Genomic DNA, 70,952 nt, shown 5'->3' with positions numbered 1-70,952 from the left:
GTTGCGTTTAGGAAATTAACACTAACCGACAAATTACTTAGTAAATAAAAAAGGTAGAGCTTTAGAATGTTGAGACCAGGAGTAGCCGAAGGGCCAGTGTTCTTCCAGCAACAAAGAAATCCTTGATAGCTGTTTAGATATGTCATCCCACAGCCCGGCTTTATTTTATCAAGTGTACATCATTTTTCAATTGAAATAAATGTAAGGCATTCATCTCCCTTGTGTGCAGTACTTGTGCTCCGTGTCCACTCAGAAAATGGTGCACTTAAGATGAAGAAAAAAAAAAAATCACTTGAAGGGATTTGGGGGTCATTTGCAAACTGCTTTACGCTTTGGTCAAGCACAAATCTCATTCACAAAAAATGAAGGCGGCCGACTGAAGTGAAAGCGTGTAATCTTCAGAAAGCCAGATGCCCCAAAGTCCAGGGGATTGTAATCTTCAGAGATGTAAGCTAATTACTTAATCACTTGCATTTGTAAATCTTATTATTGTAAAAGAAATTGCTGTGGTGATTAAATTACTGATATTTATCTCCTAATAGTGCTGATTAGGAGGTGATGCTAATCTGTCATTCTGAAAGGCTGATATTAACGGCATCAATCTAAGAAAACAATAAACACTTAATGTGAAAGAGATGTTTTGTGCACTCGGGGACCAGATGGCCTGCTTTAGTCTGGAATGTGCAATATTCTGGCCCGCTTCACCACGCTGCTAATGATGGGAACCACAAACTGTTGACTTATTTAATTGAGTTGTTTTGCCCCATTAACCTGTTGTCTGACACGGCGGACACGTGAGATGGGAATAAGAATGTTTTCACTTTGCACCAAAATGGTCCTAAATTCTCTTCTGCGCAGGTTTTTGGATTGTTATGTGCTTGTGCTCTAGTTAGTCACATCATATTAAACATGTCTCTCAAAAAGAAAACTTTGTGGTTTATCATAACCGTGTGCTAAAAGCACTCATATCTCATTGTTGCAGTGACCTGAGCAGTTGAGGAGTATTAATGCTTCTCTAAAACATACAAGACTTTCATCTTCGCCCTGATTTTGGCATATTTTGTGCACCTTTTCTAAATGCTTTGAAAAATCTCAAACTCTAGTGGTGTGTGAATTTATTCTCCAGAGCTAGCTCTAATGCTACAGAAGTAGCCATAAATTATGCATCAGGAATATGTATATGTATTGACTTTAATAAGAGCTATTTCATACTTGCCAGCTTTTGTACCTGCTGAAGAATCACTGGGGTGCTTCCTAACTCTAGACACACACGCTTGTTCTCTCGCTCACACGCTCCTCTGCTGACTTTCAGCTGGGGGAAATGAAACAAAAAAGAGCATAATTAAAATAATAATAGAGTCTCCTCTTGTTTGGGGGTTCAGATATTTTTTCACAGTTGCATTTGGCAACGTTGGAGGAATTCGCAGGAACTGTCGAGGAGTGTTAGTGTAAATAAGTAAACTCTGCTTTGTTAGATTGTGATACCTAATCAAGTCAGCGCTGACAGGAGTTCTCTCGCGCTGTCTTTCTTTCTGTTTTCTTCTCTCTTTTTTTCCTCTTACCTGTATCTCTGACGTGACACTCCGTCGAGTGTTCGTGCTGAATACTTAATGACACAGAAAAACAACAATGCCACTCATTTAGCAGTGAAACAACAAGCTCCAGGCCCCGCAATGCACAATGAGACGTATTCACAAACAAATGTTACTCGGCTTTACGCATCCATATTCCCCAGTCTTCCACTTCCTTGTTCCCCTGCCCTGACCCCGACTGAGGTTTACTGTGCTGTGCATGTCATTTGTCCACTTCTCCTTCCTGTTTTCAGCTAGTTGGCCTCTAGTGCTTTGTGTCTATGAATGCTAACATGTCTTACCTTGCCCTGGGCGAGAAAGAAAGAGAGTATACCTGGTATTTGGCCATTCTGCTCCAGTAGTCTCTCTGGAAACCTCAGACAATAACATTCACGAGTCTCCCAAACACACACACACTGACAGTCAAGCTGAGGTCTCTCTGGCACTGGTTGTCAAAACCAAATAACTGCTTGTCCTTTCCGTGTGTGCGCTGGCCATGCGGTGCCCTTCTTGGTGAGATGGAGGCTAAAATGGCTGTTGACACCAGTAGACAGCAAACTCACTGCTGGACTCCCAGTCCCTCATGCCATTATAACACTATACAGTGCACAATCACCACAGCACATAGTAAAAAGAATAGGGGGTCAATCAGCGGCCTGAACTGTGAAAACCACAAAGAAGATGTCATCAAACAAAAATGCTTAGGTGCACATGTTGAAAGATGGATGCTAAACAGAGGGGGCAGGGCACTATTAAGATGACATCAGGGAAAACCTCTCAACAGCTGCATGGGAGTGCCGTCTGTTATGGAGGACAGAAAATGGAGGGCAATACAAGGGAACACTGATAGACTGACAGCAACAAGGGGAGGGGAGTCATCACCAGTCTAAGCATGTGCTGATTGAGCCTGGCTCTTTTTAACCAGCAGGCCTTTGGAGACCTGGTAGTTGGCACCGGGGTCACAAGAGTACCAGAGGAGATGCAGGGCTTCAAAAAGCTCTCTGTGCTTTATCGAGCAACTGCGCGTTACGTGGAATGCGTCGCACTGAGACTCGCTTAGTCGTGGTGGGACCTGTTCTGATTGAGGTAACAGCTGGGATATGACATCAGCCGGAGCGTTGGCCATGTTTTCACTCACTGGCGCAATTCTGCTCTTAAAAGGTTCCATCAGTACCACTCCGGCGAGTTGCAAAGAGTCGCTTTTCATCTCTTTAGCTGTGCAATCCACCAGCTGGTCAGAGTGCCCCTTGGTAAGAGGGACGGAGACGCCAGAGACTCACAAGTGGCTCATTGTCTTTGTGCGCTGAGAAGTGAACAAGTGAGATGTGAGCACTTGCATACATAAGAAAACATGCACACACACACACATGCACATAGATATTAATGTAAGACAATTTGACCATCACGAGATACATTTTTCCATTTATGTCTGCTCTTAAGACTGTAACTGAAACCAAATGGCACCTATCGCTCTCGCCTATATGACAAAAATGGATTTCATGTGTGGGAGTTGTTTTGGCAACATTTCCCAAACTTTGGTTTGACCTCTGCACAGGTACTTGTGAATGAATTTTCATGAGTGGTGCTGAGCGGCACTGCACTTTGGATTCAGCCTCCAGTCACAGTTTCCAACAGGGGCCTCTTAAAAATACTAAACTCAACCTCCTCAGAGTACACACTGTGATTTAGCACTTGAATATTTCTAACATAAAAATCCCTTTTCCCCCTGTCTTCTGTCCAAGTATCTTTCCACTGTGACACCGAGGGACCAATTGAGACAGAAATCTATTTGCACTGCTCTGTGGTGTGTATAAGTCTATGCTGAACAGAAAGCGCACATCGCCTGGAGTGAGTAAATCACCAGGGTGGAACAAAAGAGAAAAAAAAAAGGCAAAACGCAGCTACAAAGCAGCTTATCACATTTAGCATGTGCTTATTAGGCCTCGTGCCTCTGCGCTGGCTGCTGAGAGATTGAGTTGAGCTATTTGAACTGGTTCAGACTGATGGTGAGTCTGGGGTATTCTGATGAAATGCAGAGACATAGTCAAACTCACAGGGAGGGCTGCTATTTGGGCTTCTCTCTGAGTAAACACAGAAAAACTAAATATCTCAGGAAGATGCACATTTTCATACATATTTGTGTAGGAGTACAATAAGATTTTGGCTAAAAGCTTACAGGGGCTGTTGGCAGACTGGATTAACGCTCAGATTGACAATTTTCATATCAGTTTGACTCTGAGTGACTTGAACCCTTCTGTGGTCGTGGCCCCTGGTAACCTTTATTAACCATTTTAGAGGAAAGCACCCACAGTTTGCCCAGCAGTAAACCAGGAAAAACAAGAGAAACCCTGATAATCAAACTGAATTGTCATTTCATCTCACATCACTCATTCAGCATGGCATCATCTTGCCGGGAGCAGTTAGCATAACCATAATCATACTGATGAAAGAAATATATCAATGTAAGATCTGTCATGTCTTGAGCAACTTGTACAGCTGCATCGATCTCATTCACTCTTGTCACCCTTTTTCTGTTGCTGTTTTCCATGAATGCGCTGTAGGGAGGGAGCTATTGTTGCTAGCTATGTAGGAAGATGACAAGCTCACTGTGAGGGCCTTTACACACCAGGGACGTGATGCATGAAGACAGGGGAGCACAGGAGACACAAGGTAATAACTGGTGTCCTTTGTTGTATAATACAAGGTGATCAGAAACACAAACCATTAACAGTCTGTCATTGTCAAAAACATGACACCAGTTAGAAAAAATACATTGACTGCAAATTAATTGTACCATAAAAATGGCCCTGGTGTGTAAAGGCCTTTAAACCCATCTATTAAGTCCTGATCGGTCACTATTGTTTCCTTGGGTTGCCGAACGTATCAGACATATGGGTGATGATTCAGAGGAATGGAACCAGGCGTTCTGTGATGTTTTTAACATGGTGGGGGAAAACTTCTGTTCCTGACTGGCTGCCAGATGTCTGATAAGGTGGCAAACATGAGACTGTAGACGCAGTACTGGTCCCCCAATTTTCTAAATTGGTTCCCGAGGAAACGGTAGTTCTGCTCCGAACTCTAACTGGTGAAACTGACAAAGATAATGATTTAAACACAGCCTCTCTTTTTCTCAGAGGTGGTAACATTCACTTCAGACCCAAAACAGAAATTTGGCATCCCTCCAGGACCCAAACTTACAGCCATGAATCCCTGTTACATCTACATTTATAAGCTACTGATAAACAAACCATGGATTTAAAATGTATATGAAATGTATTTATTTCATGATGAAAGTGCATCACAGCAGTAATCAAACTTGCTGAGTGTAACGTTAAGTTTCTCACCACCTCATAATGAACTTGCTCTTAAAAATGAGGACACAGAAGCAGTAAGGCAATCCACTCACTGTGTCAGCTGGGCGGGGAGTGCAGTCAAATATAAAAAGCACATCACAGCAATCATCAGATTTGCTGAGTGTAATCTTAAGTTTCTCAACACCTCATGAAATATGTACATACAATTTTGAAACACTTTAAATGAGTAAATGTGTTCTGCTTTCCTTTCGAGGTCTCAGCCCTTTCTCAACTCTGCATTACTGACCCCCATCCCTTCGTCCCTCTGCCAACTGGCAATCCAATAAAAATGAGTCCGTGAGCCAATTTGAGTCACAAAGCTAAGCTAACTGGAAAAAGCTAACCCAATGTTATTTGGTCATTTAGGCTAATCTTGTTAGCATAATTTTTTGTAATTTGACATATGCTGTGGTATTTCTGTCAAATAGTATTTAAAATCTTCCATCGTAACATCCTAACACTGCGTAGCATCTCTTAACCCTTCGATCTAAATGGGTCATAATCGCAAGCTAACGACAGATCGTCAGTTCAGTTAACTACACAGCAGTTACATCTGGCAGTTATTGGGTGTAGATATAAAACATAACATTAAACTCTATGTAGGAAGTAGTTTGTGTTGTGCAAATTGTTTTAATTTACTGATGTGTACACTTCCAGTTATACAATTATTTGGAGCTGAAGCCGATAAATACCCATGACTACTCATTTGACCAGGGAATGAATGCCAATTGTACCCTTTCCCACTGAAGACAGAAGCCAGATGTCAGTGTGAAAGAGGCTTCAGTAAACACTTACGTGATAGCGAGGCTAAGTTTGGACTTACAAACAGCTGGGGCAAGCTGCTCCGGGGCCCCAAATAAAAGTTTGTTTTTATCTCCATTTTAAATACTTGAGAATGGATGTATGAAAAGGCACCAGAGGGCCAATTTTTGTACTACACTCCCCATCATGTACATTGTGTCTTGGACATTACTGATCACAGTGACTGATGCAAATTATACGTTAACGATGTGTGTTTTCTTCCCAATCTGGGATTTTTTAAGTAGGCCCAGCCTGACTGAAAGCATGAGTCTGTGGCAGGGTGGCTGTTGTCTTGTTCCCAGATCATTTCACACAGTCATTAGCTTAAATCAAAACCTCCACATTCTTTGACCACCGCATGGGCAGGTTGATGCTGTAGATACTTTACAGTAGTTCGGCCCCATCAGCTTTAAAAAGCTTTGGCAGGTTCTCACAACATGCTACCTGTCCTCTGAAGCCTAAAGGGAATCAACAGCATTGTGACTGTCTCGGCTAACCTAAGCTTCCCTTTGTTTCCTTGCCAAAATAGGGCTCATAGAGCAGTCGCATGTTACTCCAGCCCATTCTCACGTCATTGCCCTGTCATACAGAATAAAGAGCTTCGGTCAGAGCTGCGGTGTTGGAGAAAAGGAATGAGAACGAGAGAGAGACAGACAGAGAGAGCTCACATACATGGAGTACTTTAAGTCATAATTTGAACAGGAGGAGAAAAATGAGAAATAATTACTGTTTTGTCTTTGGTGTTTGATAGAAGATGCTGTTACCCCCACAAAAACCAACCATTCGGTCTTAGTTGGAGGTCAGGCGTCAGTGGCTGTTCCTCAGTAAAGAGACACTGATTGACGTTAATCAGAATAATGGTTTTCTGTTTGCTCTCTTTGACTACAAGAAAGAGTCTGACTCTTACACACACACACACACACACACACACACACACACACACGCACACACACATCTTTTCCTCCCTGTTTCCCATCTTTTTCAAATCTCGAAGCTACATCTCAGACAGACCTAATCTGAAGCCGAAAAATTCCTAAAATGCCCTGCTTCTTCCCCACTTTGATCTGAGGAAAGTTTTGCAAATTCTGTGTGTTGAGCAGCCCTCAGTCTGCCACCCCCCCTCCCACCCTGCCACCCTCGCACCAACAGCCTCCTCTGTCAGCCCCCTGGTTCATTAGCCGACCTTTAGCCACCGAACAACAATTAGGCCTGTCGTTCGCTCGCTGGCTTGACTCTGCCTGGCCGACTGTGCAGCGAGGAATAGTCCCTGACTAATGATTGGCTAAAGAGACCTGACAGCATGTTACAGCCACAGCTGTAATTGAATACAAGCTCTAACAAGCCTTTGAACAGGAGGAAGAAATATTTCATAAGCTTGATGCAATTTGGTGGGTGCATGTAATGAAAATAATGAATGTGATTCCCTCACATTTTTAACTTATAATTGATGGGATTTTTTTTTTTTTTTTTTTTTTTTTTTTTTGAGGAAATAACAGTTTGAGACAGACAGAGAGAGTGAATAATTTGAAGATTTTGATCCCTCTTTCCCTTTCAATATGGCAAAAAAAAGTAGCATTTTGCAGCTGTTTACATATTAATTTGTTATTTTCAGCATTTATAAAAGACTTATTTTTTGCTCTTCGAAACAGCCGCTGATATGTTGGGCTGCATGACAAGCAGCTTGTTATTTCATGGACAGTTCACATCCCAGGCTCAAATCTGTGGATAACATTAGTTGTTGTGATACATGTTCACTGGACTTTGCAGTCCTTTCTGATGCCCCGACCGCTTAGAACGTGTCCTACCCAGCCAAGCTTGCCTAGCTGGTGTTTTTTCAAGCATGCATTCCAAGTATTCCAGCTGTTACTGAAACATGCACTAATCAAAACACGCTAAAAAACAAATATTTAGATTATCTAGCTGTGGCCTTATCATAATTTGTGAATAATATAGCTATGTCATTTGCAGGGCACAGCAAATGCGCTCTCTGCAAAAGTTGGAATGGAGCGAGGGGAAAGTTTTCTGCACTTGCTGCAGCCAAAATTGGGACAAGAAGAAGAAGAAATTGGACATCAAAGGCTAACATAATAACAGAGTCCAATAATCAGGACATCCACATTAGACAAATGTCACAGAGCGAGCAAATGAAAGGCTCAAATGATGAATTGGAACAAATTACTCAGAAAAACAATCAAATATTAAAAAAGGGCACACCACTTTTCCCCTCTGACATCAAGGGTACACAGTAAGTAATCACACGACCGAAATGGTCATCATTGCCTCCATTTAGTGTAAGAGTAATAAAAGACATGTCAGAGCTGGGAGAAGAATCCCAGCCTGGCTACTCATTACTCACAGGGGACAGAGAGACTTTTGGGCCTAATAAGGACATGATGTGGGCAAATAAGGGCGTTATGATAATTGGGATGCTGATAATAAGGCATTTTTGCTCTTGTTTGTTTTCTTATTTTGTGGCATATTTACCCTACAACGCCACTGAGAAAAAAAAGGCTGCATTTGATTGGTCTTTTTCTTTGATTTTAATTCTCTTAGCAGAGCACCCTTGATGTGTTCTTTGAATTCACCAGGGATGATTCAAGACGGGGTCTGAATTTTTAAACAAGGTCCTCTTTGCAGCTTATTTTATGGAATTACCACTGTCTTTGTGTGGGGGTAGTCCATGAAATTAATTACCTGTGAGAATTTAAGTTTCCTAAACTAGGTTAATGCCTGAAAGTTGAAGGCGCACACTGAAAGTGCAATTGGTTTGACACAGCAGGTGATGCATTTGGTGTGTGTGTCTCTGAGTGTTTAATCTATGAGGGGCGCCATAAACAAAGAACAAAGAACGCCGCGCTGCACTGCTGGTACTACACAAGCTATCAACTACAAATCCCTCTTTGGATCTCTTTGTCCAGTTTAAAATGTTAGTAATGGTAATGGGATTATAGTAGATGCATTTAAACATAAGTTCAGTCAGCCGACTCATGTGGAATGGCTTTAGTATGGGAGTCAAGAGTATGCTGAGTTGATGTTTGCCTCTGACCTCGTCAATCCCTGCAAGCATAAACCAGGCTCAGCAGACTCTGGAGAGCCTACAGGTGGATGCTGGTGTAGAGCTGGGGCTTATTAAATGCTATATGATCAGCAGCATCAGCAGAACCATCCGTGTTCACAAAGTGTTTTCAGAAGAGTTTGCAAATGAGCAGCACTGCAGCAGCAGCAAGTACAACCAACAACTACCAAAACCATGATCTTTCCAACCAAGATGCTTTCAGCCTAAACCTAACCAAACCTTCATCATTGCACTGTAAGATCAGAAAATGGTTTTGTTTTGGTTTTTTTTGGGTTAGGGTGGGTTAGGGGTTAGGGTTTTCTTTTGTAATTTTGGAAGGCACAGAAAAATTGCATTGTCCTGCTGATATGGGCATCAGATCAGAAAAAGGATTTGCATACATGCCACTGTCATCATGCATTTTGTCGTTGAAGATATGTAACACGTCTGCATTAAAATATCTAAAAATGGCTAGACCTGTGTTACATACTGTATTTTGCTGAGTTGTGTACTAACATTATCTGTAATTCTATTCATCGCAGTGGTGTGTTTCATTTGGTCATCTGCCTATGGCATCATATACCCCTCCCACCCTCTATTTGCTATGACTTCTGGCGAAACATGGGTCAGCGAGCCACTCTATCGTTTATTGATTGTATTTCTCACTTATGATGAAGCACAATTATTCATTTTCATTGGGAATGGTGGTTGTTTAACACTGAATACAACAACTCCGACAAATACTGTGCGTTTAAATGTGGAAAACTTGATGCATAATTCCTACTGGACAGTTAAAGGTCCGGTGTGCAGCATTTAGGGGGATCTACTGGCAGAAATTGAATATGGTATTTACAATTATACTTTTATTAGAGTATAATCACTTGAAAGTGAGAACCGTCGGGTGGTTTGTCACAAATAGTCATATATAGTTTCATTTCTTAAAAGACTGAATACTTCTATTTAATTCATTTAATATGTAAGCAGGAGTAAATGGAGTATTTTTGGGGGACTATTTTTAGTCAGAGCCAAGGCATCAACTCGTGGTGTGCATGTTAGCACAAGCAGCAAATCTTACCTCTGTGAATTGAAACAGCTCATTGTGACATATGACCTTTTCTGTAGCACCACCTTCAGGACAAAGCTATAGCCTTGCACAGATGTCTCATGGGCAGACTGCCATGAAATTTGCAAAGCTCATTCATGCATCCTCAGTTTAAACCCATTTCATTGTAATGGCTCTTTTGGCCTTTCCTCGAGCAAAAACCTCGGGACAAAATTTCCACCTAAAAATAGCAAAATGGTCCAATACTTTTGAAAAGTGGATTGCAATCAACACCGTAGCCTTTAAGGGGCACTACTGGAGCTCTTCGTATCTGACATGGAGAGAGACACAGAGGGAGACAAAGACAAAATAACGGAGAGACACTGCGGCCGCTCTGCCATAGACAAAGGCAGAAGGGAGAGGAGACCGAATTAATTTGACAGTGAATAAGTGACAGCCATTCCCGTCCTTTAGTGCTGCGCTTTCTTCTCCTCTCCTACCCCATCCCAAGTCACTCTTCCCTCTAATTGCACGGTGGACATCTCTGAGTACGTTGGGGAATTTCACCCACGATCTGGCACAGATTAACAGTCCCGCTATGCTTTGTTGCTGCTTTATTTGCATGATAATTAGTTGGTGGCAGCGTGTATTCTAATTAATTTATTATTTCACAAATATAGGTACACAGGGAGAGGGAAAGAGTGAGCTACAGAAAGAGAGGGAGAGGAAAATAGAACAATGTGCATTAATTAAAGTGATTAAAGGATTGACTGAACTTTGCCTTGATGTGTTTATTCAATTAATAAGCAAAGTGGCAGATGACTGTTTGACTTTTATAACGATTAATTGTACCGTTTTCGTTAATTTAGGCTCATTCATCTTACACTCGTCCTCTTAAGCCGTCACATCAATCTTTACCTGTTTCCGAGAGAATCCCCTGCCTTCAATTCCCAAACAAACTATGACTAAAAGTCTGTGTGTGAATTACAAGTTCGCTCACTTATGATTGTTATACACCAATCTTTTCACCAATATACCAATTAATTAGTGTTTGCGATCATACTGGGCCTTCAAACTTCTCATGCAGTAGTTACAACTTTAGCTATCCCAGATTTTAACACGAATAGCTCATTATTTTGTCTCTCCTAAAACTTTTTTGAATTCATTTTTTTTTGCGATTTTTATGTCCTGATAATCTTTCTGGACTGGATGTCACACTGATGTCCGATTATCATCACACCACCATCACCTCCACAAAGTCAGCTGAGAAATACACTGTACATTCAATTGCAAATTATTTGGGTAAGCTTATAAGCACGACTCAAATGATCTCAACTGAATTAGGAAATTCTGAGGAGTCGCATGAGGAAAGGTGTGGTGCCAATAGAAACAGATGCAGCACATTCATATTACAAGGGCAGCGGGAGCCTCATACACATCACTCCGTGTGCTTTTATGACAGGCACTCATTAAACCCTATCTTACTCTCACTGGTCCTCTCCTTAGTCTTCTTGCTTTCCTCAGTCTGGGACACAGGGCAGTGCTACACTCGCCTCCACCTCCTCCTCGCCGTCCTTGCAAAGGCCTCTCTTGAGGGTTGGACACGAGAGAGAAGGAGCAGTTTGAGTTGAGTGCTTGCAAAATCAAAACACCTCTTTATTGTCCGCCTCTGTATCCGCCTTATTCCCACTGCATTGTCCAGAGGAACAAAGGGAACCATCTATTTCTGTGATAGAAGCCAATGGCTGGTAAGAGGTTTGATTTGAGTGTTGAGGATGCTATTTGCCTAGAGAAAGCCTGAGGATGAGGGCTGATCGCGCTGGCAATAGAATCGGGCTGTCAGCTGGCATCTAGCGATAATTGCTTCCCATGGCAGGACCCCGCCGGCCGGGAGAAGAGGAGCGCAGTGTGGAGAGTCAACGTGGGAATCCATTTTCACCGCAGCCCAGTCATAATTGTTTCGTGAGCGCGAGGATACTTGTTGCCAATCTGCGTGAAGGCCAAGCTCTGATTGACACCAATTGACCAGAGAGACCAGGGGATGCAGGGAGAGAGGGAGAGGGGTTTTTGGAAGGCCTTGAGTATCGCCATGATTGTCACTCAAAGATTAGAAATGGAGGAGAGACGGGGTGATGGGAAGGTGAGGGAGAGAGCAGAGGAGAGCAGAAGAAGAGAGAAAAAGGTCCACGATCATCACTACTCAAATGTGTTCTTTAATTATCCTGTTTCCTTTCTGATAGTTTCCTCTTTCATAATTCATCCTTTCAAAAGCTAACCTCCTCCCTGGTGAATGATCATTTACACAAGTCAATAGAGCACTAACCATGAAAACAAGCAGCACGGCCAAACGTAATGATTTTCTCAGCACTATACACTACAGGGGCGAATGTATATTTTATCCACTTTAAGCTGCAGGAGAGCTATTGATTCGTAATTGATAAGATCATCTCTTTAAATCGACACAGATGCCTGTCTGCTCTATCAAAGAGATCCTTAACACTGATTGTGATCACCACATGCTCTATAGCTCAATTTGCTGTTGCAGGAACAACTTAATATCTGGAACCCGTAGCTCCCCCACTCTGTAAGATGGCTCAGATCTATTTGGCCAAAGCACCCAGGGAACTTATCACTCACCTGTCCAAAGCTAATTCCGCCCGGTGTCAAGCATGGAATTGGATTTAAGGACAGAGAAGTTGCGCAGGTCCGTCTGCTGTCAGCAGGTCCCAGTGCCCCTCTCGTGTGTCACTTCAGCGCTGGGTGAACATGCTAAATTCCTAACAGGGTAAAGTGCCATCACAGGCCATCTGAGGCCCTGGGCAAATCTCTCATGACATTCTCTATTCCCCATATACCCCAACACTTTGGACCAGGATCCTGAGTATCTTTAAGGAGCAGCAGCAGCACATTGTGTAGGGAATAGGAGGCCAGTGGAGATCCTGCCCCTGTGACAGTGATGTCCTATTATCTGTCAGGCTAACACACAAGAGACGGACGTGCACACAGGTACCTTCAGTGATACACCGGAAAAACATTTTTGAGCTGACATTAAGTTATTGTTGATACAGAGCCTTAAAACAAGCAGCTCATGCTCAAAAACGGACAGCTTTATATTCTCAGCGGCGTCAGTTTGGTGTGTTTTACCATTCAGGAAGCAGTGGTTACATCCAGATAACGACAGAGTAATTGCTGTGGTAACAGTGTTGTTTAGAAACCGGTCAGGGTCAAGGGTGAGAGATTATCCTGAAATATTTTTCCCTGAAAAGAAACGGCTGCCTCAGTTGTCAGCCGCGGCCTGCTCACTGCTCAGCCTTGAGGCATTCAAATTGACAGGTCTCATTATGTGTGAACTCCCAATATTCCCCTTCGTATTCCATGGCCTGTCAGTCTCCACCTGCCTGTCCATCTCGCTGCTGCATTGCCTCAGCACCCACTCAGTGACAACCACCATCTCCTCACCAGCTTTTAGGCAGGGAAGGAGCTGTAGTGTGTGTGTGTGTGTGTGTGTGTGTGTGTGTGTGTGTGTGTGTGTGTGTTTCTGTGTGTGAGGGAGGGATGTGTGGGTGTAGGCAGTGGCAGGCTTTATAGAAAGGGCCCAGCTATCAGCTGACAATCTGACAGGGGTCCTCTTGTAAACAAACTGTAACAACCAGTGTGATCTAACCTATAGCATTGTACTGCAAATTAGAAGGGGACTCACACCTCACATGCATACAAGCACCTGCATATAAATATATGCAGGTGCATACACATATAAGCACATATACACACACACACACCCAAGCATGATGGTACCTCAGCAGAATCTTAAGTACCTTATGCAAACTGTATGTTTGTTGCGGAGGCACAGGCAGAGCACTGATGAGTGGCTCATTATGGCAACACCAGCACTACACACTGGGTATCGCATAATCAAAGCCTGGGGGTACGTATTAATTATCCTTTTGAATAGTGATGAAATTTTAAAAAGCTTCTCCTTAAGGCTCACATCACGGATAGATGAAACAAAGCGCAGCACAGCTTGCGCGCCCAGGCTCACATGTGTTTTTACATCTGTTCAGGATATTTCAATTTGATGCTCAACAAGCTGAGACCGAGATTAAAGGATAATAATGTGTCATCCTCCACACAAGCATCTACTCCAGAGCGAGTAATAGCACATCAGCAGGCAGGCAGGCAGGCAGGCAGGCAGGCAGGCAGGCGGGCGGCTCGGCTTCTGGAGGAACACTAGCTAACAGCCATCACAGGAGAAGTTGATCCAGTCACGCATGTGTCTCCTGCTTGTCTCCAGTCAAGGTTGCTGAGGCACTGTCTCTGTCTTTACCCTCACACGTACCAGTTGACTGGGAAAAGAGAATATGAGGATAGAGCAGAAAGGGGAGGGGTGGCGGAGTTGTATTGAGATTTGCTTGAAAGAAATATTTATGAGCTGATTTTTTTTTTTAAGAAATCGTTGTCTGTAATGAACATGTTTAAAGATTGTTTCACCATCTATAATTTATATGGTAGGGCTTCGCCGGGGAAAAGGGCTAGTTTCAGTTTGTATGTGTGAATGCCTGATTGTGACGGTAAAGAGCATCGTGAACATCTGCTTTGCCGGAGAGGTGCGACTGCTTGATGCTGCTGTGGCTTACACTGGGGCTCATGGGGAAAAGCGGCATTGAGAGCATGACAATATTTGTTACCCGATTGTGTGAGGAGCTGCTGATTGACGCTCACTGACCAGAAGAATGAGGTGATGGAGGGAGAGAGGTTTGGAAGGCCTTAAACTTCAGCATGACTGTCACTCAGAGAAGAAAGGTATGGTATTACTTTGGTATTATTAAAGGTATTACTGTCATTTTCTGCCCTCCAGTCTGAGTCCTTAAATATCCAACGTTCTCTTCTGGTGTAGCCAAAATTATATATTATAAAGGAGTGACCCTAACAACAGGCAGCGCAGCAAAGCCAGGCAAATGTTTTTTTTTTTAATTATTTATTTTAAACTGGGAGCTTATGATTGGTAATTGATGGTGTCCCTTTCTTTAAAAATCCATGAATGCTTTATAGGGGAGAGATTTTTAACATGGATCACTCACAAAAGACAGATATCTTGATTTTAGTATGGGCTCAAGCTCCAGAAACATGTAATCCTTTATTTCCCATAATGCAACTAATAGCATCCATTGATTGGACCCTCCCTGCCTGATAAATACCCATGTTTTCCACACTCCACTCCCCTAATTTGTAATGCAAATTCTGCTATGAATTTGTCCCCAAGCCCACACTGAGATAACCTCGATGACATCATCAGGGTTATGTTTCTCAGAATTAAACGCTTCTGCAGAGCTGCATACAACTGCTTTGACTGGCTGGTTTCTCATGCCAAGTGACCGGTTTAATTCACTTTCCAACCAGGGGTAGGCCTTACTTGTACCCCAGGGGCTCCTTGTGCAGTTGCCAGGGGGTACACATAATGGTCGTGAAGTAGCTCAATTAATTTGGAAAAACAGAAATTTGTAACCCCCCCATCACAAACCCAAACACATCAGTGAGTTAGCTGTAACACCTGAACACCACAGGTGCAATGATAGTGGGTGAAAACTAATGTTAGCAGTAGTTAGCAAGGAAGCACTGAAACTGTTAGCTAAAAGCATAATGAACACACAGTTGAAATAGCCAAAAGTAATGAATGAACACCTTTTAATGGGAAAAAAGTTGTTGTTGTTGTTGTTGTTGTTGTTGTTGTTGTTGTTTTTAAATTAAAAATAAAAATAGGTGGCTGAAAGTAATGGCTAAATGGTTGAAGCATTCAGCTAAAAGTGGTGGATACACAGTTTACATAGGCTAGTTAGCTAAAAGTATCGTTTTTACTGTTGAAACAGTTAGCAACATAAAAGTAGGCTGAATTGATAAAATAGTTATAATAGTTAGCTGAAACCAACAGAAGCAGTTGAAATAAGTAAAATAATGGATAAACTGTTCAAATTGAGAGTTGAAAGTTATAGATAAATGATTGAAACTTCTGCCATCACTTCATATGAACACATTTGGATGTTGTCAATGACTGGGCAGGCCTACTTCAGTTCATCTGACAGGGCTGTGGGAGTCGGGAGCCACTGGTGTAATGCAATGTAACACAACAGACATGCAATGAATCTTAGCTTTAGCCTTGCAGCCTGAAATTGTGTCTGTCTGCAGCTTAATTGTGAGAGGTGTTGATTCAACTGTGTGGTCATATTGAGGCCTGGGTTTGTGATGGTTTAATCTCTATAAATACGTATCTGCACATGACTGCAAATACATTGGTGTTAGACCAGAACCAATGGGTTCCGAGACTTTTGATGGTGTTATATTGAGTGGGCTAAATATTAGAAAAACCTCTTAATAAGCAGTTTGTGATTAGTAACAAATGAAGGGCAGAACGGCTCTGAAGGCAAGCATCACAAAGGAAATGCACACCAAATGGGCTGCCTGCTTTGCAAGCTTTTGAGAGGTTTATTTCCCTATAACAGAATAATGAAAGTGTTTTTTCAGTTGAGCAATATGAAAAGTAAAGGAGCCAGCCTTCATGACAACATGCATCAGACCATCTTTGGTTTAGTGGAGCAGCATTTGTCTGGATGTCTCCTTCTATGACCAGAGTGGATGATCTAATCGCCTGCTGCTGCTGCTGGAGATGCACCCCAAGTGATGACAGCATGGGTGAGCAGGTGAGGTCACAGCCAATTGTCACTAATAGGAGCGAGATCAGCTGCGGCACTAGCAACTGTGTAAAAACTCTAACCTTATTATTTACAAAGCTGCACCTCGAACCTTATCAGTCTCAAACGGAGGTTTGCCTTCAGCGCACACGGCAGAGCGGAGATTATCTCAGTCAAAAAAAGAAGAGAGGGGAAAACAAGCTATACTGTAGCTGTCAAAATTTCATCCTGTCTGAATTTCTCCTTTACAAGTGCCTCAGTATATGTAAACACAAGCACACCCACACAAAGACACACACGCCAATACACAGCCACTTAAAAGTACACGCCTATGCACACACATGCTGCAATTCTTCCAGTCAAGGATGTTGGAAAACCTGTCAGACTTTCACAAAGAAAAGCAAATTTATTTATTTATTTGAGTTCAGAGTAATTACAGGCATTACCGTGGTGCTTGGCTGTGACATCTCTTTATAAAATCAGGTTCACAGTGCTCCAAGTAGAGACGTGCCAGGGAGGAAATGTGACTCTTTTTCTCTTCTAATCTCTAATCAAATTAAATAGGTGAACACTTTTTTCCTGCTCTCTCTCTCTCTCTCTCTCTCTCTCTCGTTCTCCCCCTCCCATCACATGAGAACGGGGAGGATAAGCTTTGCCTGAAACTGCCAAGTACACATCTAGATACCATGAAAAGTTCTGCTTGTCAGCGCTTCCATAATTTTCGGTCCTGAGGAATTTTTCAATATGACTGCGTGAGTACACATAGCAGCAGCTCAAGGAAAACACCAGAGCCAAGAATCCAATTGAAGGTATTTGTTTCCATTTCCGGCTATTTGGCAAAGATGAGACTAGATAAATATGTTATTCATTCCTGCCGAACACAGTGGCTTCTGTGGAAATATGTTACTCTTGCCTCTTTTCTTTGACTCTAAATAATTGAACAGAGAGAGAGAGGAAGGCCTCTGCAGGGTTCATATTGAGTTTTCACTGACTTTCCCCACATCTGTTCCTACTGGCTGTCTTCCTTTACGCAAGCACACAAACACACATAAAGATCCACACTCGCACAGATCAGATGACAACACGGCTGTCTGAAACTCACAGCTTTGAGCTTTTGACAAAATAAGCGTGATGAAGACGAGCGCAGGTACAATGTGGTCAGACTCCGCTGGGTTTGCAGACGCGTACACTCCTCCTCTAGCCTGAGCACCACCAGGCGCCCCAGGGCCCTGACAGAAGAGATATGACACATTTAAAAAAAAAAACTAGAAGGGGGGAATGAAAACAACTTCCCCCATGAAGACAAAAAAAGAAAAAGCCTTGTGTTTTACATCTCTCTCGCAACGACAGCTTCAGGGACAGTTTATGTGCGAGAGACAAAGATGCTTTGACACTGTCAGCTTCTGTCACTGACGCCAGCAGTGGTTGCTGGCGAGGAGTCGCTGCAGCAAAGCGGCCTGCTCCTCTTGTGCATGTGCTGATCTGCGTGTGTGTGTGTGTGTGTGTGTGTGTGCGCGAGAGGCTGCGAGATGGCTGGGTCTTTTGTGTGCGACTTGATGTCTAGAGGCCTTTATGATAATGAATGCTAGGTCTTCCCCCACTAAAACATATCAATAAATAAAACATAGGAACTCCTCCATTGTGGTTGATTCACGCACGGAAGAGGCACAGGCCCCTTTTAGCTCACTGCCACTTTAAGGGAGCGTAGCTTCGCTGTGATACAAATACACCATCATAAACACTTAAGATGAACAATCCACCTGAGACTGAGAAAGCAGCCCTTTTATCCATGGCGAAGGAGAACTATACATAATTAAGAGAGGAAAGTGTAAAGATATAATTGGTACGTTGTTGATAATCTTGATTACCATTATTAAGTAGTTTTTAAAGATACATGACTCTGAGCCATATTTAGAGGACCTAACTTATTAATCAGGCAGCTGTTTGCTGTAGCTCTTTGGAGAAATGCAGAAGAAGAGGTACAGTAATAACTCAGTGTGGGTGTGAGTGGTTGCAAGGGGCGAAATATATTATTTTACAATGTATTAATAATCTAGTAAGAAAGCTGAATGGAGAAATTAGTTGGACCTGAGAAAGTGATGTGTACAATGATTAAACAAAACATTTATGAGGACATAAAAAAAATCAGTGCGCAAAGAGAAATGGAGCTGACAACAAAAATTAACACAATCAAAACCCATTATAAATCACATGAAACAACATTTTCAAAATGACTCCAGCACGGCGGCGTGCACAGAGGTCCGGACCACTTCCCCTTTGTGTCGCAGTGATTCTCAGCAAAAGTCTTTGTTTCTTTGTGTTTGCGCTCTGACTGCAGAGGTCACGCTGTGGGTCGTACCCTCAGGTTTGAGGTTTGCTCTCAGGTGCTGTCTGCCGTCCAGGCTGAGCTCACCCCCAGCCATCCCCGGGCCCCGCCGCTGCTCTTCAAACACTACTTGAAACAAACAAACAAAAAAAAAAAGTGGTAAAAAAAAAAAAAAAAAAAAGATTAAACATTGATTAGCAAGACGGCGTTGGTAGATGTTTATTTCCAGAGGCAGGTAGGAAGAATTTAGCAGACATGAGAACAAGGAGCCACTGCACATTATTAGATTTTACAGCATATTAGTGGACATATGACCACATGCTTCAATCTGTAAAATCATGCTCTCAAACTTCATTGATTCATCAAGATAATGAATTGAAAATTATCTTTGTATTAGTGAAATCTGGTACTTCAGTATTTACAAGGTCCGAATATGATGATTTAAAAAGGGAAAGAACTTCTGAGATAATGGACTTAAACAGCAGGAGTATACATGGAAAAGCTCATGCTTATTAAAACCTGATTGCAACATACTGAGGTGATAAATCCGAACGATGTAAACAATGTCACAGTTTCATCCATCAGTTCTAATCACAGGGATCTAAACTTGTTGAGTGTCACAGCTGCATGGCAGAAGACTCAAAATTCACTGTGTAGTTTACATATCAGGCACTATATACCCAAACACTTGTGTCTGAGGGTGTTGAACAGAGCTTATTTGAGCTTTAGCCTATGGCGTGTTGCTCGTCATCATAGTCATACTGCCCTCCATTGGTTAAAAGTCATATTACAACAACTGTGCTGAGGGTGAAGTCAGTATTGACATTCCAATTTGACTAATAGCGGTTCAGGGTTGTTAGAGGCAGGTGGGATAAAATTATTGACAACGAGGAAAGACTTCATCATGATGACGCACAGCATTTTCTGAAGATCCGCTGATCGTTACGAGGTCTAATTTCCAGCACCTTGCTTCCAAAGCATAAGTCATGTTTGAGGTAGGAGGTCTGTCTCAGTTAAGGTTTCTCTCCAAGATTTTCTGCTCACATGATCTCATCTATACTGTTTTTTCCTCCCCTTTTGCATCCAGTCGCACAGTCTAAAAAAATAACCACTCTGCTGCCAATGAGTCAACATTAGATACCAAAATTCATCTTCATACCATTTGCCAATATTGATGAATTTCAGTTCGTAAAACAGCATGGGTGTGGTTTTGTGCCACCCCTTAGGCAATATTACACTACGCATAGCTGAGTGTAGTCATCACTGAAACATCAGTTTCAATTAATTTAAGTAGTGTTCGCCCTTCTCTTCTATCTCATAATGCGTGGAAAAATAATGATTGCATGACTGCTGAAACTTGTTGCATTACACACATGGTTGTCATTGAGGGTAAGAAGTTTTAATAAGCAATATATTCCAGCTCATACTCTTCTATCTGCCTAAGTGCTTTGGCACTGAGGGAGGGTGATGAAAGAAAAGGGGGAGTCGCTCGCTAAGGTTTGTCAGATACGATTATGATGGAAGGAAAAACTGATACACCAATAACTATTTTGGTACTTTCTTTTATTGGTTCCCATCATCATTATCATGTTCATCATTTTACTTAGCGTGAATTATGACGAGCGAGGAGAAAGGGACAGAGGACAAGTGGTTGATTATTCATCCTCTTTTTTTTATCTTGGTATGTTTCTTTAATTTTAAAACGCTGCACTTACTCAAGAAAATACAAAAACATATTAAAATGCTGTACGGCCTTTAAGAGTATTAGGAAAGCCGTTTTTCCAATAGCTCCCCATCAGTGTCACAAATGCTCCTTTGACTTATGCTGCACTTGTGGCAGAAGAGCTACTGCTCTGTGTCACGTTGGTGCTTCCCATAAAGCCGTGCACAACGAGATCAGTGCATTTCCAAAGCGATTCAACGATTCTGTTGAACTGTCTTTAAGAGCACATCAGTGACACGACTGAGCAGAAGGGCACATTGTTTATACCGCTCACCTGATTAGCCCTCTTCTCTTCACGGTGTGGGAAGCTACAGACTGCCCCGTCACCTTTGATGCACCTGTTTGGACGGCTCAACTTACACCTTTATCATTCTGATTGGTACATGTCGTTGGATGATTTTCACTTTTCCAGCACAGCTCTGCCCAACTCTAATCTGGGCTGTGGTCTAATTATTGAGCGTAAGTGAAAACACCTGTGCAGGGCCTTTTAACAAGCCTATATTAAATTCCTCTGAAGAACACATCCAAAATGCATGTGTGCAGCCAAGGAGCCACAGATCAGCAAATAACTGAAACTGGAGAAAAGCTGAGGAAAGCCTGCCATCCCATCTCCACCTCCTGCAACACATGCATCTATGATGGAGTGAGACTTTACATTGGATGCAAGTTGTGAGTTTATGAAAGGATGTATTTTAATAGTGTTTAACTGGAGCCACATACTGTAAAGGTATATGTAAGGCCTGGCTTCCAATAACTAGAATTATCCCTCAGGGCCTCTATCAGGTGGCAACGCCCTCTTCACAGCAGTTAGTAGTGAAGTTTATGGGAAATGTGGTGCTGATTTAATAGAACATCTGGCATGAGGCAGAGGTGGGCAGTCATATAGACCATACAGTAGTTTAATTTGTTAATGGTTATTATGCCAAACAATTTATTTTAAAATGACATATTGATGTGCACAAAAATCCTTTAAACCGGATGGAGCCTGGAGTTCATGTCACATGCTGTTTAATGACTTTAACTGCCATGTTTCCTCCCCTCCATAAAACACAAAAAGACACGCAAGCACATGCACAAGCGCACGAATTAGCACAACCATATGAAACTTTGCCCTGACAAACAAATGTATGACTTACAGTACACAGCACTGACACCTCAGCATCTACATCATGGCTGTTGAAACTGCAGGTCGATGCTCTCTCACTGACACATATAGTTCACTGTATCCTGTTCTATGCGTCTTCTGCCAACTCACCAATATGGGGACAAAAATAACAGAGTAATAAAGGCTGGTGGAGTGATACGCTACATATTTCTGTAGTTTTGGCTTTCATCCCTATTGAGCGTGACACTCATAACCAGCAGGAGTGATGTCCAAAATCATGAAAACGAGACCGAGGTCATAAAAAATAGTTTCCCTTCTTACTGATTTTGTTATAGCAACCAATGGTGCCCAATATTGCCAAATTTCCTTTTGAATTACAAGTGCTGAGTTTCAAAACATCACCAGCGAGCTGAGGAGGAGTTTTTGGATTTGAGCGTGCTATTGGTTGCAATAACAAAACCAGGAGGGGGTATCTTCAAAGCCAGAGCACCGCCTTGTTATTCACACAATCTAATATTCCACTGAAACACAGGCTGGACAGTGTGAAGTTAGAATCAGCGCAGAAAGGAGGAATTACATCGTTTTTTGTGTGATGACTAATTAACAGTAAGATACAAGATGAGCATGAATTTGATGGCAGTGTTGATGGACACCTAAAACACTTTCTTTGGAGTCTTATGAGAGACCAGGTTAAATCAAAGAGCCTATAATGAGAAGTTTTCCATCGGGAACCACATTACAACAATGAAACCAGCCATTGGAAAGCGAGGCTGAAGTGAATGAGAGAAAAGCTGACTTCTTTTTGGGCTTTTCTGGTGAAAAGGTTTGACTTTGGTGTAGCTGTCAGAGAGGCCTGACTAGAATAATGAGTGCCTAACGTCTGGGAGGCAAGCTGAGGGTAGCCGATTCAAGAAACTGGTCATGTTTAGGATATTGACGTGATTGAAACCAGATGGTACTGAGAAAACACACACTTTTCATTTTTCATTAAGGTGAAAGTCCCTTAGATTTCATGTCCCACTCTTTTGAAGACTGCCTGCAATGAATTTCTCAGTCGGATCTATAAGAATACACTCAAGGCTGCAGTTTGTAAGAAACCTGGCGACTTATCTACAGCTCAGTCAACAAACTTATAAGCCCCGATGAAAAACGGCCAATGAGTCAGGCCAAAGTTTATACTCCTCATTCATTGGATCAAAGGCTTGGACGTGCAGAGAAACCTACAACTGGAGCTGGTCCACAATAAAAGCCCCAAACCCACCACGCACCCATGCTTGTGCACATGCAGTCGCAGTCCCCCAGGGCCAGGAAGATGGTTTGGCAGGGGATCACGAGGAGCAGGTCAACACGAGGAGCCGGGGAAGGCAAGGAAGGCGGAAGAGTCAAAAGAAACCCAGAGAAGTCTTTGAATCCAGTGGAATTCCTCTCCTCCTCCGCGGCTCCTCTGGGAGGCGTCAGGAGCCTGCGGAGAGAGCGAGGTAAGACGGGGACTGTCAGGAACAAAGCTCCAAATTCACATGATATGTTTAGCTAAAAGGGTGAAAGAGAAATGAATCAAAGCTTGGCGGGATCAAAGAAACGCAACAATAAAGTCAAGGCGGTTGCCATGGGACCAGCAGGAGATGCATATCATTTATAAGTTGTTCTTCGGCTCTGTCAGATGTGGAGGGAATTGATTGTTATTGTTTGGAGGATGAACTGCTGCTGGAGGGGGTTAAGAGCAAGGGTTATCATCGCACAGTGAGAGGAATGCATCGTCTCGCTTGTTTTAAACAGCAGCCGCCTGTGATGTGTGTCAGAGGCCACTGCGGAAGCACCTTCAACTCATGATAACAGACAACGAGACAGACACAAAGACAACTTTGTCAACCCCGTAAATATCTTATCGGCACAAACCATTGATAGGCTAAACATTTGTTTTGCATCTGAAACCCTCAGAGGTTGTGATCGTTGTTACTGTTTGAATGTGAAATCAAATAGACTTAAGCTGTTAGCTGCAGACTTTCATTTCCATTCATACAGAGTCATTTTCAAACACACAACTGTGCCAGTGAATATGCTGCTTTTTGCATGTTTTAATTCCTTAAAGGGTCCATTTAGCTAAATTACAAAACATATATTCCTCACTCAGACCTTGTGGTGTCTGTCCATAAAGATAATTTTGGTTTTATGCACTGAGCACAATGGAAGTTTTTTTATGCTCATGTAAGCACAAGAGTCTTATATGAAGATGTAGCTAACCCTAAATTAGCTAACTCATTTCTCAACTGTCTATAATAACAAAATGCCCAAAGTATTACAAAAAAAAAAAGAGATGAGACAGGCATACATTTCATTCTTGTCACTTGTATCTCTGAAACTGTTCACTGCTAATTTTGTTGATTAGATAGCATTAAAAATAACTGAAAATGGCTATGCAGTAAGGATAAGTCACATTGCTGCCACAGAGGGACTTTAACATACACAAAATAAAGAATCTCACATTTAAACAGCATAACATAATATCACAAGTCTCAGTACTCATTCAGGCCTTTTAACTCCGAGTTCACTATAGAGGCCAAAACTATGGAGGAATATTTACACCAAGACAAGACAAAAAGAAAAGAGAGAAGTTGGACATGATGAAAATAGAAATAACCTCATAGGTCAAATATTAAAGTCAAAACTATGGGAAAAGTCAAACTTCTTTCTAAATATGAATTTTTATGAGATAATGCCATAGAATTTTATTTTACTGTGATTTGTCTTATTTTTGTCTTGACTAACTTTTCATCTATTTTTTTCCCTTTTCATCACAAAAACGGGCTTCTGGACAAATTCCATTACAACTCACGGAACAAATAATTCCTGTTTCGAATGATTCCACTTGTGCGTTAATCACTGAGAATGAACAGATTTTCCATATGCACACATACCTCCAGAAAACCAGACAACTTGATTGACATGACAGTGAGCGTGTCATTAAATTTTTCCGTATATGCAGGTTAGTGTGTGCATGTGCATCTCTGCCTGTGTGTGTGTGTGTGTGTGTGTGTGTGTGTGTGTGAGTGCTCGTGCAGAGATGAGACCCGTCTGTCTGCTGCTCTCTCAGATTGCACCCATGAGAGATCCCAAAATAACAACAAAGAGCCCTCAGTGGGTCGGATGAAAGCCCTGTCACCAACCATTTCAGCACAGAGAGTCTCCTCCCCTACTGTATCTCTGAGTGACACCTCACACATCACATGGAGACAGGAAGGGGAGACAGTCTCTCGTATTTGACCGCAACAAATATTTCCATATGTTAATGAGATTGTTGTTGGCTTTTAGCGGGGGCCAAGTGGCTTCTGAGCAGAATGGTGGAGTTCTTTCCCGGCTGGTGTTCATGTATTCTGGCTTTTGTGAGAGTGAAAGTTGGGAGTTAGAGAGATCAGCTGGATAACACAACCCAAATGCTAATTCTCTTTATTTTTAAAGTGAAAAATTAAGTGTTTTTGAAGTTTGGACAGAGCCAGGCTAGCTGGTTCCCCTTGCATCCAGACTTTATGCTAAGCTAAGCTAATAAGCTCATTACTCCTGCTCAGAGCACTGATATGAGAGGGGTATCACTCTTCTCCTCTTTCTCTTGAGAGGAAAAAAAAAGCATGGAAACTAGCATACTTGCCAAAATGACCTGAAGTCAAACAACTGAAGACATGTTTAAATCATACGAGGCACCAAAAACAGAAGCAGACATAAGCGATTTAAAACGCTGAATCACTCTAATATTCAAGCCCAATGAGTGTGTAATTTACCAATCTGAACATAAAGGCCCATCTCCCATGAAAAGTAGACCACTCTTTTACACAGTCGCAACCGGCAGTTAAATCCGCAGTGAAAATCCCTCCATGTTCCACTACTGATGTCAGGCCAAAAAACTACAAACAGCAGAGAAGGACTCCATTGTTATTTCTAACTGGTAGAAGCCCCGAGGTTATTTTTCCTCTGCCTTGAAACAAATCAATGAAGCACAACTCACTTTGAACAATTGCACATTTGCTGAAATCAGATGTGGGTTGAGGAGCCAGCCATCATCGCGCTTATTCTGTTTGTTGACAGAGGAGGCCTTTGATAAACAAGCCTGTTCTTTGAAACAGGTGCCCAAGCATGAGTTCGGTTTTGAGAGGCAATTCAGAAAACTGACTGATTAGAGAGTGTTTGTTATTCCGCATGCAACCATTTGGATTGTGTGTACGCTTCCCAAAGTCACAGAGATGCTTGCGGTATAAACAGCCATGCTGTTTATTTTCCAACCAAGGTAACACAAAAGTTTGACACGGACGTTTGCAAATTTTCAAATATTCAGCGGCGGACTCGTCTGTCCTCTCCTGTCACTTTGATAAGAGCGTCAACAAACAATATAAGTGGATGAAAATGTGCCCCCGTGGAGGTTTTCTTTAGCCAACGTTGCCCCCCAGTGGTCACACCACACGTTGCATTGAACTTCACTGAAGCTTACACCACAGAGCAATTCACATACTAAATCTTTGCACTCATTATTATTTAGCAGGCTTTGATCAAGTCGTGCTTGTTAAACGTACGGTCTGTTTGCTCAACTGAAACGCTGAAGTCATGACTGAGCCGTGTTGTGTTTCCACTGGCCGCTCTACAACACTGAGCACAGCATGCAGTCCACCCAGTTCACAGACCCAGCTTATCCTCCCTATCAACATATGGAAGTGTTTTCAAAATCGCTATCTACGAGCAGCAAATGGTCTTAAATCAGTCATTTTAATATCAAAGCACTTAACACTAGAATGATGATTACTTGCAGGTGGATATCCATGCTGCTTGTCAGGACTGCATTTGAAGAAAATGACTGAGCTCTTATCCGACACGTACAGTACAGCCAGTGTTCAATAGGCAAGATCATATTACAGAAGATTACTTTGGAGTTTCAGCAATTTTCCCAAATTACACTGGCCTTTGGTCTCTGGTAAACTTGATTGACTTGAATGGTTTTCATTAGAAAGCCGAGGCTTTGCCGCTGATGCTTGTACACAAAAGTGGAGGCATTTGAGGGTGAGCGGGTGCAGATGGGACACTGGATGTGAACGGATATGCAAATCCTTTCATGGAAAGGCTTTTGTGGTGTTTTAAGGGAACGCAAGCTCTGCTGTTTGACTTGTGACGCTCATCTGAGTTTCACCAGCCGGACGTTCTCCTGCTACACAACAATTCGGTGTCACATGGCTGTCCTGTAAGAAGAAAACTGATCAGTAATGTGTGAAGTGTTGAGTTTATTGAGTCAGCTCAGGCTTTCCCAGTCACTGTGGCAGGGAAGTATGGCAGTATATGGCGTTTTGATGCCTTCAGTGTGAGCTCACAAGAAAAGAGGCCTCGTGTGATTTACACTCAGTGTCATATTTGAACTTCAGTGCACCCTCCCCGTGTCTCTCCTTGTCCAAAGAACAAAATCTGAGTAATGGATATCAGTTAGATGTCACAGAGAGCCTGAGCCCAGACTGACAAGAAAATAGCCATGAATAACATGACCACCCTTATTACCCTTCTAGGAAAATACTTAGAGAGGGATCCAAAACGAAGAGTAATCCAGATACACTTTCAGTGTCATAAAGAATAAGAGCTATTTATCTTGGCAAGATAGCTATATTCCCACATTCCCATCAGCTGTTTGGCTGCTTCTGCCACTGCCTCAAAACTGAAATCCAAGAGCTTTAAGAATATAAGGGATGGTGTCATATGCTTCACTGCATTAATAAACTAAACTGCTCGACCATATGCATGAAGCACAAATGAACTTGCTTGATGTCAGTCAGTGTTTGAGGGATCTCTGTAGCACATGTCGAGCTGCCACTGGAAAGAATTAAGACCGTTAAACAAAACAGGGAAGCCTGTGTGTGTGTGTGTGTGTCCAAGTTTTCTGGCGAGATCTGCAGGTTTGTGATGCCATCTTGAGGAGGCTCACTGACACAGCAAAGAGCGACAGCAATGTGCAGAGTAAATATTTGGGTTACATTTCCAGAGTATCAGATATCACTTTGGAGGTGAGCTGCATCTACTGTCAAACAGTGACAAGCAAAATATTTTCTCCGCAGCTTTAATTTGAGATAGATTAACGTCAGAGGAGAAGGAGTCAGAGTTTGATCATTCTTTGCAAAAAAAAAAGAAAAAAAAAAAAAGGGCAATTATGGTCAAACAGACCGCATTGGACAATAATATATGCTGTGTTTAAAGGCTGCTTTGATGGATTCATCCACTGGTTAGTGTGACTTCAACTGCAAGCAAACTGCTTCAGGCTACAGGAGGAGGTTAAATCTTAAATATCACTTGTGGGGTTTGTAAGGGGGGGATGAGGGTTAACTTAGAAAAATACACTGAGCCCATCATATGAGACCCTGACGAAGGCTCCACCCGAGCCTCAGAGTATGTCTGACAGGGCCCCACTGAAGAAGGCTCAGCTGCCCTCATCGCTGCCAGTCTTCTTCCAGCCTCCTGCAAAGCTGAAGTCATGTCCGCCGCTGCAAAACTGACATGTGCAGTATAACCCTTGCATCCAGTTTACATCATCACAACATGGCAACTACTGAGTGTTTAAGAGGAAGGGTGCACTCTCCAGTCACAGCCTCCATCCAGCGGAGCAGAGTATGTGTGTTTTTCAAATGAGGAGACTACACACAGAGCAGTCACAGAGAGACTTTTTTTTTTACTTATAGTGAAAAGAAAAATAGATATCAAAGTACAGGCGGCCCTACGGAAGGCCTGAGAGGCAAGTGAGAGGACAAACTCAGGTGATTCATTTTCTATTTCTGATCTAAATTGTGTTCTCTCCTGTGTTTATGACATAAAAAGAAGTGGAAAAAAGGTCTTGGCGGGGTAACCTTTCTAAATTCTGCCAGGTGCCAAAAAAAAAGGTGTAAGGATTATTTTTGTGTTTGTTGTTGTAATACTTATTCTGGCCACAAGAGGCTGAAGTGCATCACCTGTGGGGGAAGTTGGCCCTCAGTGCTTTCTGTCAGAAACTTAAGTTGTAAACACAGAGAAAACAATTCAGATCATACTTAGAAAATGTTTTGTTTTTTGTTTTCCTCTCTTGCCTCTCAGTGCCTCCGTGCAGCCCAGTAGTGTCGATGATGATCCAGCTGCAGGATGCTAATGATGTTAGATTGCTTATTGATACACTTTGTGTTACAGAAGAACCAAACAACTGCATGTCACTGTTCCACTGTTCCACACCAGGCATGCATCACTCATGCAGCAAGGAGGACAGCAACAGGTAATTTACACGTAAACTCAGTCATTATTGTTTGTTGTTGCGAACCACATAACAAAAGATAATTTATCTATGTGAATTCAACATATATAAATGAACCCCAGTCATCTTCCACCACCGATCAAAAGGCCAAAAACTGAACAAAGACGGCCTGTCATAAACAAAAGAATGAAAAACAGCAGGATTCACGAGCATGATTCACATGCTACATTTTAATGGCAAGTAAGGCATCAAGGAAGTTCATAGTGTGAACCACACGTGTGTGTCCAAATCCATGTTTGTTCAGCAAGTTTGCATACTGGCTCTCTGTCCTCTCTGTCCCCTCAGTCTGGGCAAGCATGTTCAGAGACTGCAGAGCAGAGTACGGTGTCTGTCCGTCCAACATGGTCTCAGCTATGAGCACTGCACATCCTAAGGCGCAACAAAACAGATTAAGACCTGAGTGTATAGGAAATTACACATAAAATGTTTGACGTAATCTGCCTTTACACGACACAAACAAGTAAATATCTGAGCAAAAAGACACCTTTTACTGGATCGCAGAGGCTGCTTTACAGACTCAAACCTAGCCCTTGATTTAGGTTATCTACAGTATACAGTACATGACAAGACCTACAGTATAGTGATTTTGAGGGTGCTGTCGGTCATGCTTTGATGCAGAGCATAGCGTCCAGGAGGCTGTCTGTATATCTGACATGTGCCGTTATGAAGCCATGGCTCTTCAGAAGCAGACTGTACTCTGTGGCGCTCCTCTGTTTCCCCTCGCTCATGCTGAGGGCCTGGAGCAGCCCACGACTCGGGCCCCTTCTGTCGTCATCCAGGAAGATCTCACTTAGCAGGAGTCCACAGCCTGGCACAGTGGTGTAAGCGTGTGATGCGTATGCAGATGTGCAACTTTAGACAAGAATACTGGTAGTTTTGTCATCCCTTGTCCCCTTGCATTCCCTTGCTTTAGGCAAAGAATAAAGATCAAGAAGAACAAGTAGGAAAACAAAACTACCATCAAGTTGGTACTTTGGCTTGGCTTTGAAGGTGCCAGCTTGTTGCAAAGTGTTGTTTTTTAAATGTCACAATGGTGCAATCATTTTTATCTTTTACATCATCGGAACACTGATGATAACAGGTTTCAGATGTTTCAGCAGCGGTTATCAACAAAGTTCCGCTGAGCCTTTAAGAGTCTTCAGGTTATCACTGAGACTAAACAGCAGCAGATTTTACACATGATTTTACCTCAGTGTGGGGACTGTCAGCGAGATCAGCTGCTGCAGTCTTCCATAACAATGAAAAACTGCAGCCTCCTAAGTTTCACTGGCTCATGAGTGAGAACATTAGACTACGCATATATTAATAATTAATTTGAATCGTGTTTGCATTCCTTGTTCAGCCAAAATACGTAGAGAAAAAGTCTGAAATAACTTTAAGATCTTTACCTGGTGTGCATGCATCTGCAATTTTACTCAGCAGGAGACGCACTTTCTCATCAGGCCAGTCATGGAGGATCCTCGCCAGGATGTACAAGTCTGCTTTGGGCAATTCATCTTTAAAGAAGTCTCCTGTTCAGACAGTGAAACCATGAGTTATGGTCAAACATGTATCTAAGACCCACTGAATGAGCTAATTGCAGTGCATTAACCAGCTTCTTGTCATTAAACAGCAACAGTCCAGCTTATATTTTGATGCAGAAACACAAACTGACCTGCTACAAATGAAACCCTGTTGTCTGTGCGCAGAGGATGGAAATGTTCACTCATCTCAACAACGGTCGGCAAGTCAAACACTGTCACAGACAACTGAGGATGGGCTTTAGTGAACTCATAGGCCATGGCACCAGTGCATCCTGGGAAAAAAAGACGACACTTTAGAGAATGGTTGATTACTCAAGAACACCACTTCAAACCTTTTATGTTCCTTTCTTACCTCCGAGGTCGCAGGCAGTTTTAAAACTGGACAGGTCGAAGGCTGTTGCTACGGCTTTGCCTGTGACTCTGGCAATGCTGTGCATGCCATTCATGAATCTCAGTTTGACTGTTTGACTGTTGTAGAAAACATCCTGTAAACAGAAACAAATGACATGGAGGAACAAAAGAAATAAATAACAAATAGCTCAGTCAAATATTTTTAGATTTTTTCGCCCACATTTGGTCCGTATGAGAAAATCACCTGAAACATGTCGTCAGATTTCTTGCCGAAAGCCTTCTCGTGCTGGTTGGTTCCGTCCCGCACAGCGCTCTCGAGGTGGGAGAAAAGAGGCCACACTGTGTTGTTACAATGCTGGATGTACCCCTGCAGCGAAAAAGGAGCATCCGACCGTAGAAAACACGTGGCCAGATCTGTGTTGTCGTACACTGGGAGTGCAGACACCAGAAAACATTCAAAACTTCACTTCAAGGTACATTTCAAGTTCAGTATAAGATGCTACCTCTTTAAGGCAGGAACAAGCGACAATCATGCAACGATCAACGCAGATGAGTGCTGACTAACTTCTCTCTTTGCTCTTCAACAGTCCCAGAGACACACAGGCTTCCAGCAGACATTCAGTCCCCTTCACAGAGGCTTTGATCTCCTGGGCCACCTGTGCCGCCTCCAGCCCCGGGCTGCTGTGCAGCAGGTCAAACACACGCATCTTGGATGCAGTAAATAGAGCCTGGAACATTTTGGGAAAGGCGAACGGAAGCAAACATGACATTTTATTAACATGAACCTGTTCTGTGGTTTTCTGATGCTTGCAGATCTGATAGTCTTACAGGAACAGTTTGACATTTGGGGAAAGATCAACACATCCTGTCTGTTAAGTATGAACCTGCACCTGTAAAACTCGCTAATTAAAACATCACATCTGGTTTGTTCAATCTGTATCCTGGAGTCTCAGGGTCACCTTCTTTACCAGCCAATCAGCTGCACCCTCTCTACAACCACAACTTGTTATTTTTATGCTTTGGTTTTTGTACAGATTGAACAAACAAGATATCATGTGTTGATCTGTGATCTTTAGAGGTGCTGATAGAGCTGATTTAACTGTGCAAACAGCCAAACTAGCTGTTTCCCTTACGCTCTGCCAGGTGATGTCTCCTGGCTGTAGCTTCGTATTTAATGTACATATCTGAGAGTGGATAAATCTCCTAATCTAACTCTCGGAAAGAAACCAATTAAGTGTACATTAAGCGTACCATCTCCCAAAATGTCAGGCTATTATAAAGCTTCATTACATCCTCTAGAGGTCAACTAGAATCATTTTAAGTTATATTTCACTGTGAAAAAAAAACTTGCATAGAGATTTACCAATCTTGGAGCACACAGTGCGTCTCTAATTACCTTTGAGGCTTTGAACCCATCCATCAGTTCAATGACTTGCTGCAAGTCCTCTTTTTTCGGCTCACAGTCCTCATGCTGTGTCACATTGAGTTCAATCGCCTGCCCTCTGCTGGCCACCAGTGGTAATGCTGCACTCTCAGAGTCTCTGGCCTCTCTCTCGTCTGTATGCTTAGACAGGCTGTTGACCAACATCCAGGAACTCTCACCCACTTCACTTTTCACCTGTAAGGAGAGACTGTTACTTATAAATAACAACAAAACGGTTATGTTGCTCACAGAGTGAGAAAAACAAACCTTGTGGACGGAACTGGCTGACGGGCTGCTCTGGATGTGGTCTGGTTGACTGGCAGGTGGGTTGTTCGGTCTGCGGCTGGGTGATGGGTTGTCATTCGCTGAAGTTGGTGGGTTGGTTTGGGGCTGAGTGAGTATTGTGATGCTGTGGCTTGGGAAGAAAGACGAACTTTCCTGGTCTGAGGAGGAAGTGCAGCGGTTGTAAATAAGGTCCAGTTGTTTGCAGAAGTGGTTAAGGGGAAAACCCACGACATTGAGGAAGTCTCCATGAACATACTCCACGAGCATGCCACCGAGCGCCTGAATACCATAGCCGCCGGCCTTGTCCCTAACACAAACAGACACAGATGTTTCAGTTGAAGAGCAACGTACACTCTCTGATGAATACACAACCACTTGTACACATTCACAGTTTGGGTTGCATGTGTGATGGAGCGTTTTTTAAATGCAGCACAAATCAAATGACGCACTCCTGACTCAACTTGAGGTTTCATGTCAGACTGACGCGATCTCTGACAAGGCAAACAAAGCTGGAAAAAAAGTCAGACATCAAAGTCCAAAAAGCAGCATGATCATGAGGCTCCAGTGATTTCCACTGGTCCAGTGCTTGGCTCGGTCACTCCATCAAGAGAAATCAATAGCTATTACACATGTGAAAGTTCAAATGTTCATACTCACATGGGTTCGCCGCTATTGATGTACTCCCACAGCAAGCTTTCTGAGAGATCAGCAAACTTCACCTTTGTTTCTTCATAGAATTCTACCAGCTGGTAGTCCACTGCTTCGTCTGGCCGGCAGGGAAGTTTAGAAAAGAAACACACCAGTGAAGAGCCTCCCATATTCTGTTCATTTCAGAAATTACTGGAACAGTTTTTCCTCACAGATATTTTTGATGAAGAAATAGAAAATTTTAAAAGTACTCAAAATCTTAAGAGCTCCAACAAATCACATTTCTACAGGAAACAAACTGTAAGTCTAAGCGTTAATAAGTTGTGACCTACTTTCTTTCTCGTGGCAGAGGACTATAGCGACACCAGTGAAGACACTGTGCTCTTTACCGCTCAGGCTGGAAGAGAACCATAAAGACCACAGAGAAACTGTAAACAAGATCTGTACCGGTGTCTGTTTGTGATGTTGGCTCAGAAACAACGTAAATGACACTGACCTCGACAGCATCCTGTAAGCATCATGTTTGTCCGCTGGCTTCTCCAGGATCATGCCATCTACAGTCTGTGGAAAGCAAACAGAGTATCCAGAATAAAAAAAAAAAACATACAACATGCAACTTCTAAAGCAGAGAGGAAGCAGATAAAATACTGCAAAGCTTTCTTCTGCTTACCACAATAGTGTCTGCTCCGATTACTATGTCTGGAGTCTTCAGGTGTTTCTAAAGCAAATTAATACACAATGCATTATTAATTTGTCATTCCACAGGATAATATGTGCTGTTTATTGTCCTACAAAAAGGAGCTAAACTCACCAACGGCATCCTCCTGGCCACCTCCAGGGCCTTGTGTTTGGCTGTCTCAACAGCATACTCATGAGGTGCTTTGAAAAGTCCCTTGTCGAGAGTTTCTTTGAACCACGATGGAACCACCTCAAACCGTAAGCCCTGAGATGCAGGAGGGAAAAAAAGCAACAATAAAATTAGCAAACAAAACACGCAGCGCTCCTGATATACATTTGGTTCCTATGAGTTTAACCTGTGGGAAACGTACAGCATTGCGGAGAATCTCCAGTCTCCTCGGGGAAGCGCTCGCCAGAACGACCAGTTTCCCGGCCAGCTTGGAAATGACAGGGTTCAGCACCATGGTGGACTTGCCGTCTAACTGACCCTGGGGTGATGGACACAGTTAAACACTGCAGATGTGGCCTCGATTATGCAAAGGACTCGCAGTATGGAGTCAGACGACTGCTGCGCTGTCACTGAGGACATATAATGCTGAAACAATAGCATAAAATATGGAGAAAAGATAATCAATTAAGCATTTAAATAACTTTAAATAAATAATTTAAATTGCTGCATTTCTCTGATTTGAATCAGTTGAAATTTGACATTTGGGGTTTAGGACAGTTTATGGACTAATTTATTACAGCATACTTCAGTTTACTTGCAGCCCCAGGCCAATATGGCTCATGCATACATGTATAATGGAATAATGCATTAAAAAAAATAAATCAATGAACATGTGTCAGTACTGTAAAGACACCTCAATTCACTGTCATTACGTAAGTTACACTGGGGAGTGACTTCATGCACAAAGGCAGAAACGTCAATACAAAGTTACAGTTTTCCGATTAACTGTGTTTAATCAATAAGTGGCTTCTATGAAAGTAGCCAAACTTAATCACGTGACGTTGTATAATGAGTGATTCAAAGATATATCCTAGCAATATTAGCGACACGCGACATGCACACTTCACGTCCCTGCTCTCTTAACTGTGTTAGCTTGCTGTTAGCTATGGGCTCGTTGGGGTCGTTATGTGGATTTTAGGTTTTGTAATGTTAGAAGAAAAAGCTCCTGCACTTTAACTGCAAGGGAGCGAAGCGTTTGCATAACGTTTGTTTAATGAGTTCACCCACGAAAAAAGGACACGGCTGAAAGAGCTCAGTTAGTTGATAATAAAAAAAAAGAAAATGAAAAAACAAGAAGTGGTTTCATGGTGTGAGCATTGCGTTATGCTATATATGCAGCGTCTGGCTTACCTGCAGAAATCAGGAAACTGACAGCGATAGTGGCTTGTCCGGACGATCAACGTGACGGCGCATACGCGATGACGTTTAATGACGTTTAGTGACGTGAGGGATAAAAGGCTGTTACTGAGCTGTTAGCATGGCTGCAGTCTCTTCAGAATTGTTGACGCCACGTGCGATCACGTAGATCTGCGGTCTCACAGCAGCTAGAAGACTTTGAGGCTTAGGCAGCGCTGTTGAAAAAGACAGTTGCGACACTCTCATGAACCGATGGACTCTGGGAGTGCGGAAATAACGTATGTGGCGATTGATCAAACAATGAGTGGTTGCTGCACTCATGGTATGTTATGTAGTCAGCTAGTTAATGTTTACCAAAAGACAATAGCTATTTACATTCTAATTGTCACCTAAAATGAGCAACATTTCAGTACCTACCTCCTAAATAATCACATTAACACCTCTAAACAACAAAAACGTAACATAATAAGCCTCATGAAGGGAGGATTTATTGCAGGACTGCTAGATGCATTAGTTTTGGCTTGGTGTACCTAATAAACTGGCAACTGTGTATATGCTTATAGGCTTCATCTCAACATGCCAAAATTGTATGTTTTAAGAGTAGCAGAGTGCAAACACCATATGAAACCAACAGTAACCCAGAAAGCTTTTGTCCACATTTTGCTAAATATGTACATACTGCACATGGGACATACATTTGATTTGAACTACAGAGGCATTTACATATCCTTCCTTTCAGCCACTGGTCTTCACCGTGTGTATATGTCTGTGTCAAGGGACAGTCCTAATGCAATGGAAGAGAAAGTCCCGGTCTCAGGACTGCGCAGCCTTGTGTTGGGACCAGGTCCAGGCAGAGAAGACCTGTTACTGAAAACAACCCGGGCACGTGGAATTGTATTCACTCTGCCTTGCACTCAAGAATACATATGTATAGAATACAATGACATGCTTTAATCCATTGGTACCTTGTTTATAAAGACTTGTGAATGTCTGAAACTAGAACATCTCGACTGTGGAGCTGGAATTGTCGCCCAACTTTGATCAGACTGATGAAAACAATGACGAAACAGTTATATGTGAGATTAAAGTCGAGAGCTTGTTGGACCAAGATCACTTCAGCATTTCTTGGATGACACAAAATTTTGTGTTATCTCAAGATAACACTTTTTTCTGTCTCTTTCAAGAGGTGGTGGAGACGAGAAGTGTATAACAGCTGTAGCATATTTTGCTTTCTTGAGGATATTAAATTATTATAGCAAAGAACTGTGGTCAAAGCAAATAGCAGATCCACACTCACTTCCTATCATTAGCATTAAATTGACCTCAGGGCTCCACTCTTTGAAAGGGAAAAAGTGAAAGCTAATTAATTAATTCAGTCTCAGTCTAAAGGTTGCTATGGAGTTCTTGGCTCGTGTACAGTGACCATAAGACTATTAACAACTACACATACAAGTAAGAACAAATGAATGTGCTAAATGCTACCATGAATAAATGCAAAGAATACAAAGATGAACGATTAATGAATAAATGATTGAATGACTGAAGTCGACAATGCAGCAACGTACCATATATGTGGATGAGGAAGATCAGACCAGATCAAGCACGATATCTTTATCAGATGCATCAATTAGTGGAAACACAGAAGAACAAGTGGATGAAATCTTAAAGACTAAACATTAAAATATGGCACCATTAAGAAGCTGAGAGGAATCGGAAGCTAAAAGAAATCGTCTGTAGTAATTAGATATCGTAACGATATTGATATTCATGGAAAATCCCAACTTTTCTTCTAATGCTTCTTAAGTATTCCCATTAATCCATAGCATCAGCCCAGTATCACAGGAGAGGTATTGTGTGAGTGTGAGTCCTTGATGAAATCCAAGTCCTGTTTTGGCTCTTACAAGGGTCAGTTGCAGGTCAGTTTCATGACTGGTCTGTAAAAGCAAGTCATAAATGAATAAACTGGCTGAGGTTGTCCCTCCCTTTGGCACTCCGCATTCCTGTGTTCATCCTCCAGAACCGTTCTTTGACCCAGAGGCCATGTGGACAACCACTTCAGTGAGGGTTCAAAACCAACAACATTGAGGAAGTCTCCGTGAATGTACTCCACGAGCATGCCACCGAGTGCCTGAATGCCATAGCCGCCGGCCTTGTCCCTAACACACACAGACACAGATGTTTCAGTTGAAGAGTACGTACACTCTCTGATGAATACACAACCACTCGCACACATTCACTATTTGGGTTGCATGTGTGATGGGGCATTTTTTAAATGCAGCACAAATCAAATGATGCACTCCTGATGCAACTTGACGTTTCATGTCAGACTGACACGATCTCTGACAAGGCAAACAAAGCTGGAAAAAAAGTCGGACATCAAAGTCCAAAAAGCAGCATGATCATGAGGCTCCAGTGGTTTCCACTGGTCCAGTGCTTGGCTCGGTCACTCCATCAAGAGAAATCAATAGCTATTACACATGTGAAAGTTCAAATGTTCATACTCACATGGGTTCGCCACTATTGATGTACTCCCACAGCAAGCTTTCTGAGAGATCAGCAAACTTCACCTTTGTTTCTTCATAGAATTCTACCAGCTGGTAGTCCACTGCTTCGTCTGGCCTGCAGGGAGGTTTAGAAAAGAAACACACCAGTGAAGAGCCTCCCATATTCTGTTCATTTCAGAAATTACTGGAACAGTTTTTCCTCAGATATTTTTGCTGAACGTAAAAAAAAAGTACTCAAAATCTTAAGAGCTCCAACAAATCACATCTCTACAGGAAACAAACTGTAAGTCTAAGCGTTAATAAGTTGTGACCTACTTTCTTTCTCGTGGCAGAGGACTATAGCGACACCAGTGAAGACACTGTGCTCTTTACCGCTCAGGCTGGAAGAGAACCATAAAGACCACAGAGAAACTGTAAACAAGATCTGGACCGGTGTCTGTTTGTGATGTTGGCTCAGAAACAGCGTAAATGACTCTGACCTTGACAGCATCCTGTAAGCATCATGTTTGTCCACCGGTTTCTCCAGAATCGATTAGCAACAACCGCTTCAGTGAGTGTTCATTCTTTTATCAATGAAGGATAATAAATGTTCATCAGCATCCATGTTGATTGGTGCTACGCTGCGCTGCCGTGAGTTTTTGTTTAGAGAGTCGGGAAAGTGTAAATCCAATAACAAGTTTATTACTGAGGTCATTGTTCAAGGTGGAGTTGTACAGCACTACATTATATTCAGATGGGGGTCTGATCCCCCCGCTGAGAAAATCATTAGTGCCAACCTGCCCTCCGTTCTGGACTCACACACCTCCAGACTGAGAAAACAGGCAGGCATCACTGCAGATCCCTCTCATACTGGACACAACCTGTTCCAACTTCTCCTCTCTGGTCGTTGCTACAGATCACTGAACGCTAAAACAGTCAGACCAAAAAACTGTTTCTTCCCACAAGCCATCACCCTGATGAACAGTCAGCTGGTCGTACAGTGTCACTAACAATCTGACACCAAAACATCCACTGACTGGCCTTTTATCATCCAACAATGCAGTTTTAACATGTACATTCATCACTCACTGTCACTGCAAACATAAATACCTGAACATTGTAAATGTCATTGTATATATTGTTTATTGCCTCACCATTCTTTATATCTATTTTATAGTTTTGCACTACTTCTTGAGTCTGATTTCTGTACAACACCACCAACTATGACCTCAGTGCTTAAACATATAATTGAATTAACACCTGTATGGCAGTGTAAGCGTTGAGCATCGTAGGCAGGCTGGATTGTTTTTGTTATTAGGCAGATTGTTTGTCACTAGGCCCATCAGCATGGTGCTGCCTAGCAGTGATCACGCATTGAGAACTGCTGAAATGTAGTCAGGGATTAACCCCTGATTTCTGATGGTGAGGAACACGCCCCATGTCCACAGTGACTGAGGCCTTGTGATTGGAGGAGGGGGACGTTCAGGTGTTGGGATACCTTATAGGTGTAAGACTGGTTTGGGGTTTATACAGATAGGTCAACGTGTATTCGGACAATGACGCAATTTTTGGATATTCTGACTCTGTCCTTCAGCACGTTGGATTTGAAATGAAACAATGATTGGGAGTTTAACATTCAGCTTTATGAGGGTATTTGTTCATCAAATTCAATCTGCAATCAAGTACAATATGTGACCTTTTTATTTTATTTAGGTTTCGAGGGACTCTTCCAAGAGCTGAAATTAGCAGTCTGTCTAACGGCTATAATTACTGCATGGTTCACCTCACATTATTTAATTACAGATTCTGTGCTGGAGAACTGAGACAAAATAATAAGTCTATGTCCAAATCTGGCCTAACTGTGAGCGTGTACTCTCACTTCTGTAATCTCAGCCTCATGAGAAAGTTTGGGAAACATTGGATTTCGGAGTGTATTTTTGTCCTTCAGTGTATTAGCCTTAACACTGTTCACTCCTCTTTCACTTCTTCCAGTTGTCTCCAGCCGTGAGAGGCTCAACTCGACTCAAGGCCCGGTCTGTTCTGGGCCTGTGACACGGTCTGCTTCTAACAGACTCCTTTCCCTGGATATATGATATAATAAAATGTTTTGTAGAATTCAGTTGGTTGCCTTGTTTGTTTTGCTCCAATGACCAAACTTCTTTCTTGGCTTCAGTTGAGCAGTTGTTGGCATTCTCTGATATTCACTTGTTGTGCATGTTTATGTGAACATCTTAAATTTAAGATGTGAGTAATTATGACTATAGAAGCACGAGAAAAATATGAAAACACACATACTGTACATCAGCACTGGAAGAAGCACTATGATCTTTTACTTGAGTAAAAATAACACAGTGTAGAAATACTCTGTTACAAGTCCTGCATTCAAAATATTAGAATAAAAATATACATACAGCACAAAAAGTAAAAGTACTAATGCAAAACAGCCCATTTCAGAATCATTAGATTCTGTTGTTTACACGTAGTAGTCAATGCACATTCTGGGATAATATTGTTGTTTGGATCTGTTGAGAGCTACATCGACCACGTGACCGACCGCATAGCAGCGAGGTCAGAGTGTTGCAACTGTCATTTTCAAGCGCTGGTGTATCATGCAGTTCAGTCTGTGTGTCTGCAGTCTGCACGACTCCAGATGGATCCTTAGATAGGTCCTTCTCACCATGTGCAGCTACTACTGCAGCTCACAACAATAATAATGATTGTTATAACTATGACACATTTATTTTTGTAGAGGAAGAGCATGAACAAAAAATAAGAAAAGGAGGAACCTGAAAGTTCCTTAAGTAACTAGGGTCGAAACTGGCCCCATTCATATCTAAAAACAGTACACAGACATTAACAGAAACATGTACAGAGGTCAAGTTAAGAATGTCAGATATTTTGGGCAGAGAAACCTTATATCTTACATATGCAGATAATACAAAAAGTCCTAATACAATAAAGTTTATTCACAGTTTATTTACCCTTGCGCATGCTACATACTTCCTTAAAAAGAACTCTTCGGATGCTTATGGCAGACATGAATGCTTGTTCATTCTTTACAATAACACATAGGGTAACGCAAGAATAATGGCTAAGTTAGCAAAGAGGTTCAGCTGCCGGTCATTTGTTCTGTGGTGCACGAACAAAAAAAACAAGTAAAAAGATCTTGACCCAAGAACAGACACTGTCAGAGCGTGACACACACACGAGGGCAGCTCTTAACACACTCTCTGTCTGTCTCTCACTTCCATTTTCACGGGTCTGTTGCTATTTTTCTCTCTTCTTCTCATTCTGTGTGCTGTGACGTGCCTGGCATCAATGACACCTTGCTGTGTTCTCTCTCTTGACCTTCGAAGGTACAATGTGCTGAGTACAAACTCTCTTTATGCTCCATCTTCACTGAGTCCGCACTGCTCAGGTTCTGCACATTCATGATCTGTCGCAACTTTTGTCTGAAATCCTTGGAAGCAAAGTAATAAATGAACGGGTCGAGGCAGCTATTCAGGCAACTGAAACAGAGGGACAGTTTGTAGGCCATGTAGACAGACCGCTGAAAGAAGATTCTCAGAATACTGTGAGTCAACAGGAGGATGTTGTTCGGGGCGAAGCAGAGGGTGAAGACCAGGAGGACGATGAAGGCCAGACGGAGCGCTCTCTCTTTCTGGACTGTCTTGGAATCTGTGGCCAGTTTGTGTATGACACTGATATAGCAGAATGTCGTGACACAGAAAGGGATGAGGAAGAGGATGAACACCATGCTGAAGAGAAAGACTGCCCAGGCTGTCATGGACGGGAGCATATTTTTCTTCAGTACGTCAAAGCATGTGGTAATCCCAAGTTCAGGAACTTCAAAGGTCAGGTCCGTGGTCATCAGCGGATACAGCACGCTCAGGACCAAACCCCACATGAGGAGGCAGATGATGACAGCGATGGACTTCCCCCTCTTGGTCCGCCTGAACAGCATGGGCCTGACGATGCCCAGGTAGCGGTCGACTCCGATGGCCATCATGGTCAAGATGGAGCAGTACATGTTGGTGTAGAAGACGAGGGTCAGGAAGCTGATGGCAGACACATAGAAGAAGAGTTTTTTTATTGAATTGCTAGTCAAAGCAAAATGATAATCAAAGGAAAGGTTCAGCATTCCAGGAAAGATAAGCCCATCAATACTCATGACTCATGAATGTCTGTCTGTAGCCGGTAAGCGTAGTTTAGTAGAAAGACTGGAAATGGGGACACAGCTGGCCCGGCTCCGTCCAAATGTAACAAAAACCACCCAAATGAGTTTTACCCTAAACCAAAGTTTGTTTGGGAGCTCCAATGAAGATATCAAGTCAGAAATTAAGACACTGAAAATACGTCAAACCCATTTTATTCATTACCAACTTAACCAACGTGTCAGCTGCAAATCCACACACTAAGCACCTGCAATGTTAATATGCATTTATGTTCTAATGTTAAGTCATGTGATTCAGATAGCTTATTGTTACTGAACTAAGCCTGTTCCTGTGGTGTTTCTGTAACCTTTAAATGGAAATATGTTCAGTAACCTACATTTGTGATAGGTTTAGTCATGAATGTCAAACCCATGCAGTTGACCAAAACCTAAATCAAAATGGAACTGATTTTAAATTAGGACACAAGTGAAGGCAGAAATGTTATTGAGCTAAGACAGTTTGCTTTATTTTCATTTTAACCGGCTTCTTAAAATAAGCCTTTAATCAGCCATGATTTCCTGATACAGGCCTGAAACTTTTGTGCTTTGCCGCGCACTTATACACCCCTGTACTTCTTTCAAATTGTTGTATTTTACTTGATTTCATGCATTCTGTGTGATCTGTTTTTACCTATATTTTATTATTTCATTCTGTGGTTTTATTTTCCACTTCATGTTATTCATTGTCTTTATTTTCATCCGTATTCTATTTTACTTTTGCTGTCATCAAGTTGATAGCAAAATTATCTTATTTTCCATTCATTTTTTATCCCTCTTTTTATGTATTTTTTATGCGAAGCCTTCACTTGATGCACGTGATTTCTTTGTTGTAAGGCACTTTGAGCTGCAGTTCATGTATTATTATTATCATATTATGTACTGGACTGTTCATTTCATTCACTGTTCATGAATTCCTTGTTGCCACCTGGAGCTTGCCAGGCAACCAGTGGAGACAATAAAATCATTTTAAACAGAGGGAGAGTAGCTGTGTCCCCCTTTTTAAAGTCTTTATGCTAAGCTAAGCTAACTGGCTGCTGGATGTAGCTGCAAATTAAACTGGAACTTACAAACAATGGATGTAGAAAATGTAGAAATAATATTTTGCTTGACAGACACAAGGCAAACGAGATGTCCTCATAAAGAATACCTGCACATATTGGGTCCCAGAGTCCAGTTGTATCCTTTAAGCTGGTAGGCGATCTGAAAGGGCAGGGCAGTGCCGAGGGCCAAGTCAGTGAAGGTGAGATTAATCATGAAGATGATGGAGGCCGTCTTGGGAGAGGTACGGAAGAGGAGGATCCACATGGAAAGGCCATTTCCCACCAGGTTAACGGCAGTGACGATCATGTAGATGACAGAGATGGCAATGCTGGTGTTTGTGTTCTGAAACAGGTGCAGGGTGGCGTTGTCTAGCTTGAGGTCACTGGAATTCCCCGTCATGATCTGATGAGAATGGCCTCTCATCACCTGAGCGCCAGGGTTGGAAATAAAGAAATGTCACGTGGATCTTAATTTAGCATGTTGTTTTGTGATATTTTAACAAAAATGCATAAAAGATAAAGTATTAACAACATACACTACAAGAGAAAAGTGCACTAGGCCTTGTCTAAAGTCATGCAGGACACTGAGTGTATTCGTTCATCTCCTGCAAATCTGATTGATCTCAAGGTGTGAACAGATACTGTTACATTCTAACCAGAATGTAGCATGACTCTATGTTGTTGTTTGCGTGCGAGTGGCGCATGTGACAGGTGGAGTTTCACACAGGAAAAGGACATGCTTGATTTGCGGTGAGGTGTGCCAACCGTCACTCTGTGGAGTTCTATATTCTATAATCAACACATGCAAAAATGTTTGGGGAGCAGACCCACAACTGCCAATGATCATGTTATGAAAGGTTTATAAACCGGGAGGTGAGTCAAAAGCTGCGTTCTGTGTTTGTGCCATGAGAGTTAACACTTCAGCAAAGGTGTGGAATACAAACACTTTCACTCTCAAGTCGTGCACATGGTGGTGGTCGTTGGCGGTGGTTACCACAACTAGACATACATCACTGAGCCATTGTAATGTTCAGTGGAGATGATGCAAATTGAATTTACCCATTACTATAAATATGATCAGGATGGTAAAACACGTTTTTGGAACACGAGAACAACAGAGTGTTTTTTTTTGTTTGTTTTTTTTTTTGTAAATAAAAATTATAAATAAGTTATTATAAGTTATTTTTTATTTATTTTCTCTTCTTGTTCCCTGGACCATTTTTTGTTGTATCACTGTAATGGAACCAAACACTTCTTTAAGTAATGCATATTTATGCTATGATGTTTTTACATTCATATGACTGTGCAGTTCTCTGTGTGTGCCATATGCTACTGTACATACACTGAAATAATGATGTACCTCAGATCTAAGTCAGATGTTTAGTTCTACTTTCTGCTGCTTTTTATATTAACTTTGTCCATATATACATATTTATTGCTCTCACTTAAGATATTAACTCACTGAGCACATTTACTGTAAAAGCACACATAAATACTAGAAAAATGGGGTATTACGCATCTGGTGGTGTGCTTTAGCTCCATGTCAAGTCAATTTCAAAAATGTAAAAATATGAAAATACATTGATTGTAACGTTAGTGCCTCTCCTGATAAATCTCAGTAAAAGTCAGCTGAACACTCACCTATATGAACACGGAGGCAGCCGAGACAGGAGGCAGGCTGGAATATGAGTGTTAGCTGCAGATGGAAGAGCAGATATTGTGAACTTGTTACAGTGCTACAGAGAGAGGAAATGGATCATGTGACAAACTTATTCTCACCAACCACAGCAACAACCACCGTTAGATGCAATCTTGGAAATGAGTCTTCGACAGCACTCTGCATGGAAAACACACACACATTTACTCATTATGAGCTCTTGCCTTATTTCTCACCACGTGGTTCTTGAACTTATCTTGACAGTCTTGAAATTCTACTTTTACACGTGGACTGGACAACATAACTGTCTTATAGGAAACTACAGTTAAAATTACAAGTCCTTCCTATCAAACGTCTTGACAGTTGGAGCAAGTTACTTTCACTTTTACACATTATAAGTGGTGTCTGTTGTTAATGAAATGAGAAATAACAAGAGCGAATACAAAGCAATACCTGTGACATATGCAAATGCAGAACAAAGAAATCCATATATGTGTGCCAAAATAGAATTGGAATTATGAAACATTTCTTAGGGCACCATAAGAAGGGTTTGAGGTATCAGGAAGTTCCCACTACCCTCTACAACTCACGCATATACGCAAACACACACAGGTGCTGCATCAAAGTGTTTTTAAGTGAAGTGAGAGCACCAGATTTCGACTCCGCGCTCACAGAATTCACGGGATGTGATCTTGTGCTGCTGGCTTCCTGTTGATCATGACAGTTCTGCTTTATCTGAGTGACAGTGTGAAACTGCCAGCGAGATTATTCTGATTATTGTATCACATTGGATAAAAGAAAATCATCACCCACAACAATAACATCGATTACAACATACCGCCTGCCTTCAGCTATCACTGTGATCTCAGCTAACAATCAGGAAGAAACAAGGGCTGGGTTTCATTTTAGATTTGGATCCTCTACGTTCAGTATCACTAGTGAAACACTGAAGCATCTCTATATCCACTAATGTATGCTACTGCTGTGTATTCATACATTGCTAATTGACTCATATCTGACATTTGTAACATGTACTATGAGTAGTGCTGCGAATAAATGCTGCCTCACCCAAACTGTCAGAGAACTATCACAATGACTGGAACACAGTTTAATTTCTTGTAACGGTTGAGTAGGTTTATTTTCTTACTTAAAGAAAAAAAAGATACAAGAGGTATGACAGACAAATGTTAGGACATGTGCAAAAATAACATAAGGCTTGGTAAACAGACTATATCACTTTATCAATATTTGTGGCTTTTCCATTACATTGAGATGACAGAATCAATAGAAAACCATGCACACGGCATAGAAAATGCATTTATCTGTGTCACACTTTGCAACTTTACATTTGATTTCTAGGAAATGCTTTATAGAAATGTAGAGAATGTGTTCTTCTCGGCTCATGGGTGACGGCGTACAAAGCTTTGCTCACAAAAAAATAATGTCTCAGTTTTGTGACACTTAAGAACAAGACGGACCACATGTAAAAAGACACATATAAATTTGGGGAAAAGCGGTGAAACATGTTGATATTGCCTTTTTTATCAATAAAACTCTTATCCCTTCTCATTCTCTCACCTTTATGCACAAAAATACACACAGGATTTTTTCTGTTTTCTGTTTCTGTTTTTTTTTTTTTATTTTCTGGGACTCTGTGTAAAGCATACCATCCTTTTTGACATGTACTCGGTACAATATCCTGAATTTGATGCAGCAATATGTTTCAAACAAGTTGGGTCAGGAGCAACTAAAGACTGGGAAAGATGTGGAATGCTCCAAAAACACCTGTTTGGAACATTCCACAGGTAAACAGGTTCATTGGTAACAGGTGATAGTATCATGACTGGGTATGAAAGGGGCATCCTGGAAAGACTCAGTCATTCACAAGCAAGGATGGAGAAGTTATTCACTTTGTGAAAGATCCTCTTTCACATGTAAAATTGTTGTTGGTAAACACAGTTCGTTGCTGCGTCTACATTTGGTATTACAAGCTAAGACTCGACCATACAAAGCAAGGACGAGTCCTCATTTCAGATTGTTTTTGGAAATTACGACCATTGTGTCCTCTGAGCTGAAGGGGAAAAGGACCATCCACATTGTTACAAGCTCAAAGTTCAACAGGCATGCAGCATGGTTCACGTGCACACCTGTGAAGGCACCACTCATGCTGAGAGGTACACACAGGTTCTGGAGCAACAGTCTCCCAGCCAGATGTCTTTTTCAGAGACGTCCTTCCGTACGTAAGACAATAAAGTGGTAAACACGCCCTTGTCACAACTTTTTTGGAATGTGTTGCAGACATCAAATTGTGTATATTTCCAAAAAAACAATAAAGTTTGCCAGTTTGTCTTTTCTTTGTACTTTGCTTTAATAAAATCTACAGAATTTCTAAAAACAAACTACAAAGGCTTGATGAGAAGATTTGCTGCAGCGTAGGAAGTGTTAGTCACCAAACAAGAGGTGCCTCTTACTGGGAAACACTTCAAAAAAGACAGAAGGAAATGACGCTTGAAAAGCTTTGGTGGAATTGAAAACTACTTTGCAGGAGGTGACTATATCAATCTGTGCATCTGCACCAAAACAGTGCATGAAATATACCAAATATCTTTGAGAAATCAACTTAACGGTTGTGCTGTCATAAAGGTGAGAGCTGTTGTTGCCCCTGTTCGCAGTATTTTTCACATGGTTTATTCCAAGGATTCAACTTCATGGTACGCTCTGATCATTCTTTGAATACTAAACAGCGAGACAATTGAAGTAGTGTGTGTACTAAAAATGTTCATGCTCCAGCAAAACAAAAGTCTTGACCAACGTTCAAAGCTCTGATTTTATTACGCCTAATGCAGATGAACATGACTAAAAGACTGTCTGCTTTTTAAGTGCCTTTCTCCCTCAGTGGAGTTTCTTATTTTTAAAAGCTCAGTGATAATCAGTCAAACTCGTCACCATCATCTTCCGCTGAAAAGCCAAATCATTTCTCTGTATTCCTACAAACACCCAGACTGCTCACTGTTCTTCTTTGCTTTTCTCGAACCCCTTCTCGAGCCCCGTTGCCAGATTGACGACCTCGTAACAATGCTCCGTCCCGGGTTCGGGCGAGTGGCCCACGGGGATGCAGTCATAGCCTTTGCCTGCGGAGCTCATGCGCTTCCTGTTGCGTGCGCCGGGCTGATAGAGCTGCATGGCTGGACGGTCCTGCAGGGAGACAAGAGAGCAGGGACATGGGAGAGACAAGCAGCACACAATTTGAATATACATACCAACATATATATGTATACACTCATTTTCTTTGTCCTGCTTATTCCTTCGACTGCCCACACAGATCTCAAGTGAGCCTGACCACTGATATCACAGGATATGCAAAAGTGTTATCTCTGCACTGGCTTTAAGACCTTCAGTTCACGGCTCAAGGCACTGGGTGTCCTGAAAGAGAAGCTGTTTTTATGACATAAACACACTGAAAGTACAAACACGTCATTTCTCTGAGCTGGTAATCATCTAGATATCATGAGAGACAGAGCAATTAGTTGTCACCTCCCCCCCACCTCATGCTCACCTTCTCGCTCACCTTGTTTCGGAGGCGTTCCTTCCTGTTACCCAGGTCCTCCCTGTCCTCCTTTCCCAGTTTGTCTCCGCTGTCGGGACAGTAAGAATAGCCGTGATGGTGACCCTCCTTCTTGGCTCGGTCCTGGCAGTAGCCTTTGCCCCATTTGGTCTCATCTTTACGACGCATAAACTTGTCGAATTCATAGTGGTGTCGCTGTCGCTTCCTCTCTTCATCTTTCCCTCTGTGATCCTTCTCTCTCTGTCTGCGGCCGTGCTGCTCCCTCTGCTCCTTGTCACTCTCTGGCTGACCTCTAGTGGTCAGAGAGGAGATTGCAAAGACACCGGACGCATAATTATTACACAGTTGTTTTCATGAAAATTCCTGGTAGCAGTTTATAGACGGGTGTTTGTTTGTCACAAGTTTTTTGTTTCATAGCAGATCAAGTGAGGTGGAATCAGACTGCTTTTCCCATGTGTTTACGAAATCACATCTAGTGTTTGTACATTTAATAAGACACCTTGTCATTATCCAGTGAGTGCCTGCTTCGTTTTGAATGTAGGTGCTACCACCTTTGTTGAGATCAAAAATCATGACCTTCATTATTTTATTACTGGTTAGGAACAACATGTTAATGCTTTAATTAATAAAATAAACACGCAGATTTGCTGGAGTAATTAATCAGGACAGACCGCTCCTCTTGACTGCCTGACCCCTGACCCTCTGAAATAAATCTTCTGACATTGAAACGTGCAGGATTGATGTCTCATGGAAACACATGTATCAGTGCAGGCTTTATTGATCTCCTCAGTAAAGCATTGTGTGTTTTTCACTTTCTATTACCCGATCAAGCTACAGCTGTAAATGCTGATATCTATATTTTATTGCAGCTGTTCCACAGTCTTCCATCAGAAGGTAAAGAATCCATTAAATGGGAGGGTCCTTTCAGGTCCTAGTGACTTGCTTGGATACCCTGAGTATCCCTGAATGTGAACTGATACCAAATCTTTTTTAGTGGCCTGTGACAGACAGCTGCTCAGCCACAGTGAACCATTTCACAATGCTTACTTGTCTTTGGAGTCTTTTGACTTCATTTGTCCTCCAGCTTTCTCCCATTTGCCTCTGTCTGTCTCCCCAATGTCACTTTTGTCCTTCATTCGGTCTGAATCCACGTCATCGTCCCTGTCACTCTTCTTCAGGAGCTACAGCATGCGGATAACGTGAGATTTAACAGAATCCATAATTCCATGCTACACAGTCCGAAGATGAATGAAACAAGATACTGTGAAAGCGTTCTGTGGTGATGAAGGATTACCTTAATTTTGATGTCCTTATCAGACAGCTTCTTCTGCTTCTCTGCCTCTTTTCGTTTGCGCCTCTCCTCCTCTCGTCGCTTTCTCTTTTCCTCCTCCCGTTGCCGTTTCTTTTCGAGCTCTCTTCTTCTCCTCTCCTCTCTCTTCTCCTCTCTTATTCTCTGGAAAGAAAGATGTCGCACATGAGGAAAAAAAACTGTCAAGTTTTAAAACATTGTGTGGATATTTACGTCGAAGCATTTTTTTTTCTTCCTTACTTGTTTCTCAATTTTCTTATTTTTGATGTACTCCAACAGCGGTGTCGTTCGTTTGGCTGAAAGCGAACAAAGGGATGAGAGGTAGACAGATGTTGAGCGTAGCTGCTACTGATATACGTCTGACTCTTGAAACATATCCGAATGATTCCCTGTAAAATAATCCTCAGTGCATCTGTACTGTACCTATGAGCTCTCTGGTCTTGGCCTCTATCTCTCCCAGCAGAGTCTCGGGGTTGGCCATAGACTTCTCCTCGTCACATGAGTAATTCTCCAAGAACCGCTTATATTCTGGGTCTGACGGGGCCAAAATGAATATTAATGAAAGCAGCATATGTTTGATCATCAAAAAATACCAAATATTGATTTACTGTCTTAAATCCAGGAAGGGAGAATATATTTCCATGTTAAATATTCTGTCTACTGCACATCAGGACAGCTTCTTATGACGGCTCAAGCTTTGCATTTCAGTACCTTCTTCAATGCTCCCAGCTTTGGCATCTTTCTTTTTTAGCTTCTTCTTGGAGATTTTCTGGAAGGGGGCAAACTCTACCACTGCAGGATACTCCTGACCTGAGTCAATATTGAAACAAAAGGCAGCTCATCATTTAACAGACCCGCTGTCAGATAGTAACAATGGCAACAAAAGCTCTAAAGCCACCTCTCTGTCCATAATATTCAGCCTGTAGCTGTAAAACAAACATGCTTTTGTTTGCATTTAATACAGCAGAATAGATTGCACTGCGCGCCCACGTTCATCACCTCCACACTGGCCACAAAGACAAACTGAAGTCAAAGAAAATCATGAAATACCCTTGTTGTCAATGAAGACATAACCATCAAATCGGTCCCTGAACAGCAGGATATCTTCAGGGTTTTTGAAGTTGATGTATGCTCTGGAGAACAGGTGGGGGTAAAGACTGTGGGAAGAGAGGGGGAGAAAGAGGAGAAGTCATACCCATTCTCATGTAAAGGGGAAAGCAACAAGACATCCTATCATGAGCACGAGTGTAGCGTAAGCTCTTTGTTCGTTTATCATAATTACCTTTGATCAGCTGGAAAGAACTCAAAATAGTCATAGGATGGAAGCGGACTGAGCTGCTCCTCCAGCTGGTCCTTTGACAGGTTCGGCGGAAGCCTTCGGAGCACCACCTGTAATCACATATTAAAGAATGACCAAGCTCTGCTCTATAATGTGGCTCTGGGGGAGCCTGCATGACAAACTGTGGTTGTGCAGTTTGAAAGATGACAATGTTTACCAGGCACAAAATATACATGACTGAGTTGTGTTCGGGGAAGTGTGGGTTGCAGCATTTCTGGAGCTTCACATGCTTTACTTTCTAGAGTGCAATGCAACACTGTTTGAGTTTCAGTCCTTAAACCTCCCTGATCTGCCAGTGGGCCGGTTATTATAAACTAATGCTAAAGGCAAACACTGATCAAACCAACAGAACTTTAAGGTGTCTAAAATGATGCACAAGACAAATAGAATATTTGATTTGATGTAATGGTGCAGCAATAAAATATTAAACAATAATAAATAAATAAAAAGCTACCCAGAGATAATACTGTCTGACAGAGTTCTTGTTAACCTTAAAGACACTTAAGGAAAATAAAAAGGGGCATGTTTATTTTATGTCAAGGCCTTGAGTACATGAATATAACAAAATAAGCATTTTAAAGGCATCACTTTGGGCTCTGGGACCTGCAGGTGGATTCAGTCAATATTTTTGACATTTTATACACTATAACTCAATTATAGTGCAATAAATATTGAAAACCATGGCTACTTGCAGCATTACTCATATTCACAGGACAACTTGGCGACTGGGGAAATGAGGATTTGGAGCCTCAAACCGGGATTGATGACATAAATGCTGAGAGCGCGAGTACAGACTGGACATGGCGACAGTCTCCTGTGTTTACTACATTTCTTCGAACACTAGCTGCAAATGTCAACAGTGAAATCTAATCTGATATGAGGTTATAGGTGTAGCTGACAGGCTGGACACACAGCGACAGCGTCGTCAATCTAGTTCTTCCTCCACGTCGTCGCTGTCCGCGGTGCTGAATTGATCCCACCTCCCTCCATGCCTCCTCCATGTCTGTTTTCCACTCCGCGTAAACAATGCGACACATCGCAAGCCGCTCGGCTACGTACCTTGGTAAAAACCTCTTTCTTCTCTTCTTTCTGCTTGGGGGGAGTGTTTTCTTGCTCTCTCGCGTCTCTAAACTGTATCTCGACGACGCTTTTCTCCTTGCCAGCGGTCATTTGGTCCTTTTCAGACCTCATTTCTCTCCATCTCCCTCTCGTCCGCGTCAAGTCACTGTGTGTTCGCGAGAGTATGGTGATATCGCGAGCGGAGAGAGATTTACACGGGCAGCTTGGGATGCGCTCGTGCCACTCTGAACTGTGTCTATACATACCTCGCGGGGGACACCCGATCAGATGTGAAACAAAGATAAGAGCACGAGCGACTGATCCTGCCGAGGTTTTTTGGGATTTTAGAGTATTGATGTGTTCATATCCTCATTGTTTTGGGCTACTTTCCGGGACTGCATCACTATTACTGGGGCAGGGGAGGGAATTATGAATTGCGCGTGCAATCCCTCGCGTGTATTGTATGTAACCGTCTTTTTCAAAATGATGCATATTACATTATTGGATTACATTATTGATGTGTTTATGTGTACAGCACTTTAATGTTGCAGATGGTGAAGGTGGGGCTGATCTTAATATACTGCTCGGTGGCTTGTGTATTTCCTCCATGGGGCCAATACAACACATCTTAAATAATATATCATAATTTATTGGTTGATTACATAGTGTATTATTAATCTGAAACGGTACAGTCATTAAAAACTACATCAAATGAATGTAGTGAAGTAAAAAGTATAATATTTTCCCCTGAATTGCAGTGGAGTAGAAGTATAAAGGAGCATAAAATGACATTACTCAAGTACAAGTACCCCAAAACTGTACTCAAGTACAATACTTGAGTAAATGTCCTTCGTTACTGTCCACAACATTCTTAACCTATGCAGATATTTATATTCCAAACAAAATATGCATCATGTCAAATTCAACCAAGCACACCACTTCACTACATGGTGGTGCATTTTTTTCCAATATCATAATCACAACCATCATCAGAGAAATAATGAGTTATCAGAAATGTCTCCTGCCGATTTTTACCGCAGATCACTATATTTTTCATAAAAACCTTCGCTGCATCACTGCATAATAACAGTTTTTGCACTCAACAGGTGTGTGTCGTGTCAAAGTAAACCGACCCCCCCTTGTTGTGCTGATCAGTCTATGTCCCGGCGCCACTGCACAAGGCTGCAGCCCCGCAGCCCTCCGTTTCACCGCGCTGGTCCGGGGTCGGGCTGCGGGGCTGCACGCTGAACTGATCCGGACAACACGAGCTGCCTGGAGCGCCGCTGCCCGCAGAGCTCCAGCAGTCAGGGTAGGACTGGCTCACAGACCGCCCGTGGTCGTCTCGGCAGGGAACTGAGGGGAAAATAAAAAGGGCATTCATTTAGCTCGGCCAGGTGGCTGGATTTCGCTGTTCCATCATCTTCAAGCCATTTTCCAAGTAGCAATAAATCATCGCACGGATCGGCTGGATCATTACACTGTGGAGCAGCATGGTGCTGTTTCAGATGCAGGGATTTGGTTTCATGAACGCACCATAAACTCACCACTGAGGAAAGTTTGCCTGCCATTGCTGGCCTCCACACACATCCGAGGTTTCTCTGGGGTCGACACGGAGCTCTTCAGGCTGGGAACAAAAGTGGAGCAGGTGTCCAGATCCCGACAGACCTTGTCTTGGCTGTAAATGACGGCGGATTTAGACGGAGTGCAGCCCATCTCTCCTGAATGTACAGCAGACGCTGTCCATTGGAAAAAAAAAAAAAAAAGGCTCCGGAGGTGAACGGAGGAGTCCGGCCTGGGAATGTCAGATGGGATGGAGAAGAGTTGTGTTTTCATGCGAGGCTCGGAGATCTCACTCCTCCCCCAGAACATGACATTTGAGAGGATGAGGATGGTCTGATCTCCAGACCGCTTCACAGCATCCACACATCACGTGGTTTGTCTGTGGAGGGCTGGAATCCAGCGGGAAACGCTCTGCTTTACATTGCTTCTGTACACATGAACTGCAACTGAATCACCGCTTTAAAACAGACACAGGCAGGCTTTAACACGTTTATACTCCACAGTAGTAAATGTCCGCATGTTATAGGAGTTGTGTGGAACAACATTCAACACGTGAAAAAATTGGAAAAACAAATTTTGTAAGGATGTTTGGTTTAATTATTAATTATTATTCAATTAATTAGTTACTAGTAATTGTAACTATATGAGCAAATCTCAGGATAATTATCAAAGCATCTCTTTAAAGTTTAGTTGCCATTAAGACTAAAATGATTTTTTACTAGCACATGCTTATAACTATGCAAGAGTTCACGCTCCAACAGGTTGCTGCAAAATCTCCCAGCCCTATTGCCATAAACACATATGTTCTGTGGGTTTACATATCAAACACTTTATTCTGATTAACACAAAACACAGAAGTGCTAATATCTTTTAAGATAAATGCATGGTTTATTGTAGGAATTTTCCAGGAATTGTTTTCACCGAAACTGCTTGTATTTAGCTGGCTCTTTATTCAAGGTGTAAGTCCACAGGTTAAGCGACACGGAGCATCCTGCCACAGGCAGCAATAAGTGACTATAGTCTTTAAGATCTGATGTGAGGTGTGCGGCTGTGTTTCCTCTGTTCAATCAAGTGTCAGAGGACCACATATTCCCAGCGTCTTCAAGCTACACCCAAAGTTCAATGCTAAACCAAGCACTCAACCCCTGAACCAAGGCACATGTCAATTCCCCTTTTAAAGTGCACTCATGCAAAATTAACATGACGTACAGCAGGCGCTGTATACAAATTCACACTCTTTTACTCACGTTCATAATGTTCACAATGGCATGTTCTATGTTTTGTCACTTACAGAAACAACCATATCTAATGCACGAGAGGGAGAATCCACAGGAAACCTTTGGTGGAGGACAGGTGCCAAAGTTTTGGTTTGATAGTTGTCCTTGGGCTCGGATATGTGTACCTATGACAACCTGTTGCTACGTCAGTTCCACCTCCTGACGGGGTGAGATCACGTGCTGGTGTCTGACAAGGTGTCTAACATCACATCACTCTCATACATATCGCACTCCAGGGTCAGAGAGAGTCGCAGAGGCGTCTCCAGCATCATCTTGTCCTGATTAGACAATGGCGTTTCCAAGGACGTGATGCTGGTGTCTTCCAACCTTGGCGTGGCTAGGAGGTCACTGGGCTCTGAAGTGTTCAGCATCTTCATCAGCGCTGGAGTGTTCAAGCTGCCTCGCACCTTGTCATTGATGTCTGTGCCTTAGTGGAGACACATGACAACACACTGTTTTCAAATTCTTGTCAAAGACTTCATTTGAATTTGTGATAATGAAATAACTTAAATTTTCATGCCAGCCATTAAAGGCCAAAAACAAATCCTGTGAGACTGCAGTAGAGCTGCATCCTACCTATGTAGGCATCTGTGTCACCAATGTACATCTCAATACAGTGGCCGAGCATCGTCACAGAGAAAGTGTCGTCCCTTTTCAGTCCAAGTGCCTGCACAAGAAGAATCCAAACCAACATCAAGCACTGCTTACAAAAGCAAAAATCAAATCAACCAATCACAGCTGATGCACTTTTTTACTCCACAATATCCTTTTCTATTTAGTCTTCATTATAGGTTCAGCTTTATGCAGCTAGCAGTGTTTACTGCTTCTGTCTTATAGCTAATAAGAACACTTCACCGTATGAAAGTAGTCGATGGCGCTCTCAAAGTCGCCCATGAGGCTGTGTACGTATCCTATGGCAGCGTAAGTGGAGGCGTGCTGAGGGATTAACACCAGCGCCTGACGGTGGTACTCCAGAGCCTGGTCGTACTTTCTATGGAAACAAACACAGTTACACACAAAGACGATCTCAGTGCAGTCAACATAAGCAGATGTTAGCATAAATGTGACTTTGTATGGATGTGGCCAGGCTCAGCCAATGTCATCCATTTGCAAAGTGCCAGCAACATCAGGACAGCCATGCAGTGTACGCCATCTACAGACAAGGAACGCAACAGCAAGTGCAAGTTTGAAACTGGTGCCATTTTAGGCAAAGAGTGCAACAAAGAAGTTATTTTGCTAAATACGACATATTTGCTACTCAATCCTCCAGTCCGTGGTCTGTAACACTGACTGCTTGAAGGTGGCAACATTGACGTGTACCCGCAAATTGCTGCTGCTATCGTTTTGGTGAATGTTGGCAGGTATATGAAGATCTCGTCTGACGATGACCAAAAGACCAAAATGGTCTTCTTTGTAGACATCTGTCTGCTGAGAGTGACTGAGTGAGGTGAGCCAATTTAATGAAGGTGTCATGACTAAAAACGATGCTTCGATGACGCACCAACAACCTCCGAGGCGTTCACTTTGTATGGATGAAACGCTCGAACTATCCAAGCCTCTCAGAACAACCACTTGTGTGGCACACATTTTGTGAGCCCCTTATATCTATTGAGTGGTGCCTATGCATAATTCATGAAAGGCTTTTTCATGAATTCTCAATGAAGACCCTACCTATGCTGAATGACTGCAACAGAACATGTCTTAAGCACATCTCTGAAAATAGTCTGTAGCAGGTTGGTGGAAAAAAAACAAACAAAGAAAATAACATAAGGAGGGGAATGAATAAATTATAGCAAAGTGCACTCGAACCAACCTTCCTTAATTAAAGAACTGGCTCTACACTTACTTCAATTTCCGACACACGTGACCCAAGTTGTTTAACAAAGGCTCCCATTTGTCCACAGTAACCTTAAATTTAAAGAAAAATAGCAAAGAGAACACATTAAGTAACCCTCGCAATGACACAGTCATGTTTTCAAGATGCTCATCATTCACATGTTTATACTTCCATTAAATAAATTAGCACTTGCCTCATTCCCTATGGCTTTGATCTTCTCCATTGCATCAAGAAACAGCCTCTCTGCTGTCTTCCAGCTGAAACAACAGACATGAAAAACATTCTTGCAGCACATCTGAATTTTCAATAAGGTAAGTATGTATTAAGACGCAGTATGAATTATTCAAATTTGTGTTCATGTTTTCCTATCTTTGAAGGGCCAGTACAGAGTTTACACTCTGCCACTGGGGTTATATGAGAAAATATGTATTTTTGTAATCAGACCAATTCAACTCGATGAAGGGATACTTCAGATCTTCTCCATAAGATGGTACAATTTAATGGTAGTTAGTTCAAAGTGTAAGTATTAGCTGATGCTCGACGTAATACAAATTGCTGTCATTTGATCTAAATCTTTCTGCCAGCTGTGACACTTCCAGGCAAAAATGAACAGCAGCAGACATGGCTGCACCAACAGAAAGAAAGCTTTCAAAGAAAAGCATCATAGCCGCTCCTCATTTTGTCGAGCAGGTTATTGGCCATTCAGTGATTTTATTTCAGCTGTACAGTCACTTTTATGGCTGGACAGCTGACACACGTCGCATTTTAAAACAGACTTTAAAACCAACTTTTACAAATACCACCGCTGTGTGCCAACGTAGGTTCGTGCTGCCAATGACATTGTCAAAGTAGAGGCCTAAGTGTTACTGTGTGTGTTTGTGACTGCGTGACTCACTCTCCATTTTGGAAGGCAACCACCGCCACCTCATGGATGACAAACGGGTCCTCTGGAGCGATACTAAGAGCCTGGCTGAAGAAACGTTCAGCCAGCTTGGAGTTGTTGGTCAGACCGTACTCCAGGCCGATGTAGAGCATGGGCAAGTGACACCTGGATCAGAGAGTGCAGGAGATGTCACACAAGACTGGACGTGTTCCGATCTTATGATTGGGTTTTACTGACCGATTGTCTGTTCCTGCTCTCCAACACAGCATTACCATTTCAAAAGACATCACTTAAAGAGATACGCTTTTCTTTATCGCAGCTCCTGTTTATGATATAGGCTGACAGGACAGGTATGTTTTTTCACATTAACTCTGAACCTAGTACAGCTACAAAGACATCCACTTATAAAAGATATGGAGGTGAGAACTCCAGGACGTGTACCCACCCTTTCATCAGCTGGGCAGCAGTGAAGTAGGCAGCCATGGCTTGGTCATGCTCACTCTCCACTGCGAAGGAATGGCCATAGGCAATCCACGCAGGACCATACGTCCTCTCCAGCGTGGTGGCTTTGCTACAAGAGATACACAATACCCAGTGTATATAAGTGACCCTGAACACCCTGACTGTGTTCTCATACAGATGTCATTCCTTTTGAGTGAATGAATGCATACCTCAGGTATCGGCGAGCATGTTCGTTTTTATGGCCAACCATGAGATAATAGCACCCAACAGCAAACCAGGATACCTGATAAAAAGTTTTATTTGGTTATCAAATACAGTAAATTATGTAAACAGGGAAATAGATGTATAGTGATATAGTTGTAACACTTACTGGGTTGCTGGGATACAAATCTACGAGTTTGTGCGAGAGGTAAAACAACTCTGCACGGGGAAAGAAAACAAAACGGCTTGAAGCATTATACTGATGGGCAGGCCAAAGCAATCAAGCCAAACATTCTTTATGCATGAACTAATGAGTGATAGAGATTTTACCATTTGCTTTTCCAAGCTCCACCAGAGTTCCTATGTGGACTGGCAAACAGTTGGCATGGAAGGGGTCTTTAACCATCACCCTGAAACACAGGAACAGAGCTGTGTTCAATGGTCTTTCAGGTTTTTATCAGGCTGACATAAGATGAACCTTTTCTGATCCCCAGCAGGGAAATTCAGCAACGTTTTAACATTTTCACAGTGTGGAATCCAAATCACTTGTCTACTTCAGATTAAAAAAAGAACAAAGTCAAATGTGTGCATATCTAAGAAAAACAGCTATTTTACTTTGGCTAAGCTACCCATCAATGTCCACATCATTTCAGCAAAAACACAAAATGATAACTGAGAAAATCAACTTGTGTCAACTTTCTAGTGGGAAACACAAGGTCAGTGAAATATCTTTCAACCTTCAATCACTCCCAGTCAGTCAATAGTCAAAGGAAATAAAATCTGAATTCACCTTTGTTTGCATGAACTATGATTCAACAATCAAAACTCAGACACGCAAAAATAAATAACAAACTAAGAGGAAACCTGAGGACACCTACATCGATGTGAGTTTGTAGCACATCTTGAAATCACAGTTATAATAATGCCTCTCAGCAAGAGACACTACAACATCCAAGTTGTCTTGAAGACCATTGACCATCTCCGGCACCACCAAATCACTGGGCTTGTTATACTGCAGTGGGAAGGAAAACAAGAGTGTGTGTGTGTGTGTTTATGCATGCGTGTCAAAGGTGGGTGTGGGGTTTAAATATGATTCAGTGGGAGCAGAGATAGAGCAAGGAGAGGAGACAAGGAGACAGATGAAGAGGGGTCAGAACAAAAACAAGCCAGAATATCCATAATATGCATTTGCATTTCAATTTATAATGATTATACTGGAGAGCACCATTTGGTTTGTGCATGCATGTTCATGAAACACGAGAGCATCTGAATTTATTTTGACGATCATCATGTGCAACGATGTGGCTTAATGATGTGCTTTTAATCATTTTTGGACAATAATGGATACACATATATAATATAAAATAACTTTCCAAACTAAATGCAGAGCCCCTTACCTTCTTTAACTTATTCTCAAATAGGAAGTGTAACAGCTCTTCCTCTTCCTCAGTGCACTGTTGACTCAGAGGAAGCAAGTCAAGGAATTCTTTCTCTATTGAAAAATGAACATGTTATTGAAATGTTAATAAATGGCACGTGTGTGTTGAAAATTACAAATCGGTGCACAGCATCGCCACAGATCAGCCTCACCTTCCTGTGCCGTCAACATGTGGTGGGACGTTAAAAGGTCAAAGGCTTCAAAGCAGTACACATCCAGTTTCAAGGCCTCTTTGTAGCTGGAGGTGGCCAGTGGTCTGTTGTCCATGGCATCATAGATCTTACCTCGTAGGAGGCAGATGGAGCTGCTGACCTGAAATATTTCAGAGAGGGAAGAGGGAGAGAAGAAATGCGAGTCTCAAGTAAATGTCCAAAATATCACTCATAACTTCATATAGTGTTAAAGCTCCACCCACAGCATTAAGAGGACTGGACTGAGGCAGCGATTTCAAACACCTCTAACGTGCTGACATGGAAGATATCTTATGTCAACATTACATGTCACATAACTTTCCCATCAAAATCACACTTGCTGCACTCAACTGCTACTACGATGTTTTATTACTTTATATCTACATTCAGAGCAAGACTACCATCCTAGCCAGTAGCACAGGACTGTTTTGAGCGTGTGAACTCCCTCACAACAAAGTCAGTGCAGATCATCAAATCTGCTAAGCAGTATTTTAACAATCATAATTAAATCTGATTTTGAAATAAAACCGATGATTTCATGCGACAATTGAGGGTGAAAAGGATATTTCATTTGTTTGGTAAGTTTTCCTCTGTGAAAAATCTGATTGTTTTAAAATTGCTACCAAGCTAGCATTAAAGTCATTTACATTTCATTTTACAGTGAGCAGCACTTACACACTAAATCAAAATTCTAAATCAATATTCATGTGTGAGACCACCTAGTACCAAGCAAATCATGGACTGTATTCATCATATTCCCTTATTTAAGCGGCAGCCCAAACTTACAGAAGCAGGGGACATGTCCCAGTCCTTGGTTGACTCTGGTGCCCCGCTGTCCTCTTTCCCACTCCTGTCCAGCAGCTTCTTACTGGCTGGCTCCTCTGCATCCAGGATATCCAAGGCCTGCTGGAACTCTTTGGCAGCATACTAGACAAAACCGCCAGAATATTGTAAATCTAATGAAAAATATCTATCAGGTTTCTCTGGATTACAGTCTGCAAATTGTAGGGATTGAAGGTGAGGGTTTAAGACTGACACAGTATGTGTTTTCCAGTTACTTACATGGCACCTAGCAGCAAGATACTGACAGGCTCCGTACAACTGTGTATGAGAAGACAAGTGTTCTTTCAGACTGAGGACTGACTGACACAGGGAGGATATGCCACTGATAATGCTGCAATTGGTTTCATTTTGACATAAACCGCATAACTCATTCTTAATCTTTGATTGGCATACGATTACCTTATCAAGTTTTCGTGAACGGAGGGCGTGGGAGGCTCTGTGGTACTGTGAGGTCAAGTAAAGGCACTGAGCTAGCCAGTAGATATCCTGGGGATCCTCTGCATGCCAAGCAAAGAGTTAACCATAAGGTCACTAGTTTCTGACGTTACAAAATCATCACTGGCAGGCTGTTTGCAAGCTAACGTTGCTGTTTCGTCGGCCATCAGCATTAGTAAAAAGTTTCTTATCAGCTGATGATACGTAATAATGACAAACAAAACACATGCAAATCACGAATAACATTATTCTCCCTATAAATCTCCAGCCCTACTAACATCAGCTTTGTACCTATAGGTGACATATTGGAGGTTTATTTAGTTACACTGTAATTCCGGCTAGCGTTAGTCGTAAACAGCACTAACGGCACTCACTCACCGTGAGAAAGGGATGCTATCTTGTCGGCCCAAAACAGAGCACTTTGATACTGTTGCTGCAAACATACACAAAGACAGGGTGAGAGTCACTCAAACATACATTTTGCTGTCTGACCGGGCAATAGCTTTAAATTAGCCAGAGCAGGCAAACTATGAAGGTTTGCCACAATTGACGCCAGGTTTGTCTTCTAGCTAGCATTAGCTAGCAACACAGGAACTAAAAGAATCATAATTCTTACCTGGTCGATGTACTGTCGTACTCGCTTTCGAAGCCTGTCGAGATTCATTTTGATTTTTGCTTGTTTGAGTTATGGCTCTGACTATCAAAAGTGTGGCATTGTTAGAGACAGAGAAAAACAGTGTATCAAACTCTTCACAAAACAGTACGTGCTAGCTTGCTAGCTGCGTAAAATCAAATCCGCGGCTTCTCTCTGCAACGAGTGTTCTGCAAAATTGCGCCGTAAGGAAACTCACAGTCGACAGATAGTTCCACATTAACGCCTGTGTTTTTTCACTTTCGCTTTAATCTAGCTGTGAAATAATGTTGTATATATAACAACAACACATACATATTTATTTAATTCATTCATTTATTTATTATTTTATTTGTTGTTATCAAAGGAACACATTACAAAATGTTCAGTTTGTGAATACTACATCGTCCACAGAAGTACTGGGTTCATAACTTTATCTAGGTGCTCATCCTATACAAAGTACTACTATTGCTCTATTTTAGACCAGAGATCATATATGTGGCATACAATATCTAGTTGCAGGTCCTCTGGAGTTGAGATTGTCTTTTTTAATACAGCTTACAGAGGAAATGACAGAGACTAATGTGACTTTGCCAAGACAACAAGGCATGTTATCCCTCTTCAGGACTTGCAGTCTTGAGCTTGCGTGTTTAAGGTGTGTGAGGATTGTTGGATGTTTCATTTCCACCTGGAGAGGGCGATGTTAAAGCCGTGTGAAGGTCACCTGCTTGAATTTGAATGGTGTCAGAAGAACCAGGAGTCTCAGGTTTACCTGGTGATATGGATTTCTGGTGTACATTTGGTTCAGTGGCAGGGTGTGTCACTACACCCTGCTGGATTGCTGTTCCTGTGCCTTCTTTCTTGCTGGTTTCTTTCTTCTTTTCATTTTCCTCAGACTCTGCTTTACTATTGGCCTTGTTGCTTGCAGGGCTGTGTGTGGTTGCATCAGCGCTGATCTTTTGTTCTTTATCAAAGTCACTGCACTTTTTCATGTTTTTTTTTTGTCCCTGGGATTGACAGATAAAATGAAGTCTTTATCATGGTATACAAGAAAAGATGAAATAATACAGTTTAGGAGGTCACTGGAATTCTGATATAACAGTGCCTAGAGTGCAGACATTACCGATTGTGCTTAGTGAATGAACCACAGCAGTCATGTTAGTGTATGTAACAAAAGAAGAAAAACATGCAACCTTTTGCTGGTTTGCTCTTCCTCGTGGATAACGTGCAATGCTGTCCATCACCTTCAGAGTTTTGAGCCAATCCTCATGCCAGCTCCTCACACTGTAGTGAGGCCTGCACTGGCTCAGACGCAACAGGATCAGTTGATTCTCCTTGGTAATACGGAGCAACTCCACCTGTCGCTTCTCCTTGCCAAGGCTATAATGACGAGTAAACACAAGCTTTACAACTGGGTTTTTACTTTCAAGGACCATCTTATTTCCTGGCAATACAACTTGTTGCCTGACGTAAATATGCACATTTACACTGATGTTCGTGCCGCAACCTCAACTAACCTTTTTCTGTCATAATTATTCCTGTTGTCAACTCCTCCAGTTGTCCTCATGATGTGTGATATTTTCTCCATAAGCATATTGTTTTCCCTCTGAATCTTAGCTGTCCATTCCTCTTCAAGCTTCGTACAATTACACATGATTAGAAATATAAACCCACTGTTTTACACTACAACATTTCATTCAACATTCTTATATTTACTTGACCATTAATTTCTCACAGCTTGAGACTTGGTATGTGTCAGCACTGAAACACCTGCTGCCACCCTATGGTCATGATGTGAGTTAAGGCAAAAACATGAGAAAAAATGCAACCTTTAGCTTCTTTGACTTGAGAGCCAGGTGACTATATGTCTTTGGTGGAGTCGTGTTTATTGTTGGTTTTGCTGACTTCACCTTGGGAGGAAAAATATAACATATAGATTTGTACAAGGCACTGAAGGGTGATTAAACCGATGAAAAAAAGAGATTCATTTAGTTCTTTTGTGACTTGAGCTAAAGGTTAAGGTGTATGTGACACAATGTGTACAGTAATAGCAAGTTATCAAGTCACTCCACAAGCCAAAGCACAAGCTTCTCCTCACCTTTCTCCTGTGTAAATCATATGAAGCCTTGTCCCATTTCTGCTGCAGGTATTTATTTCCTCCAGACAGTAGGGGTTGATATGCCAGATGCATCATGGTCCTGTCAAGACAGAACATTAAACTACATTGCAATAAGCCTACTACAAGCCCCCCCACACCCACTATAAAGAGAAACACACGTTTTTATGATGTATCATTGGCATTAGTGTTGTGGTCCAGAATCAAACACATAAAAAGTGAGCAGTATGCTAGCTAACCCAGTCCCTCAGGCCTCTTGGACTCACCTCACAGTGTGCGACTGCCCTGTCTCCATTTCACAACTCTTCACCTGCCCATAAGCATGTGTTCATGTTCTGAAGCGTCCAGGTTGACTGGAGCTCAGAGACCGCAGTCTGTTTTCTGCCAGTCATACATGGTTGCCATGACAGCAGCTGGAGAGAGCGGAGATGAATGAATGGTTTCAAACGATGTGCTTGTTTAGCAAGTTCCACACAGAGAAACGCACACAGGCATAGAGACAGGCTAATTAGCGAGGAGACTGTGGAGAGAGTGACTGTAAAATGAGCCTCTGTGTGAAGACTCTGTTTCACACAGTTCAGAGCTGAAAATGAGCCGGGATGCAAACTGTTTTCACAATGTGCCCGTGCTATTTCAAACTGCTCGGGCCTGCAAGGGATGTAAAAAAGCGACACTCATTTCTGAGTGCTGATCAGGCTTCCTATTGCAGTTAAAGTTCAAAGGGTCTGTTAAACATGCTGATCATGAAATAATTAAATCAAATGGAGAATTACTGCATTTCATGAAAATAAAAAAAATGAACTTGGCAGGATTGAATGAATGAGGGCATGCAGGCAGCTGTACTGTACTGCAGCCTTGGTGACAGTAACTGGGAAACTTACATCACAGCAACCTAAAGTAACACACACAGCAGACACTGTTTGTACAGAAGACACACACAGACGATTTTCTGTCATAAACCACACACCAAGTCGATGTCAGGTCATGAAAAAACATTTCACATGGAAAATTCAAGCTTATTTAAAGTTATACAACTACATTCAATGCAATTTAATACACACGCCACACAGCACTGCACACCATGCTGTGAGCTGTGTATGCACAGCAGTGTGTGGTATCATGCCAAGGAGCCCGTGTATGTTTGCGACAGAACAACACAATGGAGCCTATCATCAAAGATTTATTGAATGAATCCCATTAAGGTGACATGACTTCATGAATGAAGATGTATTTTACAACACTGCCCCCTACTGACTACAGCTGGCGATGTCGATTTTTGGTGCGACTGAGCTCACAGCTGTAAATAATTCAAATCCCCATGCCAGAATGAACAAGGAAAGCACTCATGAACCTGTTATAGATTAACGTCTAATAGATCATTATGTCAGTGCCTTTAAAGCACTATGATAAACTCTAAATGTAATGTTTAGAGCAACAAGATTCAGTGTATTTTTAGGACTGGTAAAATGAAATCAATATGTTTAACTGGCCTATGCATTACCTGTGCAGCCAACTACCAATGCACAAACAGTATGCTTGCAAATAACTGCACATGTGAAGTTTTATGAGGCAGTTACAGAATAATGCAGCTGTGTGTAACTGTAGAAGTTGCTATATAAAGCTGCCATGGCAAAGGGCGTTCTTCGTGTCTGACATCTCCCCACAGATGCCCTCACAAGCCAATTAATTGTTCCCCTCAGCGCAGTCACATCCAAGTGCATGGGAAGAGCCCTCATGAATGAATTATAGACAATAAAACGTTTCCAGTCCAATTTGTTACTTTGTTGTATAAGAGGAGACGTGCTGATGGGCCAGATGGCAGATACCAGGGTTATAAAATAGGGATTGGGTGTTAGCTGCTTCTCGCTTTCCTGCATTCTTTCTTTGTGATTCATTTGTATCACGTTTCAAAAAATGTAACTTCCTTTGCAATGTATGGAGCTGGGTCTTAAAGGGGGATGCTGCAAAAATCATAGGCACCGGGCTTGTAAAATCGAAGCAGTGATTTTGAATGCTTCCACTGTGTGTTTCATAATGAGAAATCATACCTGTTTTTCCACAGTGAATTATGTACATGTATACAAGATACACGTTTGTGGCCAAGTGGTGGGGTACAACCATTCACACTAACACAGTCTCTACTGTGGTTCACCGAGCCTGCAGGCCTTTGGTCTGTAGAAACTGCTGCACCTGGAGGAAGCACACAAACCAATGGAGAACATGCAAATACAGAAAAAGCCATTTGTTGTACGCACAGAACCTTGTGACCAACAAAATAGTCCCCACAGGTCTCTTGATGGCCTAACTAGTGGCCTACACGCACAAACACTGCCAAGCTGTGCCAGAGTCAAGATGTAGGCCTATGTTTTCTTTTCATTTTCATTCAATTCTAATTATAAAAAAAACATGAAAAAGTCAAATGCCTTGTGTATGCTGTGGAAGTATCATCATCAATTAAGAAGGGAGATAATGATATATTTAAGATAATGAAGCTTGTTTTCTTCTTCAGAACAGCAGGGGACGCTTGCAGTTCCACACAAGTCTCATTGGCGGACCTTCCATCGCACTGTTGTGGGAATAAGTGCTAAGAAAGACGATCTCTTTGGGACAGACGAAGCACTGGAAGACCTGATAACACCTATCAACATAACAGAAACAGTGCGTGTGTGCATTTGACAACAACTCTGAGACCTCACATTATCCATCTTGTCACCATCCTATCTGATTATGTTGTTAATGGTAGTGCAGGTATACAGCTGCTTGTAAGTTCAAGATAGTAGTATAGTACTGGGCTTTGAGGAGCAATCCAATCAAATAGTTGAAGTAAATTCTGCATGTTTTTTTATACATGTTGTATTGTTTCTCACCACACAACAGGCACACCATCTCCCCTGTCGGCCTGCCTGTCTCCGCTGATTGAGACAAGTATCAAGAGTTCCCTTGGAGCTCATATTTTCTAGTCTATGCCTGTGGCAGGAGGGGTTTGTGCATTTCCCTACGGTCAGGATTAAGTTATTTTTTTCTTTAAGTTTGTGTGATGGAAAGTGACTACGGTAACAAGACCCATGAGGAGATCCTGTTTGGAGGTGGCCGGATCACACCGGCTCGTTAGGATTACTAAGCAGAAGCCTGCAATCAAGGTGTTCCTTCAGTAAAAAGATTTTCATTATTTTACATATGTAGTGCAGTCCTTCAATGCCAAATATGTTTTGGTGGAAAATTAAAGCTTCATTTTCTCTACATCTTCATGCAGTGAGTTGGCTCAAATGCAACACTTTATTCATACCTTTCAGATCAGCAGTGACGCATTGTGATTGCATTGACCAGGAAGCTCTTGCCAACAGAAGGTCTCTTCTTAAAAGCTCTCTTCTCCTTCCTCAGTGATCATCTATCAGACTGGTGTGGATGAAGCATTATAAACACTGTCTTGACCTTTTTTAAAAATAGAAACAGACATAAGAGACATCTCTAGGCACACAATTTACTTCATTTGGAGTTGACCCTGTTCTGCCATTATGAACTCTGATAGAGAAGGCTGCACATCACATTTTATCATGTCAGAAAATGCAGAAAACACACTTATGTGAGAGTGTTATCAGGCCCCCTTGTCCCCCTCACCTGCTCCTTTCTTTGTGCAAAAACCTAAACTAAACATATGCACTTCCCCTGGTTAACACTGACAAAACTTTAACTCTAACAAAATCTGAAAACCCTTCTTACTTGATTTATAGAAACTAGGTTTAAAGTCAACTCAATTTTCAGCTAATGGATGGTAGAATAGGTAACGACTCTGAGGCACTATGCTCTCGGCCCTGCTGCTCCATTAATGCTGCTGAGCCACAGAGGAATGGATGCTTTGACTCGGAAATAGGCTTTATCCCTGTAAAAGTGGCTCTTTTGATGGCAGGTGGGCACACACATGCTGCACTTCCTCCTGAATGCAGGAAGTTTGCCCCATTTTAATACTCAAACCCATACAGGCCTATATCCAAGATAGATCTGCGCTATGAAAGGTTATAAATAATGAAAGATGCAGTCTTTACAAGTTAGAAAAGACCCACAGTGCTGTTACATAACAGTGGAATGAGTTATGAGGATAACAAATTAGGCAGAGTGAGGCCAAGTACAGTAACATGCCGGACTAATCGACTGCAGTAAGCTAACGCTAACACAGATTTATGCTCAGATTGGTCCTCTTAAATGTAACCTCAGTTTTCCTCAATGACTATAAATGTTCTCCTGTTTCCCTTGGCAACTTCACCTCTTCTGAACATCTCAGCTTCTTGGTTACTGGCAAGGTCCCTTGTCCTTTTATCTTGGTTTAAAACCTGCAAACAGAAAATTCCTCTCATCATCACATATCTGACATGATAATTCGGAATGTTTTGTTGTTTAGTAGTGAGCATGGGGTTTTGTGTATATCACTCACTCTTTTCTCTCTTCTCTAAATTATGCAAAAACCTTTTAATCTTATTCAGTGTGATGGTGACATATGCCTGAAGTCAGATTTTTTAACCCATGTACTACAAACGACTTGGAAATACAAGCTATCTGCATATGGATCCATGCTATATGTCCATAATTTAAAGAATACAGCAACACATACCCTCGATGTCCATGTCAAAGATGAATATTAGACTCCAGATATGCAACTTGTGAGCTAATCATACTGTATATACACCATGCAGACTGTATCCGGTATTCTTTAAATGACTTGGACACATTCTCCAAAGCATATTATGTTATTGACTTGAATGTGTCAAAAAATCTTGAGAGACTTGAAACTTACTTGTGGTAAACTCAGATTGTTTTGTCACGTGTTAATGCAGTTGAAAGTGTGAAAAGTCTACTGCTGATTTGTGTTGTGTTCAGGTGTTTTGTGGGAAGCTCAGAAATATGAACTATGAGAGTTGTCTGCAGAACAGTGCTGCATTCAAGAGCTACTACATGGAAAGAATAAAGAGAATTTAACAGGTCACTGAAATAAGCACAATTTGTTAATATTTGATAAAAAAATCCCCTTCAGACAGAATGATAACAAAATATATTTGGAATATTATTATCCATCCATCAACACCTTTGAAGGCAAGATGTACAACATGAAGCAGTTCAAAATATAACAGAAAAATAAGCCTGCTGAAATATAGTGTCATCTGCCAAGTCTCTGTGAATAAATTAAACTGAGGCAGTTTGATTGTTTCTCCACTCAGTGGATCTGGATGGTAAAGTAATGCAAAAGACTGCAGCTTCCAGCACGGACTAAAGTAGTTCGAGAGGAGACATCCACCTCATGTCTGACACTCAAAATAACCTGATGGTATCACATTCATTGTCCACCTACTTGTTGTATTTTTTTTCTGGTACAAGTACTACAAGGTAATCTTTTATCCTCGCAGTTACAGTGACTTGTACTATCTGCACAAGATGTACAGGATAAAGATAGTGTATAGAGCAGAACAGAACGGTTCACTACATGGCAGATCAGTAGCTAAAGAGGGAGTGAAATAGCTGAAATATTGATTATCTTATTGGCAGTGCAGGAACCAATCAATCACATGCCTGCGCATGGCCGTATGTTGGGGTAAACTCCGGCCTCATGAGCTTGACTATGCAACTGTACTGCTGCAGCCATATAGAGTAGCGCAATGCATCTCACTTCCATTAAAGAAACACATTGGAAAGACACTGGACAGTCACTTGAAAAAGGAAACTGGTGAAGTCACAAAGGGCTCAAACTGAAGTGTGCAAAGAGAGCTCAGAGAGGCTAAAAATGGAAAGTGTTTTCATGATAAGGAAGCAGATATGCTGATTAAGACAATTCTCACTGGACAGGAAACTCCCAGAGAGATGATTATAAAAGGGCATGATTGGAGAGTGGGCTTTATTTTAGGCCCTGCGCATCAAGACGTGTGCATGTATATATCGCTTCTGGGTAAAGTTTAGATGATGGCAAGGGGAGAAAGGCCAGAGGGAGGGCGGTGCCATCGCCAAACGATGCTTGGCATGAGTGACCGCTGTAGCATTCATTACGAATATCAGCACACTTATTCACTGCTCTATTTGACTCCGCGCTCTTCCTCATGCTTTGGGTGACTAAACAGTGAAGGCACTTCTTGCCTCGCCCGAAAGCAAAACCGAGATCTATCTTTCAACCACATGCTTTTGCGACAGGTGTGTCCAAATATAGACTGTAAGACTGCAGTGGAAGAACTTTTTTGCTTGTCAATAAAGGGAAAAATGGACTTGTCAGAGGAACATAAAGCGTTGGTCCAACATTCAATTGAACATCAGCAGATTCATTTAACACTTGAAATCACTGCAAAGCTGATCAAATCTTTAAATGCTCCTAATGTTTCTGAGAGTGGGGTTAATTGAACATCTATGAACTCTGACTCCTCAGTACTCTATGACTTACATTGTGTATCATGAAACTCACATGCAAGACAGATGAAAGGGGAAATAACACACAGGCCTCAGATCGTCATTATGGGCTGTGACACTGTGCTGTATATGTTGCTGGAATTAGACTGTATAACTATCACTGTATTTGCTGAATGTGGGCCGGCTTGCTATATGGTGGAGGGTGCCTGAATCTGCACTGGACCAGTGTCATTGCCCTTATCTCTCTGCAATAATGAATATCGTTGGTCACAATGGATTTTAAAGAGGAGTTGGTTATTATGTGTGTGGGATTCCTCAATTTGTGCTATTGGTCTTTTGCCCTATTAGTCACAATGTGGGTGCGCTGGAGAGGTTTTTAGAGCCCATGTCTAAACATCACATACTGTATGGTGTTACATCTTAGCCAAGTACCAGCGAGCAGTAACTGACAGTGAATCAATGCTGGATGCTAATACGTGTTAATCATACCAACTGTCCTATATTCTGTGCAGGATGCACATGAAATACATCAGCCCATCTGTAAATTAGCGATAACCAGGAAGTTGCGTAATGTGGTGTAGTCCTGCAGTTTGAGGCCAGTGAAGTGCAGGAAGTAGTTCTGTGTTTCAACTTTATCGCTGGACATCAGCAACTTGTAGAAGGGCAATCACTGAATCACTGGGCAATGAGCAGAAGTTACAATTTGTTAATAATAAGAATGTGTGTTTATCTGTGTGTGTGTGTGTGTGTGTGTGTGTGTGTGTGTGTGTGTGTGTTCATGTGTGTGTCTGTTTGAATGAAGTCT

General features: G+C 42.0%; 4 protein-coding genes and 1 long non-coding RNA gene across 11 annotated transcripts; all 5 read right to left on the bottom strand.

Moving 5' to 3' along the window:
• Positions 1-28,709: 28,709 nt before the first annotated feature.
• asmtl (acetylserotonin O-methyltransferase-like) lies at positions 28,710-38,255 on the bottom strand. Of its 6 annotated transcripts, none has more exons than XM_076747498.1 (16): positions 35,222-35,265; positions 34,233-34,456; positions 33,995-34,126; positions 33,854-33,901; positions 33,680-33,744; positions 33,516-33,580; positions 33,193-33,301; positions 32,518-32,842; positions 32,224-32,445; positions 31,393-31,555; positions 31,072-31,256; positions 30,829-30,961; positions 30,608-30,748; positions 30,342-30,464; positions 29,528-29,761; positions 28,710-29,322 (listed from the first exon to the last, which is right to left on the bottom strand). In XM_076747498.1, exons 2-15 carry the CDS (start codon positions 34,323-34,325, stop codon positions 29,556-29,558), a joined length of 2,010 nt encoding a protein of 669 aa, XP_076603613.1. In that variant the 5' UTR covers positions 34,326-34,456; positions 35,222-35,265; the 3' UTR covers positions 28,710-29,322; positions 29,528-29,555. The 6 variants fall into 6 exon arrangements, with proteins under 6 accessions (XP_076603613.1, XP_076603610.1, XP_076603609.1 ...); XM_076747497.1 differs by having other exon boundaries at positions 29,104-29,322; positions 34,233-34,349; positions 35,222-35,277; XM_076747495.1 differs by lacking the exon at positions 29,528-29,761 and having other exon boundaries at positions 35,222-35,304.
• Positions 38,256-40,145: 1,890 nt separating this feature from the next.
• p2ry8 (P2Y receptor family member 8) lies at positions 40,146-44,653 on the bottom strand. The gene is made up of 3 exons (XM_076747251.1): positions 44,605-44,653; positions 43,071-43,390; positions 40,146-41,768 (listed from the first exon to the last, which is right to left on the bottom strand). The coding sequence occupies exons 2-3, from the start codon at positions 43,385-43,387 to the stop codon at positions 40,997-40,999; spliced, it is 1,089 nt and encodes a 362-aa protein (XP_076603366.1). The 5' UTR covers positions 43,388-43,390; positions 44,605-44,653; the 3' UTR covers positions 40,146-40,996.
• Positions 44,654-45,727: 1,074 nt separating this feature from the next.
• On the bottom strand, positions 45,728-52,075 carry upf3a (UPF3A regulator of nonsense mediated mRNA decay). 2 transcript variants are annotated; one of them, XM_076746976.1, is made up of 10 exons: positions 51,893-52,075; positions 50,777-50,883; positions 50,545-50,651; positions 50,206-50,304; positions 49,918-50,028; positions 49,735-49,790; positions 49,480-49,638; positions 49,233-49,366; positions 48,177-48,477; positions 45,728-47,815 (listed from the first exon to the last, which is right to left on the bottom strand). In XM_076746976.1, exons 1-10 carry the CDS (start codon positions 52,022-52,024, stop codon positions 47,627-47,629), a joined length of 1,395 nt encoding a protein of 464 aa, XP_076603091.1. In that variant the 5' UTR covers positions 52,025-52,075; the 3' UTR covers positions 45,728-47,626. The 2 variants fall into 2 exon arrangements, with proteins under 2 accessions (XP_076603091.1, XP_076603092.1); XM_076746977.1 differs by having other exon boundaries at positions 48,189-48,477.
• Positions 52,076-52,520: 445 nt separating this feature from the next.
• Positions 52,521-53,512, bottom strand: LOC143330135 (uncharacterized). The gene is made up of 2 exons (XR_013077938.1): positions 53,437-53,512; positions 52,521-53,245 (listed from the first exon to the last, which is right to left on the bottom strand). It is a non-coding gene; the product is annotated as an uncharacterized LOC143330135 (long non-coding RNA).
• Positions 53,513-54,318: 806 nt separating this feature from the next.
• cdc16 (cell division cycle 16 homolog (S. cerevisiae)) lies at positions 54,319-61,834 on the bottom strand. The gene is made up of 18 exons (XM_076747776.1): positions 61,636-61,834; positions 61,398-61,452; positions 60,984-61,081; positions 60,804-60,842; positions 60,528-60,668; positions 59,703-59,862; positions 59,510-59,604; positions 58,991-59,124; positions 58,443-58,522; positions 58,282-58,331; positions 58,121-58,194; positions 57,895-58,020; positions 57,462-57,614; positions 56,760-56,823; positions 56,576-56,637; positions 55,585-55,720; positions 55,306-55,396; positions 54,319-55,156 (listed from the first exon to the last, which is right to left on the bottom strand). Exons 1-18 carry the CDS (start codon positions 61,681-61,683, stop codon positions 54,903-54,905), a joined length of 1,860 nt encoding a protein of 619 aa, XP_076603891.1. The 5' UTR covers positions 61,684-61,834; the 3' UTR covers positions 54,319-54,902.
• Positions 61,835-70,952: the final 9,118 nt, after the last annotated feature.

The sequence above is a fragment of the Chaetodon auriga genome, chromosome 13, assembly GCF_051107435.1.
Source record: "Chaetodon auriga isolate fChaAug3 chromosome 13, fChaAug3.hap1, whole genome shotgun sequence".
Lineage (NCBI taxonomy): Eukaryota > Metazoa > Chordata > Actinopteri > Chaetodontiformes > Chaetodontidae > Chaetodon > Chaetodon auriga.
This window is presented reverse-complemented; position numbering and strand designations above follow the sequence as displayed.

Coding starts and splice junctions, on each gene's coding strand:
- asmtl (XM_076747495.1), bottom strand. CDS start 34,325: ATGGTGCTGAACCCTGTCATTTCCAAGCTGGCCGGGAAACTGGTCGTT. Junction 33,745..33,853: donor TCGGAGCAGACACTATTGTG/GTAAGCAGAAGA, acceptor TGCTTTCCACAG/ACTGTAGATGGCATGATCCT. Junction 31,257..31,392: donor GTTGAAGAGCAAAGAGAGAA/GTTAGTCAGCAC, acceptor CTGCACTCCCAG/TGTACGACAACACAGATCTG.
- p2ry8 (XM_076747251.1), bottom strand. CDS start 43,387: ATGAGAGGCCATTCTCATCAGATCATGACGGGGAATTCCAGTGACCTC. Junction 41,769..43,070: donor CTGGGACCCAATATGTGCAG/GTATTCTTTATG, acceptor GTCTGCCATCAG/CTTCCTGACCCTCGTCTTCT.
- upf3a (XM_076746976.1), bottom strand. CDS start 52,024: ATGAGGTCTGAAAAGGACCAAATGACCGCTGGCAAGGAGAAAAGCGTC. Junction 50,652..50,776: donor TTCTTTCCAGCTGATCAAAG/GTAATTATGATA, acceptor CTCTTCCCACAG/TCTTTACCCCCACCTGTTCT. Junction 49,367..49,479: donor ATAAGGACATCAAAATTAAG/GTAATCCTTCAT, acceptor CGCATGCTGTAG/CTCCTGAAGAAGAGTGACAG.
- cdc16 (XM_076747776.1), bottom strand. CDS start 61,683: ATGAATCTCGACAGGCTTCGAAAGCGAGTACGACAGTACATCGACCAG. Junction 56,824..57,461: donor GTTGCCTTCCAAAATGGAGA/GTGAGTCACGCA, acceptor CTGTTGTTTCAG/CTGGAAGACAGCAGAGAGGC. Junction 55,397..55,584: donor CCATCGACTACTTTCATACG/GTGAAGTGTTCT, acceptor CTTCTTGTGCAG/GCACTTGGACTGAAAAGGGA.